Here is a 64,111-nt window from a genome sequence, read left to right as displayed (position 1 = left end):
TGGATAACATGGTGATGTCACTTCTTGGATAACATGGTGATGTCACAACCCGACTCCCAGAGCTGTGCTGGCTGTGACTGCTGGAGAGGATGATGGCAGAGGGATGCTCAGTGTCCCTCCAGTGCCCTGTGTCCCTCAGTGTCCCTCTGCCATCATCCTCTCCAGCAGCCACAGCCCGCACAGCTCTGGGAGTCGGGTCGTGACATAACCATGTTATCCAGGGAGTGAAGCCCTGATGCAGTAGTAAGTGCGGGGAAAAGGCACTTTTTAAGCATTGTATATTGGTGATTTGTATAACTTTTGGGGGGCAATACAATACTTTAATAAAAAAATTTTGCCGGACTTCTCCTTTAAAAAATAAACTTGCAGAGCTCCGTCTGGAAATCACCAATTAATCCAATTTAATGTAGTACATAGACTATATATTACTCGCTCTTTTCTTTACAAAATCAAAAAAAGAACAGACGACAAATGCCCTAGGTGTGGTGACGAGGAGGCATTCCAATTACATATGTTGTTATCTTGTAGGTTATTGGAATCTTTCTAAAAACAGGTATATAACAAAGCCTCTGAGAAAATGGAAGAGTCATTACCATTCTCTCCTATAGTGGCCATATTGGGTGATACAGCAGAGATCAAAGCTCCACGGCAGACTACTAACATATTTTTTAGAATGTTCTTTTATGCTAAGCTTATAATTGTGTGGAATTGGTTTTCACCCAACGCTCCTTGACATCCCCCAAAAATAAGACCTGCCGCATCTTAAGGAGCAATAATTAATATAAGAACAGCTAGCACTCCTTTATAAGACCCACATGACCAAAATTAGCAGGATATGTCTGTGCTCACATGTCTGGACCCTATGTCTTCCCCATTCTGTGAGAGCAGCAATGATAAGTGTAATACCATATCCATACTTGTGTCGTTTGGGGGCAGCCTTCCCCGCCGGTGGTGCTGGCTGGGTTTTGGTGGGGATTTTTGGGTCTGGTCCTGTGACATTGGGGTTGCAGGGCCGTTCCATGGCCTCCCTTCCCTGCACGTGCACGCTTTGCGGGGTTGGCGGTCGCTGACCGACACGGTGTGGAGTTAGCGTAGGGACCCGTGTGGACCAGAGGACCTGCGCGGTGGTACACGGGGCAATATGGCTTGATCAATTCATATGCAGACACTCTGGTGTTGATTTTTAATATAGGCCTAGCGGCATTAGTATCAGCCATAGATGGGATGTGCAGCCATTCCACTCTCTCCAGTTCGAATTAATATAAGACACTATCTTATTTTCTGAGAAACACGTTAATTGTGTCCTCCTTCTGGAGATAGTATAGGGGGGGATCCTTCTATTTATTGTGTATGGGCGGGTTCACACTACGGAATTCTCGCGGACAATGTCCGCGGAATTCCGTCAGCTGTCCGCCCGCACGAGCACACGCTTTTCCGCCGGCTCCATAGACACCATTCTATGGGCCGGCTTATTCCGCGATCCTCAAAAGAAGTGACATGACACTTCTTTCAGCGTATAGCGGAATACGCCAGCCAATAGAATGGTGTCTATGGGGCCGACGGAAAGGCACCCAGATGTGCGGGCGGACAGCTGACGGAATTCCGCGGACATTGTCCGCGAGAATTCCGTAGTGTGAACCCGCCCTATATTAGTACAGGAGCTTAGTGTTCTCTTCTAGCACTCTTGCTCCTATTCTCTTTTCCTTCTTCTACTGACATCCCGGTCTCCCAGGGGTTCCTTTTCCTTCCTTTCTCGTCCCTCCTGTGTTTATTTTTTCCTCTTATATGGGAAACTGATGTCTAATATATATATATATATATATATATATATATATTGTTTATATTAAAATGCAAGTACAGAATTTTCCTAAAAAAAAAATCTCCTCCTACACATAAGGGTTTTCATTCAGGAGATTTGTATCCCCAATTTAACAAACCTACGCTCCCCGGATGCTTACCATATCACATCTGACTCCAGATCAAGAGGAGTCTCAATGTTTATCTGTAAATCGGTCCTATTAGAACTAGGAGCATTACACAAGGATGAAGCAAGTACTTTTAGAATGTTATCCAGGTTTAGAAAAACAGCGCTACCCCTGTCCTCAGGTTGTATGTGGTATTGCAATCCAGCTTCATTCACTTCAATGGAACGGAGCTGAAAAACTCCACCCAACAAATATAGGGGGAGATTTATCAAACATGGTGTAAAGTGAAACTGGCCCAGTTGCCCCTAGCAACCAATCAGATTCCACTTTTCATTTTCCAAAGAGTCTGTGAGGAATGAAAGGTGGAATCTGATTGGTTGCTAGGAGCAACTGGGCCAGTTTCACTTTACACCATGTTTGATAATTCTCCCCCATAGTGCTCTTTCTGGAAGAAAAGAACCCTTTTAACTCCTTCACGAGCAAGGACGTAACTGTACGTCCTCGGTTGGGTAGGGGAGTTCAGAACGGGGCCGCGCAGCGATCCCGCGTGTTATTAATAGCCTGCGACCGCGGCTAAACTGCTCTTTGTGCCCCATCCCTGGTGTCTAGTGGGCAGATCGGGCCTCAGTGCCGCGTGCGTAATCACCCGACCTATTCAATTATCACATTCCTGATCTTGCACGGTAAATGGTGTAAGCACAAAAATCTGCCAGAGTGCAAAATTGTGCATTTTTGTTTGCATCAAATCCAGAAAAATTTTAATAAAAAACAATCAAAAAGTCGCATATACGCAATCAAGGTACCGATAGAAAGTACAGATCATGGTGCAAAAAATGACACCTCACACAGCCCCATAGACCAAAGGATAAAAGCGTTATAAGCCTGGGATTAGAGCAATTTTAAGGAGCATTTAGATTTTTAAAAAGGTTTTAATTTTTAAAAGCCATCAAATAAAATACAAGTTACATATCGTTGTAATCGTACTGACTTAAGGAACATAGATAATATGTCAGTTTTACCATGGTGTAAACACAAAACCACCCCAAATAAAAAAAAAATTGTGTTTTATTTTCAATTTCACTGCGCAAATTTTTTTTCTGGTTTCGCAGTATATTTTATGGAAAAATGAAGTCTGTCATTGCAAAGTAGTACAATTAGTGGTGCAAAAAATAAGGGTTCGTGTGGGCCTGTAGGTGAAAAAAGGAAGATCTACGGGCTTTCAAAGGCTAGGAGAAAAAAACTAAAGCGCAAAAACAAAAATTTGCACGGCCCTGAAGGGGTTAAGTCATGGACCTAGACACAATAAACTAGACTAGATCATGATTACTACAATGGGAACATTGTAGTAGGGGGAAGGAAGAGCCTTTATTTCTATATGGCTTCCCTTAGACACTTGTTTTGCACTACGTTTTTTGGGACTAAAAAATTGCCAGACGTTTTTTACTGCTTTCTTTGTGGGGGGGGGGGTTTCCTGGCACTTCTCATATTAGTGTTAATTACCATAGGCATTTTATTCTTTGAGTTATGTGATGTGTTTATTGTGTGATTTCAGGATTTCTATTGAAGAACTTGGGGGGAAATAGAACGCCCAAAATATGCGTATACAAATGACATTTTTTCTGGCTTTTTACCCCCCCATAGGGGTCTGTGAGTAAAAATTGCCATTGACTCTCCATGGAGGGAAAAGCTGTCATCCTGGGTCTTTGAAAGTGGATAGTGGTAGCTTTAAGTCACCATCAGCAAGCAGAGTTATAAGCAAATTATATTAGAAAGTTGCCTAATAATTCATGATATATTGATAAAACTTAGCTATTGATATAATAGGCTTGAAAAGAATTACAAGGTGAAAAATATTTTTATTTTGTTAAAAGAAAAAAAAATGAAATCAGTATCACATGATATTGGCATCATCCAAAGCATGGATCCGCATATAGACTATTCACCTACGGGCACATGAGCCCTTAATGACTCAGTCCAATCCCATCCTTGATGCTAAATACATGTCTCACATTACAGAGCTGTATTGTGCCTGAGGCCTCTTAGGCTGGGTTCACACTATGTATATTTCAGTCAGTATATGTATATTTCAGTCAGTATATTTCAGTCAGTATTGCAACCAAAACCAGGAGTGGATTAAAAACACAGAAAGGATCTGTTCACACAATGTTGAAATTGAGTGGATGGCTGCCATTTAATGGCATAATATTTGCTGTTATTTTAGAACAACGGCTGACTGAAATATACGTAGTGTGAACGCAGCCTTATGGTGCGTTTACACAGACAGATTTATCTGACAGATTCTTGAAGCCAAAGCCAATGGATTTGAGAAGAGGAGAAATCTCAGTCTTTCCTTTATGACCTGTTCTCTGTTTATAGTCTGTTTCTGGCTTTGGCTTCAATGATCTGTCAGATAAATCTCTCTGTGTAAACACACCCTTACACTTCCAGTGCATTTCACACATTGAAATGTGTAAAATCTGTAGAAAATCCAAAAATTCCATGTGGGAAAAAAAGCTGAAAAAACTGCAGTAAAAATGACATGTGCAAAGACCATCTGGCCTCACTGAAATACATAACTGTACATATAACACAGCAGGTCGATAAAAGGACAATGCAAAAAGCTAAGACAAACATCACATAAAAAAGTGGATGTAACTGAAATAATACCAGACGACAATGACATGACAGCTCAGATAACAGAACATTTTCAGTTGAAGTAATATGAAAATATGTAGTCAACAAGAAGGCCTTTGTAATGTATACAGTCTAAAAAAGGGGTCTTAAGGGGTCATCCATAAAAACATAGCTGCTTTCTTATAAAAAAAAAAATATTGCCCCTCTCATGCTCAGGTTGTGTGAGGTATTACAACGCTATTCACTTTAATGGAAACTAAGCTGCAATACTCTATAGAAACTGAGAACAATGGTGGCCCTGTTTCTGGCAAAAAGCTTCTAGTTTTTTCAAATCCTTTAAGTCTTTGCCATTTAGATGTGTATAGAGCTTTAGCTTTGGTTGTCCAGGCATGATAGGAGTTGTAGTTTTGCAACAGCTGGAGAGCCAAGGTTCCCTACACCTGGAATAGAGGTATAGACTTTTCCTTTAAATCAGTCAACAAAATAAAGAGAATACTTTATTTATAGTCCTTCTCCAAGTAGGTGTGCCCCCTGGTGGAGTAACAGTCTCGTGGCATATCACCTGGCTGGATGGCATTTGGGTGGTAACAGTCCTGATTTAAAGATCTTTTACATTTCTCTTCCTTATGGACATGATTATAGATGTATTGATCACAAACACATGATATGTAAATTCCATTGACCAGTGCACTAGGGATAGCACTTGCACCATGGAGAGCTGTAGTAGTATATACTATGGCCACAATTCGACTCCAGGCTAATTTTCTGTATCTTCTGATATCTGTGACATGGCATAGGTTGGGTATCTTGTCTCTTGGCAGTAGATACTGGTGGCTCCTAACAATACTGTCCTATTAGGAGAAGCTGGGACTGCGTATTTCAGAGAAGGTGGTCGGTGTGCAGTAAGGGGCTGCCACCAGTCTGTAGTGCCACCGCCAGCTTCTTGGAGGCGCGCTGGATTAAAGCACTTTCAGGATGCTGGTGTTGTAGGTGATGAAGATGGCTCTCCTGGCTGTCAGCTGTGAACCCACAGTCTTCACACACATAGAGCTTGGTCCTCCGTTCTTTGTAGGCATAGTTCTGTTGTACTCCATGGATCTTCTTCAGATGGGACTCCAGAGAGCAGCGCTGAGTAAAGGCCTTGTCACATAGGTTGCATTTGTAAGGACGTACTCCTGTAGAAGAGGAATGGAAAGTTTTGTTACAAAAGAAGCCATGTTTCACTGATCTAAGCAGCTTTGATTTTACCTGCTAGGCATTGTGTGGATCTCTGGACCAGAACATGGCCTTTTTGGAGGAAGCAGATAAGCTCAGCTTGCATGCAAACAGTCCAGGCTTTCTGCTGCACATAGCACTATCTAAGCCCCTCCCCCACCTCTGTAATTTGCATTTGTCTCTCTGCTGCTTGAGGCAAAAATCCTCTAACTACAGGCAGTCAACATCAATTTACAGAGAAGTGAGACACCTAGTGGCCAAGACTTTTTTTTTTTTTAGGGGTAAGAAGCCATTTGTGATAGAAGAAGTGATTTATAAATATAAAAGAAATCACCAAGGCATCACATGGAGGAAGTTTAAAATGTCAGTGACTATTTAAATCCTGTGTGACAAATCTGTAACAATTACGACTACATCCCTGATCCACATTAACAAATTACCTAGTGACACTGGTGTATGAACAGGCACCACCTATAGTTAAAATCAATGGGTACCTTAAAGAGGTACTCCGGGCTGGGGGTATTTTTCGTGTATGGCCGAGGGGTGGATATAGACGCCGCCGGTCACTTACCTCCCCAGTTCCAGCACCGGGTTCTAGAGTGTGCCACCCCGTTCTCCTGTCTCGCTGCTGCTTCCTGGTCTGAGCTGCGGCTTGAGATATGACGTCTCAAGACGGCCCAGCCATTCAGTGGTCGTAGCGGGGTCCCGCCTCGGCCTCTGAATGGCTGAGCTGCCTTGAGACGTCATGTCTCAAGCCGCAGCTCAGACCAGGAAGCGGGACGGGAGAACGGGGCAGCGCGATACAGGACACGGCACTGGAACTGGGGAAGTAAGTGACCGGCGGCGTTTATATCCACCCCCTCCCTGGCCATACACTAAAAATACCCCTAGCCTGGAGTACCCCTTTAAATTTGTTCGTAATTGTGGATCCACAATTGCGCACAAAACCCCAAAATGTGTGAATGTAGCCTTACTGTCATCACATCTGCAGGACTATGGTAGGAAATGTGGAACCTTTCACATAGATGTTATAGTAAATTGTTTGGAACTTCATGTTATGTAATTCACTTATAGTATAAAGGAAGTTGAATTTAATTTGATTCCTTAGGACCACTTGGACTGATGCTTGACATCCATCAATGGTCACTCGATTCTTAACGCAGACAGGAAACTTTGATATGTTTCCTGAAAGCTCAATCATTTCATAATTGAATAGCTCATTGTGCAGTGTATGCAGGATATCCCCTAGACTCAGATACTATCTATAGATTGCATAGGCATTCATCCTCTTACTACATTACATCCAGACCCAGCCAGGATCTTGACTGAAGCATAATGCTTAAGGCTATGTTCACACTACGTAAGCTACGTAGTAATCACGGCCGTTGTTGCATATGTACAACAACGGACGTGATTGCTACGTAGCTTACGTAGTGCTGACTTCTATGGAATCCCAGCCGGAGTGTATACACATAGTATACACTCTGGCCGGGATCCCTAGCGGCGCCACTAGAAACTGACATGTCAGTTTTCTGCGGCCACAATTCACTGAATAGCGACCGTAGAAAACCCTGTCAGTGCGTAACATGGAATTCAGCGGCGGTTAAGATCATCCGGCCGGTACTGCAGTACCAGCCGGGATGATCTTCTCTGACACCGGACGTTCCGTGACCTGTTTGGATCACGGAATGGCCGGTGTCATACAACGTGTGAACATGGCCTAAGGCTATGTTCCCACACAGTATTTTGGTCAGTATTTTGCAACCAAAACTAGGAGTGGATTGAAAACACAGAGACTATTGAGTGAATAATTGAGTGAATGGCCGTCATTTAATGGCAAATAATGGCCATTGTCTTGAAATAATAGTAACTATATGCCATTAAATGACGGACATCCACTCAATTTCTGCAGTGTGGTAACATAGCCTTTCGGTATTTTCAATCCACTCCTGGTTTTGGTAGCAAAATACTGTGCAAAATAATGTGTGAACATAGCCTTAACCAGTATGCTTCAATCAGGATCCAGTCTGGGTCTGGATGTAATGTAGTAAGAGGATGAATGCCTATGCAATCTCTGGATAGTATCTGAGAATAGGGGATACAGGATACATGAGTACTACATCCTGCATACACTGCACTATGAGCTATTCAATGGTGAAATGACTGAACTAAATGCAAAAATACTGTGTGGGAACATAGTCTAAAAATAAATTTAAAATTTTTTTTGCACACCATGATCACTAGGCAGCGCTATAGTTCCATAATATAATTTTATTCTGCTCCTTTTTTATAGTCATGATAGAGAAAAAAATATATACAAACATAAACCACTAGATGGCAGTATGGCTCCACATTTTCAAAAATTCCCAAAACAAAATAGAGGAAATACCCCATCTAGTGTCTGTAATTCCATCTTCAGCTTGTTAATATAGCAGCAAATGTCTCTTGTGACATACATTGTGACAGATAAAAACTCCATATACTTCTGAGCCCCATTATTTTTACCAACACTAATGTAAAGTGTATGACCAATTTATAGGGATCCCAACCAAAATCATTCCAAATGAACTAAAATCATGTTAAAGAAATAACCAAAGTCTGGTAATTATGTATAATATACTATAAAAATATTGAACATTTGGTTGCAGCAGCCTCTTCCTTAAAGGGGTATTCCTATCTGTCATGGGTCAGCATGTGCGCTGTGGCCTATTCATTCTGGAGAATTCTTGTCATCGGTAGTTGGATCACCACCATTAGCCTGTCACCTCCTATACTGTAGATAGGTGATAAGTTTTCGATATGGGTATACCCCTTTAATAGGTGACAATAGGAAGTGCAGCCATGTTGGATGAGACCTTTGAATTCCCATTACTAGGCTTTGTAAGAATGACAATTGACCGTCAGATTCTGAGAACCTGACTTTAAGGGTTTTCAGGTTGAGGTGTGATCAGAGCAGGCCTGACCCTCCATGATCTGCTGATCTATGAAGCCATATTTCTTTTGAGTGTGTAATCGACCTGTATCTTGTTTAATAAGTAATTGTGCTGCCAACCAGCTCATGTAGCGGATCAGAATAGCCAGTGCCGCCAGTATGGTTCTCAGCCGCTTTCCTCACCTGTATGGGTGCGTACATGTCTCTTTAGATCAAAGGTGTCATTGAATCCTTTCCCACAATGCTCACACCGGTGTCTCTTCACCTCGCTGTGGCACTTCATATGGCGGTTCAGCATCCTCTGGTATGTAAAGCTCTTGTCACACATTGTGCAGCGGAACAACATCTTCTGTTCACCCTGTTATGACATTGAAGACATGTAAAACCTTTAGTAAAGGCCAAAGCCATGTTCAGATTTCTGCTTCTTTAAGCTTGCTGACAGATGCCCCTCCTAGCTTATACTTGCCATACAAATAACATTAGATTTAGAGTCTAGAACATTCCACAAACTGCAAATCACTACAGCAAGTTGTGAGTAGACATTGAGCTGGCAATGAGAGATTACAACTGTGAAGGCTACATGACTGTAAACCCATCTCTTGACTATAATGCAGACTATAGCTCAGAATTAGAGATGAGCGAACCTCTTGAAATTCATTTAGGGAAGATATTCTGCCTATTAAATCCATACAGAATGTATGTCATATATGCAGCAAATCCTGCCTCAACAAATGGTTGCTCTTAAACATGCACTTGTTTAAATGGATGCAGGATGCCTGGCCAAGCAACTCCACTAGGGGGTGTAACTGCATGGAGCATAGCGTCCTACCTCTGGGCTGGTGGGCAGGAGCAGCGACATTGTGTGTTTCACAGCCTGGTTATCAATGTACTGAGTGTAAGCTGCGATGCATACAATGTTGCTGTTACCTCTGAATGGCCACAGACATTCATTAGCCCAGGCACCCTGCATCCAGTCCAACATATGTTAACTGAAAGGCAAGATATACAGTAATATATGCTTCTCCCAATATGTACAGGAGCATGTGCTTTCTGTGATGTGTCAGGGCATGTGCTTTCTGTGATGCTCCTCTTAAACAACTCTTCTACACTCACTGGTTAACCTCAGACCATTATGAAGGGGTTACCAAGAAGGAAGAGGAAGGGTTAAAGCAGAAGTCTGGTGTTTTCTAAAAGCCGTCATCCTGCAGGGTGAGGGGGAATTGAATTCAAGCAACAACTTATATCTTCCCATGCCCGCGGTGAGCTGCCCCCACCAGGCTCTGTGGTGTTACAACCCAGGTGATGGACTGGCCACTCAGCCAGGGTGGGAGGCCGCTCCAGTCACAGATCGACCGAGCTTCCAGTCCATCAGCCGGGACAGACATCCGGCAGGGATCCCGGGGCCGCTCCAGCCGCTCACCGCGGGCACGCGGAGTGGTAAGTTGTTACTTGAAATCAATTTTCCCCCTTCCCCTGCAGGCTGCCGGCTTTTAGAAAACGCCAGATTTCTCCTTTAAGCTTGCTGCTCTTAGTTGATTTCTCCTCAGTGGAGCAAGATAGTAATTGGCTATGAGGTGACCAATGGTAGGCCGCTATCTGGGGAGAAGTTTTTTCTGTTCTCCCACAGATACAGGCTTTGATAGGTGGACTTTGAATTAAGTTTTCCCGCTCTAACGTAGGACTGTCCCAAAGGGTTCCAGCAAGGGGACTGGTTCAGGGGTCAGCCTGTAGAATGCGGACTATCTGAGGTAAGACGTTTCTGTTGTTCCCCAGATAGGGTTGTGATAGGGGAAATCTTTAGTGGGAAGGTACTGGCAGGCTATTATATAAGTCCTGGTTGTTGGGCCAAATCCAGGATTTCAAGAAGAAGTGTTAGAGCAGTGCCTGACCCCCCCCCCCCCCCCCCTTTGTTTTATGGTTTTAGGGCCCTTGCAGACTGAGTAAAAGAAGTTGAATTTTCAAGCGGAGTCTGCACTGCGGATTCCGCTCAAAATTCTGCCTGTGCTATTACTTTAATGTGATTTCCATTGTGCCTCTGCTCTCCACTCAAAGAAGGAACATGTTTATTCTTTCAGCGTGGAGCAAGCGTGCAAGAGAAATCCCATTGAAGAAATAGGACAGGCAGAATGACAAGCGGAATCCGCAGTGCAGACTCTTAAAATTCAGCCTCTTTTACTCAGTGTGCAAGGACCCTTCCTGGTAAATTTGTTGGTTATGCTTGTGATGGTAGTGTGGGGTAAAGCCGTCTTGGAAGAATTGGGCTATGATTGATTTTATATTGATGCTGTTATTGTAGGATCAGAGCAGGAAGAGCTGGACCTTTTGTATTTATGGTTTATTTTAAAAATTAAAAAGTTATCTTATGATTTTATATTTATTAAATATAAGCCTGCTTTATTACTTCATGAGCCTTGCCGCTCAGTTAAAAAGACTCTGTCAGTATGTTTAGGCTGTCCTATCTTAGAGTAGCATAAACTAGTGACAGAAAAGCTGAACAGAGTGATGTATTACTTACATTGCTCTGTGCAGCTGATTCAGAGAGATCTCCTTGAATAACGAGGACCACACTCTAGTATTCTCTATTATGTGTGTGTTCTGAACAGTCCTGGATATTCATGAGCACCAGCTCCCTCACTGATTTGCAGTGTATAGGGAGACAGCTGTCAATCATCATCTGGGAGTGGAGGGAGTGGTGCAGCATAAAGCCCTTAAATAATGTGATATACTGTGCAAAATACCTGAGGGGAGAGCCTGAGCTCCTGATCTGGAGAAGATTGGCCGCTGCTCCCCTGTGTCTCTTCGTAGGATAAGGGGCTTGTTACACAGCGCAGGTGCGGAAGAGATAGATCCAAGGCCATCTCATTATCGTACTCAGGTCCCACATTTTTCTGGGGAACATATTCCAAAGTCACTGTATTGGTATAAAGAGACACAGTCAGATGTAGACATTGTTCAAGATATCAGGACATAACAATATTATGATAAAGAATATAATGGAGGACAATGATATTAGAGCTCTCAGAAGGCCTAACATCTTTCTGTAATAGGACAGAACAAGGATTCCTCCATTTACTTTGGCCTTACATTCAGGGAGTGTCTTATTTAGGGGGTGGGGGGGGGCTTACTTTAGGCTAGTTGGTAGGCTTGTTGGGGTTTCTTATCTTAGGAGTATGTTTTATTTTCGGAGAAACACAGTTTTAAAAAATCCAAAGTTTTTCAGTATTTATCAGCTACTTATCAGCTATTTAGCAGCTGATAAGTACTGGAAGACTTGAGTTTTTTTAATAGAGGCAAATTACAAATCTTTGGCACCAGTTGATTTGAAAGAAACATTTTTTTAGCTGGAGTTGCCTTTTAATCCCTGGATAGTTCAGTGGATTTGTGGTTGGCTGAAGGATAGATATCAGAGGGTTGTTGGTAGTGGTGTATATTCCGAGCAGAGACTGGTTACAAGTGGTGTGCCACAAGGGTTTGTTCTGGGTCCTATTCTGTTTAGTATGTGTGTAAGTGACATAGGAGAAGGTTTGCTAGGTAAGGTTTGTCTGTTTGCTGATGACTAGAAATGAGCAAATACAATAATAACAGTGTGAAGCGCTTTGTTATCTCTGCAGTCCACTCATCAGTCAACTGCCTTTTACCTCACTGCTTCTCCGTGCTGCTCCTCCCATGGTGCTGGGAAAAGCTGGATCCAGTCCTGGGAATGTGGGAAAACTTCCCCAGGACTGGATCCAGCTTTTCCTGTACCTGGGGAGCTTCTCCCACTTTCCCAGGAATGGATCCAACTTTTCTCAGGACCCGGGGAGGAGCAGCACGGAGTGGCAGTGAGGTAAAAGGCAGCCGACTGATGAGCAGATTGTAGAGATAACAAAAGGCTTCACATTGTTATTACTATAAATTTGCTCATCTCCACTGATGACACAAAAGCGTACAATAGGGTTGATAATCCTGGACATGTCAGTAATATGGAAAATTATTTAGCTTTGTTAGATAAGTGGTTCAAACTATGAAAACTGCAGTTCAATGTTTCCAAATGTAAAATAATGCACGTGGGGAGGAGGAATCCTCTATCCGAGTATCACATCGGCAGTTCTGTATTGGAAAAGACTTCAGAAGAGAAGGATTTAGGGGTAGTGATTTCTGACAGCCTGAAAATAAGTTACCAGTACAACCAGGTGGCAGGGAAAGCAAATCATATGCTGGGCTGTATAGCTAGAGGTATAACCAGTAGGAAGAGGGAGACTGTGATCCTGCTCTAGTGAGACCACATTAAAGGCATTCCACGTCTGCGCGGAACACGAAACATGTGAATGCGGCCTAACACCTGGCTTGTTGTTATTCCAGTAAATCCATAAGGTGTGAGAGAGGTTAAGGCCATGACTCTATGCTTGCTTATCTGGTTTTTCCACATCAAACCATTTTTTTTTTTTTAAATGAATTTCGCTTTAAGCGTTTTAAACAGGAAAGCGCCATTCCTAAACTCTTTTACGAAAAGCTTAAAGCTCACACCCCCAAATTTTCTCCTCTAACAAATTTTACAATTGACATGACATGTGACATTTCTCCAGACACTCATCTAAAGAGAAGAAGTCCATCACAATGGCAGAGATCAGTAGCGACATACTTTATGTCACTCTAGCCAATGCTTGGCATCTCAGACTTGTGTGCGGCTCCTTGGCCATGGGTGTCTAATCCATGAAACCCACAACAAAGAGCCCTGGAGGAGGTATAAAGGCAATTTCTATCTTGGTTAAGATTATTATAGCTAAAGACAAATGATCTTCAACCAGGGCCTAGGTTGGCACTTGACAGTCCTGTTCTGTCAGGTTGTTTTGGCCTACTAATTCATGGCTATGCTGTTGATGTTTCCACTCCACAGTGACATTGCTCGCAGCCGACCAGAGCAGCTCTAGCATGATGTGCAGCACATCTGACAGACTGAAAGGAACCTGTTCACCATGACCCATTCAACTCCACTGTTTGCCTATAGATATTGAAAGGCTTTATGCTTTACTTTATGCACCTGTTAGGGTGTGGTTGACATGGCTAGGAGAGAGGTACTCTGCTGCCCATGTGATGCACTACAACTGATATTATAAGTATAACCTGTCTAGGAGAGGTACACTGCTGCCCCTGTGGTGCACCACAGCTGATATTATAGGTATAACCTATCTAGGAGAGGTACACTGCTGCCCATGTGGTGCACTACAGCTCATATTATATATAAGTATAACCTATCTAGGAGAGGTACACTGCTGCCCATGTGGTGCACTACAGCTGATATTATACTGTAAGTATAACCTATCAAGGAGAGGTACACTGCTGCCCATGTGGTGCACTACAGCTGATATTATACTGTAAGTATAACCTATCTAGGAGAGGTACACTGCTGCCCATGTGGTGCACTACAGCTGATATTATACTGTAAGTATAACCTATCTAGGAGAGGTACACTGCTGCCCATGTGTTGCACTACAGCTGATATTATACTGTAAGTATAACCTATCTAGGAGAGGTACACTGCTGCCCATGTGTTGCACTACAGCTGATATTATACTGTAAGTATAACCTATCTAGGAGAGGTACACTGCTGCCCATGTGGTGCACTACAGCTGATATTATACTGTAAGTATAACCTATCTAGGAGAGGTACACTGCTGCCCATGTGTTGCACTACAGCTGATATTATACTGTAAGTATAACCTATCTAGGAGAGGTACACTGCTGCCCATGTGGTGCACTACAGCTGATATTATACTGTAAGTATAACCTATCAAGGAGAGGTACACTGCTGCCCATGTGGTGCACTACAGCTGATATTATACTGTAAGTATAACCTATCTAGGAGAGGTATACTGATGCCCATGTTGTGCACTACAGCTAATATAAGTATAACCTATCTAGGAAAGGTATATTGATGCCCATGTTGTGCCCTACAGCTGATATAAGTATAACCTATCTAGGAGAGGTATACTGATGCCCATGTGTTGCACTACAGCTGATATTATAAGTATAACCTATCTAGGAGAGGTATACTGATGCCCATGTTGTGCACTACAGCTAATATAAGTATAACCTATCTAGGAAAAGTATATTGATGCCCATGTAGTGCCCTACAGCTGATATAAGTATAACCTATCTTGGAGAGGTATACTGATGCCCATGTGTTGCACTACAGCTGATATTATAAGTATAACCTATCTAGGAGAGGTATACTGATGCCCATGTTGTGCCCTATAGCTGATATAAGTATAACCTATCTAGGAGAGGAACACTGCTGCCTCATATAGTGCACTACAGCTGATATTATAACGTATCGCCCTATCCGCTACTAATGTGTATTACTGTTTTTCTATTGTACTAATATATATAAACATGTTTATAGAGATGTTACTTGTGAGTTTATCTGGGTTATCATGTGATTGGCATCCTGGAGCATGGTTGTGTTTGTTCATGTTGTTATACTGATGAAGTGGATGTAATTAGAAGAGAACTTTGTGACTTTCTGTTGTTTGGTTAGTGATACTGTTTCCAGGGCCTGCATAAGGGTTTGTTCCTATCATGTGAGTAAATGTATATTTGCAGGAATAAAACAGTTAGGCTATGTTTACAATTTTTTTTATTTTTGTGCACGGCTCAAAAACTGACCACATAATAGGCTTTTTTTATTTAGTTTCATTGAACTCAAAGGAAAAATGCAAGTTCCCTTTTTTACCTTTTTTGGGGCATTTTTATTCCAAGAAATGGCTGGTTTGCAAACTGCAAAATAGAGTACAGGCTGCAGCGACCACTAGAGGCAGTGTTGAGGCTAACTGCATACTGTTTTATAATTGAACTCAATGCATTGTCAGTATGCAGTCAACTCCTAAGCTCTCTCTAGTGTTGGAGGCAGACAAAAGTTTATGATGTAACTGTATATCTATGCATAGGAGGATGTCTGGCAGCTATACAATGACACAATACACTTCAATGTGTGTAGTGGAGGGTAGGGCATGATGATCAAAATTCAAAAGATATATATACATATATAATGTCAATTTCAGAGACCAGGACAGGGAGTATATTTAGAAATTTTTGCCTTGGTGCCAATAATTGTTGTCCTGATCTGACACCTATATAGAGAAATGTCAGACCGTTCAGGTGATCTGTAGGAAATCTTTATATTTATGTCAATTTCTAGAAACATTACTTTGACTTTTGAAGCTATAATATGAAAATATCAACTGTTATCAATATATCAACTAATATCAAATTTACTAGGTTGTCGGGAATTAATGTCACCTACTCCTCAAGTGACAGGCTGTGTATATGAAGCTTGACTATGTGGATTTTATGGACTATGATATACACAAGACTAGTGGCCTTGCTCTATGACTGTATAGGTAAAGCTATGTTCACATTGGCTGCTTCCTATTCTGTGAGGGTTCTGTAGCATCATGGTTGTGTCAAAATGATGGAAACCTTAAGTTCCGCCAATGGGATCCATCAGGAACACAGATCTATTATAGTGATTCCATTGTTAACAAAGAGTAAAAATTACATGACAATAATAGATGGTTCACCTGGAATGTAGAGCTCCCCTCTGTCCTCATCAGGCACTTCACCCCACTTCCTCTTCCAACTTCCCAAACTTGACTTCTTCACCAAAAAAGCCCTGGGCATTTTGGACTCCTTTAAAACCTCCCAGAAGTATCTGATTATAAAAAAAACCTCCAAAGCTCCAATAGTTGGATGAGCCAAATTATTTCATGTGATGAAAACAAATGTCACTTCGGAATGACTTTGAGAATTGAAATTTAGCCGTCAGTCAATATTAAAATAGTCCACTCGGTTCTGGATACAGGAATCTTCGAATTATAGTGATATAATATATATAAGCCAAGTCTAGTTTCTAATTCCAAAGCGGATTCTTTTTCTCTTGAAGAATAATTGTAATTGCCAAAAATAAAAAGATATGGTAAATAGAATATAAAATGAGTCACGGTGGCGATGATATTATTACAGGTATCCAGGAACTTCATTCAAGATATAATCCTACAAGATATAGAGCCCACTGTTGTCGGGTATCCCAAGGTCGATCTTACTCTATATCCAAATGATTCACGAGTGTGACAAGTCCATGGGTTACCGATTTGTTGTCATTAAAGATGAGACAATGGAATGGTATAGATCATGAAATGACTTCTCTGTCCTATCTGAAGTCCAGGAATGAGGTGAACATCATGTGAGTGTCCAGAACGATTGCTCTTCCAAAGCTGGAATCGACATGGATGAAGTGTGAGTGTCTTCTGTAAAGGAACCAGTTGTGAAATAACGGTGGGGGGAGGATCGTCTGTATTATTATTTTTTTTCATCATCTTCTGTCAACCTGTTGAACCGGTTTCAAAACCGCTTGGAGTGAGGTGGAAACGCTTCAGGGAGGAGATGAAGATTGGTAAGGTGGGGACATGGCTTCTGGGTGGGAGAAAGAAAGGACCCACACCCTGACCTGCACATACATTGCCACATGAAAATCAAGTAGCTCTTGTTAGGAGTATGTGCATGAGCCTGTTAGAAGGGTGTGTATATTTTTGTGGTGTGAAAACAGTGACACACAGTTGCACAGTGTTTGTATGTAGGACACGTAACTGTCATGTCTTAATACTCTACAATTGTCCCGCTGACATAAGAGTGGAAGGAAATAAGCCAGGCAGCCATTTCTAGGGCCGTAATTCCCATCTCCTATCTCATGGTGTATCATTCTACCAGTCCGCCTATTATAACATACAATAAACAGGATAATGCATTGTAACATTCAGCATTCTCATACCTATACACTGAAAGTGGTAAAGCCGATCACAAATCCACGACATAAGCATGTTAAAAAAAACCTACTGACATAAAGAAACATGAAAAATGTGATGGTTGAGCTCTGTGTGTTCAGGCCCCCTTACTAATCGCTAGAAGTGTGAAGTAAGCTTGTTCTCCCCTAGCTCTTTGCCATGTGACCAAGACTGATATCCAATGTAAGGGTGGGTTCACACTACGGAATTCTTGCGGATAAACTCCGCGGAATTCCGTCGGCTGTCCGTGCGCACAGCCGCACGCCTTTCCGCCGGCTCCATAGACACCATTCTATAGGCCGGCGTATTCCGCTATCTGCCGAAAGAAGTCACATGTCACTTCTTTCGGCGGATAGCGGAATACGCCGGCCCATAGAATGGTGTCTCTGCCGTGCGTGCGGACAGCTGACGGAATTCCGCATAGTTTATCTGCGAGAATTCCGTAGTGTGAACCCACCCTAAGTCCATGGGATGCACACACAGAGAGTAAGGAGAAAAGAGCACAACTATGCACTTCTCTTCCTGCTCGTTCTAGAAATAAGTGGGGGTCTGAACACTTAAAGGAGAAGCCCCCCCCCCCCCAAAGTTACAATTTAAAAAGTTACAAATTACTAATATACACTTATTACGAGAAATGCACATAAAGTGCTTTTTTCCCTGCATTAAGGCTTCACTTTCTGAATAACATGGTGATGTCACTTCCTGGATAAAATGGTGACGTCACGACCGGACTCCCAGAGCTGTGCGGGCTGTGGGTGCTGGAGAGGATGATGGCAGGAGAACACTGAGGGACACAGGGCACTGGAGGGACACTGAGCATCCCTCTGCCATCATCCTCTCCAGCAGCCACAGCCCGCACAGCTCTGGGAGTCCGGTCGTGACATCACCATTTTATCCAGGAAGTGAAGCCTTGATGCAGTGTTAAGTGCAGGGGAAAAACACTTTATGTCCTTTTTCCATAATCAGGCTATGTTCACACTACGTAACTTTCCGGCCGTAGCACGCTCCATGAATAAGTGGCCGGAGATTTATGTAGTTTGCGTACAATGGAAAGTATACGATCTACGGCTGCACAGTTCACACTACGTACGAACTTACGCCCGGATCGTATGCGGCGCCGTAAAAAAATTAACCAGACCATTGTTTCAGGACGGAAATGCTGTAACTTACGCCCGTAGTGTAACATGCGGTCCCGTACGGAGTGGTGATTTCTTCTTTTTTCCACTTTGTTTTGCCGATCCAAAAGGTTCTGTGGGGTGTCCGGGGCTAGCCGACGATCGCTACGTACGCCGCTCGGGAAGTGTACGTAGCTTACAGGCGTAAGTTCGCAGACCGTACGTAGCCGGCCGCAACTTGCGTAAATTCCGGCAGGAGTTTTACACGTATATGTCCGGCTGCGAAAAATATGCGGCCGGACATATACGTAGTGTGAACATAGCCTAAGTGTATATTAGTAATTTGTATAACTTTTGGCAGGCAATACAATACTTTAATAAAAATTTTCACCGGACTTCTGCTTTTAAGCCCTATTACACCAAGTGATTATCGGCTGATTTTTGGCTGTTGCGGTTAAAAATTGATTGGTGTAATAGCTACTGTTAAAAGGCAATGATCCTTGTGTTTCAACATGTTGAAAAATTTGTGAACAATAACGATGGTCTGCTGGCTGTCGCTCTGTGTAACAGGAGTGGCGGCAGCAGACCACCACTATGTCCTATGGGCTCCTCCCTGTTCTTACTTACTCGCTGTTGGCGTGTGTAATAGCACTGGCAGCGAGCAAGGAATGAGAAGCAAGCGAGCGCTGATCTGACAGGTCACAATCACTTGCCCCTTACCATTGGCCCATGTAAAACTTTACCAACAACCCTTAAAGGTACACTTATAAGAGCGGCAATCTCAATGGTGCTACCTAAGGCAAAGCCCTCATGTGCCTAGTAGCAAATACGACCCTTTCTACTACACCAGAATTTAACCTATGAGACACAGTACACTGAGTACACAATAACATAATAAATACTGTTTATAACAGATGTAAAAAAAAGTCTCATTATATGCCTCAATATGTATGGCATAATCACCAATTTGGTAGAAATAGTATAAACTCCAATCTGGCCCCTGGAATGTTCCCTGTCAGAGCAATAATCATAGGTCTATATACAAGACAGGGTCAGTGATGCCGTCTGTACCAACGAGAAATAACAGCTTTCTTTACACATTAGCCTTCACCTGATCCTGTAAGGTCAGTATTAGTATTATGCAATATGAATATACAAAGCAGAATAAAATTATAATAGAACAAATCTACATTTCATTTTGGTGTATGACCCAACTGGTGGATTCACGTGATGTCACTTGAAGAAAATCTGACATCTGCAGCTAAAGTTACAAATTGCTCTTAGGGCGAAGAGACATATGATACCTTTCATATGGCTATCTGTGCTTCCGATATGTAGAAAAATGCATTTTTTTCTCAGGCGCCGTGAGGCAGCGCTGGGCCACTGAAGTGTCATAAGCTGATATACCTCCTTGTTTCCTCTCCCTTCTCTGTCCCTGCATGATTGACAGTCAGGGCTCAGCACATCATGCATACACAACGAGCCAAGCACTGACTGTCAAGGAAAGGGAGGGGAGAGGGGTCAGGAGGTGCAACTTGGCACATAGCCATTTGGATCTTTACCTCTCCTCTATGTATGCCACAATTACTGCAACCAACCAATGATTATATATTAGCTGTGACACGGTTACACTGAAATATTTACAGTAATAATTAAGTGAAACGCTTCATTATATCTGCAATCCGCTCATCAGTCTGCTTCCATTTAACTGACTGCCGCTCCCCCCTGGGTGCTGGGAAAAGCTGGATCCAGTCCTGGGAAACTGGGAGAAGTTTCCCGGACTGGATCCAGCTTTTCCCAGCACCCGGGGAGGAGCGGCAGGGAGTGGCAGTTGGTTAAATGGAAGCAGCTGGCTGATGAGCGGAGATAATGAAGTGATATTATTACTTCATTATTATTGTAAATTTACTCATCTCTAATTGACACCTAGCTATGAGGCAGTGGGCCACCAGGTATGCACATTGAATATTATCTCTTACCAACAGCAAACATGGAAAAAAATCCACTGATCCGTTGGGCCTTAAAAAGAAATTTAGCGCTGCGGAATCTGATGGTGCTATACAAATAAATATTATTATTATTATATTCACCCAAAGAAAAAAAATTTACAACCTTGTTTAATTAATATTTTACTATTGGTCTAATACTTAAAGGGTCACTGACTGCAATTTCAACAAACTTTACATAAATCAAAATAGTGAATATAGGAAACGTTATATATCTTACCAGAGAAAAATGCCTAATTTTTAATAAGATGTTTCTTTGAAGAGGTGTTTGCTGACTGAAAGGGTTTCATACTATATTTTAAGTGTCAATTAAATGCTATCTACTGTGTTACATATACAGTACCAGATAACATTTGTGATTCCAATAAAGAGCACAATCACCCGGAACAAGTACAAACCTGGGAATATAATGAATCACTGAAAGAATAAGATATCTCACCTTTAATAATACATCACATCAAAGCAGTTATCTGTTACCTACTGCCAAAAGAAACACTGAGACACCTACACTGTATTCTAATAGGCCGAACCAGCATCTAGCATCAAATACAATTTTCACCTTCACTGCCTCATTGTTTTCCATTCCTCAGTGTGAAAGATTATGTAGGTTTCATATAGAAACGTAATGATGATAAAGCAGCAAACATAAAAAGAATCTGAACAGCACTGCCAAATAATGTGGGCAAAATATTACACATATACCCTGCATCATATGCTCCCCTGCAATACATAGTACACCTATGTTGTGATGTAATTTTTGAAGTGATAGGCTATGTTCCCACTGCGTAATAATATTAGCAGAAGGCTGCCATCTTGTTAAATAGACGTCCGCTAACAATTATCATGTTAATTGTCAGTAACCGTCTCTGTTACAAGACATCCACCTTCTCCGATATTTTCCCAAAGTGGGAACCTAGCCTTATTCGGAAATAGTATAAAACTGACACATATGAATAGAACCTTAGGTTAGGATGACATGGTGATTTTTTTTTTTCACGTTTCAAATGTATTTTACCTTAATAAATAAAATACACACATTTTTTGTTCAAGCCAGATTTAGTGTTTAATTTAAACAGACACAGTCATTATAACACACCTTGCACATAATATACTACAAACACACTTTGTAATATATCTTAACAGACAAGAATGCTTCCTTCTACTGTTATCAAGCATCTTCTTTCCAGAAATTGCTCCTAGCTGGTGTAGATTTCTACATAGTTTGAGATGCAACAAATTTATTAAGATGATTTTGTGCCTCTTAATACATTTGTGATATCTTACACCAGAATTAGTTTTTTTGTGTAGATTTTTACAACAACCAATAAAAAAAACATTACATGAACCCAGCCTTATAACTACTATAAACTCACTCACAAAAGTTGTATGAATGTAAACTGGAAAGCTATGGTGGAACTCCTAAGTCTTTAGCTATGTGTCTGGGGGCTTCCAACGAGCAGGTTACCAACATTGTCACCAGGAAATGACTTCAGCGCACTTCCCTGTTCTGCAGACCACTCAAAGGCTGCATCATCACCATCGATGTTCCTGACTAAGCCCAGACTTGGACATCTTACTGTACACCGATGGTCGCCTGTGCCATAATGATGGTAACATAAGGCAGCACATCAGGCACTCCTGACACCACTAATGGAATAGAGACAAACAAAGAACTGGAGGTCAAGGAGTGTTAAGCACTTGTCAGTGTGGTGTCCCACCACGGGTGTTGCTATTGGTTACACCCTTCGTAAAAGCCAGTACTTTTAAGTGGTAATGTAGTAGTACCAGAGTTTTGCCACAAGATGTCGTTGTTATAACTGTGTGTATTCAGATATTGCATGCTGTAGGAACCAAAGGGTTATTGTTTGCTTGTGTATCACAAGGATCTGCATGCCAATATGAGTTCTTTAGAAAGGAAGTAACATGGATAGAGAAAGTGTAGGGTCTTTTGCCTTTAGACTCTGTAGAGGTAGGACTCTCCCTACAGTTTCTTCTCAAGCAACCTCACTACACACTATGCAGTGTTAAGCTTCCACTAGAGAGGACAAGTCAGGGATCTGTAACGCCTGGAGTAGTGGATCCACTGGACCGTCACTAGCGATGGCACTAACCTCACCAGGGAGCGGAGTCTTAAGGGGCCGCTGGTTTTCACCAGAGCCCGCCGCAAGGCGGGATGGACTTGTTGCGGCAGGCGACCCCCAGGTCGCTACCCCTGGCTTGGTTGCTAGTGACGGCAGGCGAGGCATGGCAGGAGCAGTAGGCAGGAGATTGTGCAGGCAGAGGTCTGTAGGCGTGATCGCAGGTGGCGGACAGGACTCAGGAACAATGAGAAGGCAGCGGGCAAGGACTAGGGACAAGGACTGAGGACAGGAACAAGGGACAAGGACTAAGGTCAGGAACAACAGGGAGCTGGGCCAAACGCTATGGAAAGCATGCAGAGGATCCAACACCTGGGAGGGGGCAGGGATGGAACTGCATGGAGAGGTCGCGGTGGCGGCCGGGAGCACGGGATGCTGCCACGGCCGTGACAGTACCCCCCCCTTTGGCCTCCCCCTCTTTCTTGCCTGCAGATGGAGGCAAATCAGTGATGAAGTCCATCCCTATGTGGCGAGGGGATGTGGATTTGCGGATGAAACCCTTCTGTAAGTTCTCCCGGATGTAAGAGGACATGGCCTCAGTCTTGGGTACGGAGAGAGGGTACACCCGACCTTGTGGAGGAGAAGTTCCAGGAAGGAGGTCTATGGGACAATCGTACGCCCGATGAGGTGGTAAAGAGTGCGCCTCCGTGGCAGAGAAGGCATCAGGCAAGTCTTGGTATTCCGCCGGTAGGCCGGATAGAGGCTTGGCGGGGTCGGGTGATAACATAGAGTACTTGGGCTGAGGTGACCTCAGACACCGGTTGGAACAGTCCTGACCCCAACTGAGAATCTTCCCGGTTCTCCAGTCCAGCTTAGGGGCATGTAATCGCAGCCAATGGAGTCCAAGGAGGATGGTGGAAGAAGAATGGGGCAGGACGTAGAAGGAGATCTTTTCCTGATGTGAAGTGCCCACCTGGAGGACTAGAGGTGCGGTCTGGTAGTGCACATGGTCGGTAAGAATCTCGCCCGTGACCGAGGAGATCGTCAGGGGTCTGGCTAGTTGGGTCACGGGTAGCCGCCATCTTTGGACCAATGTAGCTGCAATAAAACTGCCTGCTGACCCAGAATCGAGAAAGGCAGAAGTCTGGTGATTTTGTCCCGTGGGTGTCTCTGGATGGAGACTGGCACAGACAAACTTGGAGAGGTGGCATTCACACTCAGGGAGGCCTCTCCCACCGGACCTAGGTGCTAGCGTTTTCCGGACGCTTGAGGACGTTGGGGACATCTCAGCCGAAAGTGATCCAGACCACCGCAGTAGAGGCAGAGATTCAGCTCCAGACGACGAATTCTCTCATCAGGCATCAGGTGAGCCCATTCCACCTGCATAGGAATCTCCGGAGTCGGCTGGGACACTGGAACATCAGGATTCTGGAAGCCTGGCGCCAGCTGGAGATGGCGACGGGACAGGCTTAGTCGCCGTTCATGCCAGACCTCCTCCTCTCTCTCAGAAAAAACGAGTATCGACCCTGGTGGCCAGTAGGATGAGTTCGTTCAGGGAGGTAGGTAGGTCTCGGGCGGAAAGCACGTCTCTCACCCCACTGGAAGGCCCTTCTTGAAGGTGGCTATTAGAGCAGCCTCATTTCAGTCTAATTCCGCTGCCAGGGTGCGGAACTGGATGGCGTAGTCGCCAACGGTGGAACTGCCCTGAGAGGGATTGAGGAGAGCTGTCTCAGCCGAAGACGAACGGGCTGGTTCCTCAAAGACGGAGCAGAACTCGGGCCAGAAAGGTTCGGAGATTAGCAGCAGCAGGGTCATCTCGGTCCCAGAAAGGCGTGGCCCAAGCCAGAGCTCTACTCTCCAGTAGGCTGATGATGAAAGCCACTTTAGAGCGCTCGGTGGAAAACTGACTACTTAAAAGTTCAATGTGCATGGTGCATTGAGTCAGGAATCCTCTGCACAACTTGGGATCACCACCGTATTTGCTTGGGAGAGCCAGTCGAAGTGTCGAAGAAGCAGCAGGAGGTGGTGTGCGCTGGGCTATAGTATGCTGCTGTAAGGTGGCAGTGAGTTGCTGGATCTGCTGCGACTGTTGCTGGATTTGTTGAGCCTGTTGGGCGACCACTCGGGCTATGTCGCGGATATTAGGCACCTCGCCGGGATCCATGGTTGGAGCCTACTGTAACGCCTGGAGTAGTGGATCCACTGGACCGTCACTAGCGATGGCACTAACCTTACCAGGGAGCGGAGTCTAAGGGGCCGCTGGTTTTCACCAGAGCCCGCCGCAAGGCAGGATGGACTTGCTGAGGCAGGCGACCCCCAGGTCGCTACCCCTGGCTTGGTTGCTAGTGACGGCAGGCGAGGCGTGGCAGGAGCAGTAGGCAGGAGATTGTGCAGGCAGAGGTCTGTAGGCGTGATCGCAGGTGGCGGACAGGACTCAGGAACAATGAGAAGGCAGCGGGCAAGGACTAGGGACAAGGACTGCGGACAGAAACAAGGGACAAGGACTAAGGTCAGGAACAACAGGGAGCTGGGCCAAACGCTATGGAAAGAATGCAGAGGCTCCAACTTCTGGGAGGGGGCAGGGCTGGAACTTATAGGGGAGTGATTGACACTAAAACCAATTAGGAGCGCACTGCCCCTTTAAATCTGAGACAGCCGGCGCGCGCGCCCGAGGAGGCGGGGACGCGCGCGCCGGCCGGCACAGCGGGTGACTGGAGTGGGGCGAGGTAAGGCGCCCCCCGGGGCCGAACTAGTAGCAGCGCCGGTTCCCTGCACATGGACCCCGGCGGCTGCATGGAGAGGTCGCGGTGGCGGCCCAGAGCACGTGATGCCGCCGCGGCCATGACAGGATCATCCTGACCCACGCCGTGGACCTGAGGAACACAGTGCAGGACAGTATCCACAAAGAAGTAAAGGAACTTATCCGGATAGAGCAAAGTTGCTAGAAGCCTTTGCACCCTATCTCGCAGCGCAGGTGTAAGCAGGAAACCGTCAGCATCCCGCATATCCCAGGTAACAAGGTCTAGGGCTTGTGTCACCCTCTAGGATGGTTCTCTCAACACTGGTGGGCAATAGGTGGTGCAAAGATCAAAGAGTCAAAACACAGGCACAAGTATTCTCTCTACTCTCAAGTATTCTTCTATTTCTTCCTCTGAAGTTCTGGCAGAGCACAGTACTACTTGAGTTGGGACTCTCTCGACATCCTCCTCTCTGATCTTCTGATCCTCTCTTCTACCTCTCAGCACACAGCTCAGTCAGCACAGCTGCATTACTCCTTCTACTCTCAGTGCAGATCTGGACTCTAAAGTATTAAGTAACCTATCAAGTGTAAAGTATTGTATCAAGGCAAAGCTGTATTATCTGCTGCCTACCTAAAGTATATTCAGAGCAAACAAGATTATATTTATGCTAAAGGGACTCTGTGATTCCTTGTTAAGCACCGACACAGCACACACACCTTCCTTGGGTCATCTCCCCTTTCTGTCTGTGGCAGTGCCAATAGTCGGTGTGGGTCACCACTCCACTCTGGACCATTGTGATAATTACCCAAGGGACTGCGCAACAGCTTGGTAGGTCATTGTCCACAGGGGAACAAGGTATAGCCAGCCTGCTAAAATAAAATCAGGTGTGCCACGATACCTGTGTGCTCAACTGGCACTGGTGTCATGACAAACTACCACCGGGCAGAGCTATACCTTGGCCAACCACCAAAGGACTGGCGTCACGCTTACCCATCTGGCAAGTGACCAGCCGCACCTCCACACCGGAGCTTACCACATTAGGAAAGAAGAATTAGCAGATTTAGAAGTGGATTCAAGCAAGTCTCCAGCAGTAGATTTTCATGGCCCTGGTGCCAATCTGAAGTGGTACATCTCTGATTCACCTATATTAGCACATTAGCACTCTATGTTGTGACAGAAAATCACTGCACTTGTTATATCAAGATGCAATGTTTTAGGCAAATGCCCTTCATTAGGCTCCAGAAAAGACAATGCAGACAGTTCGTGCACCAGGTCTATTAAGTATGATTAATAATATGTATGAAATGAAATGCGAAAAGAAAGCATACCTGCATATAACCATGTGTATCACATATCAGCCAGGGAGACCAAGGAAAAGATGAAGTCATTAGTTATCAGATAGAGACTTAGTCACTGTCATTATAATTTTTAAAATCTAAATTAACAGTAGATGTGAAATAAAGCAAGTTTTCAATATACATTTATTATTTTTTGTTGTTATCTTGATGTAAAACAAATCTGTACTTACCTCCGTGTTTGACGGTGCCTGGGAATAGGACACCGTGCGCTTGAACCGTACTGCGGTTGTAAAAAAAGGACTGTGGCACTGGTTTCCCCGTGCCAGCGCCATTCTTTACATGTGCAAATGTTAAAGCGAATGTACTGATGGCATGTTCGCTTTAAAGGTTTTGGGCGAAATTTCTCAAGATTGGAGTATCCATATGTCAGTCTGAAGTCAACTGAAGTTTTGCTCCTCTTATCACTTCAGATTTATTGAGAGAGACACATGTGTCGGTGAACATATGAGGCTGTTGTGCATGTAAACATGATCATGAAAGATTTTCAGATTCTAAATAAAAAAAAAAGATTTAAATGTCTCCATTCACTGACAGCAGGCAGGTGTACTGAAAATAGTCAACAAATGATGCATAAAGTATTGGAGAAAATTGGATAATCTTTATCATACAGTAATTAATAGAGATGAGCGAACCTTGAGCATGCTCGAGTCCATCCGAACCCGAACTTTCGGCATTTGATTAGCGGTGGCTGCTGAAGTTGGATAAAGCCCTAAGGCTATGTGGAAAACATGGATATAGTCATTGGCTGTATCCATGTTTTCCAGAAAACCTTAGAGCTTTATCCAAGTTCAGCAGCCCCCGCTAATCAAATGCCGAACGTTCGGGTTCGGATGGACTCGAAGCCGAACGCGGTCAGTGACCGCCACCCCCGCAAAGTGTGCACATGCAGGGAAGGGAGGCCATGGAGTGGCCCTGAAACCCCCATGTCACAGGACCAGACCCAAAATGCCCCCCCAAAAAGGGGGTGGCGGTCACTGACCGACACTGTGTGGAGTTAGCGTAGGGACCCGTGTGAACCAGGAGACCTGCACGTTGGTTCCCCGGGCGATATGGCTTGATCAATTCATATTCCAACATCCTGAAGTTGTTTTTTTAAAATAGGCTTAGCAGCATTAGTATCAGCCATAGGTGGGATGTGCAGCCGCTCCTCTATCTCCATGTCCGATACTGTATGTGAACATATCCATGAACCTTACATGCTATCTTAGGCTACTCTTGCAGGGCACAGCGCTCATCGGTCATTATGTTTGCGTAATTTTTTTTCCATACAAAAAAATATTATGGAGAACAAGTCCAGATTCACCTCTGATGTCAAAGTGATTGACTAACATCTCCTGACATGGAGACAAAACAGCTTTCACCTCTGGATTCACAGACACATTCCTGTCCCTTTAAGCTACATAGCTCTCTATGTGAAATAATCTGAAGTGTGCAGGGTGTATTTCAAAACATATTGGGCCGAGCTGTTATAATTACAGGGTGGTGACAATTAATAGAGTAACTGGTTTCATTTGACGGCTCCTGTATGAACATGAAACTGGGAACAGTTATTAGCTCCTGTTATTGTTTGCGGATAACTAGTATCAGTTACCTGCGCTCCACCCTTTCCGAGTACTAGTTACTCTGACATGTTACTCACCGCTTAGTTCTATCTGCTTGAGGTTTATGGTTGTTTCTTTTTAATACCTAGTCCTATTAACCAACTATATGCAATTATCATTTACTATTTTTCTTTGTATATTTTAACTGCACAAAAATCATTTTTCAAGATTTATTCAACTATGAATTATAGAACATTTTTCATCTCACTAAATATTCTAGACAAAAATGGGCCGAGGGGGGTTAGTCAGGAGGGAAAGGAGAGAGCCAGCCCTGCAGTTTGTAGACTGTCTGGACACATAAAACGCTGGATTTACAGGTCAGAAAGGTCAGTGCTTGTTTGGGACCTTGGTGTGAGAAGACAGCAGTGCAGGATGTTGTGTTGTGCAGGGCTGCCTTTTCTCCTCTCTCTGTGCTCACTCATCTCCCTCGGCCCCTTCCCCCCTCCACAGACCATAATGGATACAGAAAAGCTTGGCAGCTTACAGAAAAATTTTGAGTAGAGAAGGAAACTGCTTTGCATAATAAAACCTTTTACAGGGTTTCCTAAAATTGCTTGTACTATTGATATCTGAAAAGTGGCACTTAAATGACAGTTACGCTTTAAGGCTATGTTCACACTACGTAAGTTTCCGGCCGTAGCGCGTTCCGTGAATAAGCGGCCGGAGACTTACGTAGTTTGCGTATAATGGAAAGTATACGAAGTACGGCTGCACAGTTCACACTACGTACGAACGTACGCCCAGATGGTGCGCGGCGGCGTAAAAAATGAACCAGACCATTGTCTGGGGACGAAAATGCTGTAACTTACACCCGTAGCGTTACATGTGGTCCCGTACGTAGTGGTGATTTCTTCATTTTTGCAGCTTTTTGTGCCGATCCAAAAGGTTCTGTGGGTTGTCCGGGGCTAGGCGAAGATTTCCAAGTAAAAGACCGCTGGCAGATCGCTACCTAGGGCGCTCGGGAAGCATAAGTAGACTTCGGGCGTAAATTCGCGGTCCGTACGTAGCCGGCTGTAAGTAGCGTAAATCTCCGGCCGGAGTTTACCGCGTATATGTCCGGCCGCGAAATATACGCAGTGTGAACATAGCCGGCCGGACATATACGCAGTGTGAACATAGCCTTAATTAGCAACTCAAGTTACATTGGTCTTCCCACAATAAAATAATATTGCACCTTATGGGAACATTGTACTAACAATTTCTCTAATATTTTATTGCCCCAACATGACATAGGTACTGAAATAACCTTCACAGAACCATAATTTCCGTATACTCATCTAGACGTTAGAAATAACCCTGTTTCTCAAAAAATAAGCCCTACCTTGAAAAAGCCCTATTTTTTTGAGTAGGCCTTAAATATAAGTCCTACTCTAGAAAGAAAAAGCTAGTTTATGGAGTGAGAGGATGGAATCCAGCACAATGTGTGACTGTTATATATGTGTCCCTGTCTTATATTCAGAGTATTATACTCCCATAGCGCTGTTTCCAGATCTGTACACTATAGCTGTGCCCTTTATCCTTGTAACCTTGTAATATTGTCTGGTTCAGCATTAAAATAATTTTTCTAGGTTTTCTTTATTATATTTTCTACAAAGGCTTAAATAAAAAAAGAGCTGGAATAACCTTTTTTTGGGACAGAAAATTGAATAAAAAAAGAAATAATAATAATAATTAAAAAAATCTAATAGCTGTAATGCTGCTGTTGATTTAATAAAGAATAAAAGAAATGGTGGGGCAAATACTTTTTTCTCACATAAAACATCCCACAGACACAAGAATGAAAAGGATGGAATGAGTCAGTTTTGTTGCGAGCCATACACGCCCCATTAAGAGGGATTTAGCGAGACAGCGCTGCCATAAAGTTCTCAGGCCTCAACATTGCTGGATGGTTGGTGCAGGCGTTCACTGTCATTGCTGTCTGCAGCAAATCTGGGGGAAGGGATTTATCATCTGCTGTACTGTGGTACATGGTACAGTATATCTGTAGGATTTCCCAAGTGTATTCCTGGATTATTATATTATTACACCGATTTTTTCCTATGTTAGGTGCATTTTCACACCTGCACAAAAACAAAAATCTAGTGTGATTTCTAATGGCTATGTAAGTGCCTTTTACATTACCCAATATGGGGCCATGCAAGGAGGCAAGCAAGTGCCCATCAGCGAGATCTCGTTTGCAATGCTTTTAGAAGGCTTGAGTAGTAGCACGTCTGGGCCGCATAAACAATCACTGTATTGTTTGTGCAGCCAATAAAAAGTATTGCTATTGGACGCACATCTCTTGTTTACACAGCCGATAAACTGCCTGCACAGAAGATGCGATCATCCGACGAGTGGGGGTTTACTAGCGCCTCGGCTGATCACTGACACTTTTACTCAGAATGATTATTGGCCGCAGGAGCATTTCTAGCAATGCTCCTTGCTGATAATCGGAACATGGGAGACTATGACAAGCTGTGCAAATTGACAAAGGTGCAAATTGTTATCGCTAGATGACTGGTCAGAGCGTCTCTAAAAGGGCCTTATTCTCCTAAAGCAATAAAATAATAGATAGTACACTCAGCCGGAGTAACCATGGGACTCCATACTAAAACCTAGAATAGGACCTTATTGACTTATGTAATCATCTTCCATAGTCTTTACTAATGTAGATAGGAGCTGCTATGTCTACTACACTGGTAGTTACACCCATTAAAGGTGGGAATAAGTGTAAGACATGAATGCACATACTACTAAGCACAGTACACAAATCCAATATTATGGCTGTGTTTCTAGTACACCTCAATTATCAATAGCCAAATCACAGAAAGGGGTGTAGGACATCTAAAATATAACTTTTAATTTATCTATGTTAAAAAGAACCCCACATACACAAACCACAAAAACACACACATATATGTAGCCACTATAATATATAGACTGCTACTAACCAATATACCTTATACAACCTGTTGGGTATGCTGTTCAGGTGCTTCGGAAAGTAGGGTTAGTAGCATTGAAAATACTCACGTCAGGGTAGGGACCAACTCACCCTGTTTTGCCCTATTAGGATGTTAGTGTATGGCACTACCCCTGCTCGCACAGGGTGGAGCGGGGCACTCGCCCTAATAAGGGCGACCCCTACCCTGATCTACTCAATGGTACACTCCTTATTACACCCTATATTATTAACCGCAGGTCCCTTACCTTCGACGACCTCCTACAGACAAACCTGTTGTTGGATGACATTTTTACATTAAAACTTCTATCAGTTGCTTATTTCTGCCTCCACTAAGTGCCTTTTTAGATGGGCCAAGCAGGTCCCGATATCGAGCACTGACCCTTCACTGTAAAGGGGCATCAAGCTAATTTATCATGCCCAACCCTCATTTCAACTCGATATTTACCACTGGCGGAAGTCTATGGGCCCAGCCGCCCATGTACCCTTAGATTAATAGCAGTATTACCTCTGTTTGGGGTCCATGAATCTATCATGAACTGCTTAACAACTAGTTACTAAAGCAAAAACAATAAAAAAATTTATGTAAGGATTCCGTAACAAATATAATTGTGCAAAATATTTAGGAATTAAGCGTACATGGACATGTAAGCTGTATGTATACTATAAGTCAACTTAGTAGAGGATGGGTGAGATTAATATGCCATGACACCAGTAATATTATGATGCAGTGTGTGGGTGAGAACAGGTTACTCCTATTCTCACACAGATCAGACAAGACATGGGAAAGAAGGATACGGCAGTAAGCCAGTTACTTCTACATCTATCTTATACAATGGGAATGAGGGAGGAGGCAGTTACATATAGTGCTGAAAAGCTGAGAGATTTCAGGATAACAAGAAGGTGAGGTTGGTAAGGGGGGAGTGGTAGCCCAAGGAGGAAAGGGTGTGGAGAATTGCGGAGGATGGAGCTGGTAATACCAGGCTAGAGAAATAGGGAGGAAGGTATGCATTAAAGAGAACACAAAGGATAAAGAGAGAAGACAGGGTCTGGGTATGTTTCCTCCAACTGATGTCAGACGTCGGATGGAATATTACACTTCCATGTTAAAAGCACAGTTCTATACAAAGTAATGTAATGCCAATGCCAAGACAGTAAGGCCAGATACAAAAGATTCCCCCTGACCATAGACATTATTGGCCTCCAGTAGAGATGAGCGAACCTCGAGCGTGCTCGAGTCCATTCGAACCCGATCGTTTGACATTTGATTAGCGGGGACTGCTGAAGTTGGATAAAGCTCTAAGGTTGTCTGAAAAACATGGATAAAGCCAATGACTATATCCATGTTTTCCACATAGCCTTAGGGCTTTATCCAACTTCAGCAGCCACCGCTAATCAAATGCCGAATGATCAGGTTCAGATGGACTCGACCATGCTCGAGGTTCGCTCATCTCTAGCCTTCAGTTATCACTCCTGATAACTCCTGATACTAAGGAGTCATCCATCTTTTATCCATAAGTCCGGCTTTACACTTATGTGACACAGATGCAGTAGTGCAGAAATGGATCCAGCTGGAAGGAGAGATAGAAGTCCTTCCTTTATAATTCCCATCCATTTTGTATTTACTTCTGGCTCTGATTCAAAAACTGCAGTGGCAGTTCTCCAAAAACAAACAGGTTAGTGTGATACCAACTTTACAGTGCTAACCTGATGGCAGTGGTGCAGCTATAGAGGTCACGGCCTATAAACCAGAGGCTACCCTCACCTTATTTTTTTTTTTAACAAAGAATATTTTTAAATTGTGTCTTGTCTTTATGTCTTACTTTACAGGTTTAGTAGTGGAAGCTGTCTGATGGATGGCATAAAATGGCTAACACTACCCCCGTTCCCCCATTTTTCCCCCAGTACCCACTGCACCAGGGGTACTGGGAAGAGCCGAGTGCCAGTAGTCCCAGATCATCAAAATTGGCGCTCCTGGACTGGGCGCAGTAGGCTAGTACTACTAGGCTGCAGATACTTTATTTTTTAACCTGGCTGGTTATAAAAATGGGGGGAACCCTACTCGCTTTGTTAACTCTTAGGCGACCCTGGACGTACCCGTACGTTCAGGGCCACCCACAGGTGTTCAGAGCAGGGCTGCGGTCCCGGGTGCCGCATGTAGCCCGGGACCGCGGCTATTAGCGGGCACGGTCCAATCGCCGTGCCTGCTAATTAGATAATTGGATGCAGCTGTCAAAGATGACAGCTGCATCCGATTACCTGATGCAGCAGTTCCCTGTTGTCTAGTGGTGGAGATCGCCCCCCCGGGACGTTGTCCCAGAGGAGCGATTTCCGTGTCTGTTACCTGCCGGGGTCTCCGCCAAAATGGCGCTGATCCCGGCTCGGCATTCAGTGGCTTCCGGCTGCAGCAGCCGGAAGCAATCGAGTGCCTATCTCATCGATCTATGCTGCATATCTATGCAGCATAGATCTGTATGAGAGATCAGTGTACTTATACTAGAAGTCCCCCATGGGGGCTTCTAGTATATGTGTAAAAGTGAAAAATATTTTTTATTCAAAAAATAACACCCCCACGACCCTCATTGACCATTTTATTAAAAGCAAAACGCTGGTCATTGATGTAGTCCAACAAGGTTAAGTGAGGTTAAGTGAGGATGCATTGCATCCACACTTAAAGGGAACCAGTCAGCACATTTGTGCTGACTAGGCTCCCAGAACGGCTGCACAGACCTTGCAGCCGGGTCTCCTATTGTGTTGGCAGTTCCAGGCTCCGTAGCTTGAGGTCCCAGTAAATCACATGTCCCAGTAATCACATGTACAAGGAGCTGTCACTAGTCATCTGGGTGGTGTCCTAGTAACTACTTTCTGCCTGCTCTGCAGAAGTGATTGTCAGGCAGAATTAAAAAGCGATTTCTCAGGACCTGAAGCTATGGAGCCCGGAACAGCCGACAAGACAGGAGACCCGGCTGGGAGGTCCGTGCAGAAGTTCTGAGAGCCTAATATGCACAAATGTGCATCCATACTCCCCTCCAACATCTTCTTTCTTCACCAAAGCCCGGCACATTGAGCTTCAAATCTGCAAGCAGCCAATCAGCAGCTGAGGCGTGAAATTGTTGCAGCCGCTATTTGGCTGAGCTGAGACTGCACAAGTCTCTGCTCAGCCAGTCCTGGCTGCAGCAAGGTCCCGCCTCGGCTGGTTATTGGCTGAAGCCGAGAAGACCAGAAGGTAAGTTAACTCCACCACCCCACCCCCAATGGAGCACAGTGTTGGGTTAGCTTACCATCCTGGGAACCAGACTGTCAGCCCCTGGATCCCTCCCACCAACCACCCCAACCCCCCACAGATCTCAGTCTAGCCCACAGGGAGTCAAGTTATTGTTCTTCTATATGCCTAGTCTCTGTTCTTCTATATCCCAATTTAAGAATTATTATGTGTATATATATATATATATATATATATATATATATATATATATACACCACCCTCCTACTGGGTCTAGATTCGAGGTTGGGCCAGTAAATGAAATACAAGAGCGAATGTAAAGTAATCACATATTGTCAGAGTGGAATTTTGCCTTTATATTTGTTATGAGTTGTATAAACATATAAAAGAGCAGAAGGATAACAAATACAAAAATACAATACAATGTATATTACTCAACAATAAACATTACACTAGACAAAATGAACATATTACATTTCCAACAATATGAAATACAACCATAGTTACCACATCTCTTGCACCCAGGTCTCCATTACAGTAGCAGCCCCTTCAGGTCTGGTCACTCCTTTCCCTGTGACATCCTTTACTCCTTTATTTCTTTGCCCTTCCTGTCCTGTCCCCTCTTCCTTGTCTTTCTGTCCTCCTGAGCCATGTTTGACTCTCTTTATATGGGGTTATCCAGTGCTACAAAAACATGGCCAATTTTCCCCCTCTCTTGTCTCCAGATTGGGTGGGGTTTCAAACTCAGTTCCATTGAAGTAAATGGAGCTTAATTGCAAACAACACCTGAACTGGAGACAAGAGAGGGGGAAAGTGGCCATGTTTTTGTAACGCTGGATAACCCCTTTAAATACTGATCAAGCACCATTGTTTGTCCCTATTCTCACAGACTCTACTTCGTTGTCTCAGAACCTTTTGATCACCATAGAGACAGTTTGCCAATTGGTATCACAATGATATCTTGCATATATATATACACTTTACATGTGAAACCAAGTGACCATCTGATGCAAGAATCTGGGCAAACAATGGATATTTAGCAGCATGTTTGGGGGAAAATACAACAATATACAAATGTAGCCTGTGTCAACCTGATCACAATGAAGCATTTAACTCAACAAACAAAGCTCTCTGATACGATTGTGTCAGAGATCATGTTAACCCTGGCTACATCTGTAGTCCTCCATCCTAAATGAATACCTTATAAATATACCCAATATATATATTTCCTAAGGTCCATTTCTAACGCCAATGCTCCAGGTGCATTTGGACATCGCATTGGCATTTTTTCTTGGTTTTGGTGGTGGCCAGAAAAATGCCACAAATAAAGCAAGTGTGAGGGGACCCTCATGCTAGAATCACACACAGTAGTTAGACCAGTACCCTAAGCCAAAACTAAAAAACAAAGTGGATTAAAGGGAACCAATCACACTAAAATTGGGCATAAAGGTAAGGAAACGTGCTGGTACATCAGCCAGCACGCTTCCTAACTGTCCCCCTGTCCCATGAACATTCAGCTCGCAAAGTTAGTTTAATCGTGTCCCGCGCTCTATGCAAATTACCATGCAAGTAGTCACGGTGGGCGGGACGGCTGTTCGAGTAGTCACGGTGGGCGGGGTCTTCGTCAAGTAGTCACCGGATCCTGGGTCGGCTCCTGCGCTGTAATCACGCCCCTGCGGGTGTGTTGTAAAGCGGCGCCTGGTGACGTCACTCGCGGGGGCGGCATTGCACGTCGGCCTCGCTGACGTCCTTACTAAGCTGCGCATGCGCAGTGCAGCCTGAGAAGACGCTGCTGTACTGCGCTTGTGCGGCGTAGTACAGCAGCGGCTTCACCCACTGTACTGCGCATGCGCAGCTTAGTAAAGACGTCGACGTGCAATGCCGCCCCCCCCCCCCCCCCCCCCCCCCGAGTGACGCTGGAGGGGCGTGATTACAGCGCAGGAGCCGGCCCAGGACCCAGTGACTACTTGCTGAAGACCCCGCCCACCGTGACTACTCGAACAGCCGTCCCGCCCACCGTGACTACTTGTATGGTAATTTGCATAGAGCGCAGGAATTAAACTAACTTTGCGGGCTGAATGTTCATGAGACGGGGGGACAGGGGGATGGTTAGGAAGCGTGCTGGCTGATGTACCAGCACGTTTCCTTACCTTTATGCCCAATTTTAGTGTGATTGGTGTGTGTGTGTGTGTATGTAGGTGTGTGGGGGGGGGGCACTTGTGCTCTTCAGCTGGATTTGCAGTTTCTCACAGTCTCATTGATTTCAGTGTAAAAACCTATTTCAATTCTTGGTAAGAAAATTAAAAAATTTTTTACACATAACCCCCATTAAAAACTAACCTAAAAGCTCGTTCATACAGGTAAAATCCATACTAAAAATTCCACCCATGCAGTTGAGTTCTCCATGAGGATTTTGATATATGCAGAGACACGGACACATCACTTCCCATGCTAAAAAATGTGTCAGAGAATGTTCACACTGGACTGAACTGCTGTAGATTTGTTGAGGATTTTGCCATCTGAAGATGTCTATCACAGGGTGGGGGATGACATGCTGATTGGTGGGGGTTCAACCTGTGTGACCGCCACCGATCCTGAAAACAAAACCATCCCTAGGTGAATGGTGCTCTATAGGCCGCCTTACATTGGTGAGTTCAATGTTCAATGAGAAATATCAGGCGGCCTTATAGACTGAATGGAGTGCTGGCTGTGCATGCATGCATGGTGTGTACTATTTATTCCCAGGACAATGCTGTCCCTATGCACATAGGTGGTCCCTGTGGATAGGGAAGCGTAAATCTGCAACTTTAAAGTTCTGTTTGAACATCCCCCAATGCGATTTTTTTTGTTTGCCCATTGGTCCCCAACCTGTGAATCTTCAACTAAAAAACTACAATACACAGCATTCCCTCAGAGCTGATTGTCATAGCATACTTTATTTTAAAAAATAAAAATTTCAATTGCTCCTAGCCATTGCACAATGGTAGATGCTAGAGGAGGGGTAGGGGACCTTGGCTCTCCAGCTGTTGCCAAACTACAACTTCCATCATGCCTGGAAATCCCATGGATATACCATGTGCATACCTCCCAACTTTTGCTGGGAGGAAAGAGGAACATAGCCACGCCCATAACTGCGCTCTATAACCCCATAGCCACATCACCTATTGCCATTATAAAAGTAACAAATATTATCACCAGACCTTCACCACATATTTACTTATACCACCATACCATTGCGAAATAACATTCACTATACAAATACTAATATCCCCCCTTACTCTGGCCCGTATGGAGGCAGATACAAATGGTACACAGGGTCTGCACACCATATAAGTAGCATTAGATATGTATCCAGATGCTGCACGGCTGAACCGTGTAAAGGGTTATTGTTTGTTTGTATGTCACATGGATCTGCGAACCAATATGAATCTCCCCTTCTTCTCTCCTGAGGAAGGAAGTCACATGGAAGTAGGAAGTATATAGGTTCTTTGTGTTTGACATTGTGGAGGAAGGACGCAAGCTAGACAGCTCTCTACAGTGGTCCACTCCGGGCCCTGGCCCTTTGCCAGGTCCCCTACTCTGGTCAGTCTTAGCTAGAATGGGTAGGATGCAAGAAAGCACACAGTTTTCTTCTCAGTAACGCTACACAACACTATGCAGTGTTAGACCCTCACAAGAGAGGACAAATCAGAGACAACCTCAACCAACGCCAAGGACAGGGAGAGTCACAGAGCAGGACAGTATCCATAGACAGCAGTAAACTAGGAACTGATCCGGATAGAGCAAAGCTGCGCAAAGCCTAGGAACTTTATCTCGCAGCGCGGTTGTCAGCAGGGAACCCACAGCATTCGGCTCACCCCAGGTAAAAAAGGTCTGGGCCTTATGTCAGCCCCTAGAACAGTTCAGCCAAATCTAATGGGCATCAGGTGGTGTGAAGACTAACAAGTCAATACACAGGCACAAGGATTCTTCTTATTCTTTTTTTATAAATTCTGTGTTTATTAACCCAATTTTCGGACAGGAGACAATCGACAAATGGGACAGGCACGCCCCAAGTATGAACAAGAATGAAGCATCAATCTTACTAACAGAATGCAATAAACCGGTCTGCAAAAACATGAGACAAGAAAATGACATAATTAAACATAAAGACCTACGTGGAGGTCAGGCAGACATGTAAACAAATGGCCTGGGGCATTGTCCCACCATCGATTCCCCCCAGTCTTTACCAGAACACAGAAAAGAGAAAAAAAAGGAGAAGAAGAAGAAGAAAAAGGAAAGAAGAAAGAAGAGAAAGAAAAAAAAAGGGGGGGGGGAGAATGGGGGGGGGGACCAGGTGGGGAGGTAAGACAGAGGGAGGGGATGTTCCAGAGGACCCCCCGAAGAAGGGGACGTAAACATGAAGACTGTGGATCCCCGAACCAGGACCTACTTCTGAGAGGACGGGTCCTCACACAGCAGAGATCTATAAACGTCCGTGTTTCGAAACTCAACCCATGACCACCAAGTGCTCGTGAACCGAGCATTTTGGTTATGTAGCTCACAAGTCAAATCTTCCATTCTCATGATTTCGTTAACTTTGGAAACCCAAAGGGAAATGGGCGGGGGAATCGCCCGCTTCCAATAGAGGGGTATGCAAGATCTAGCGGCCATGACCAGAAAGCGCAACAGAGAAATGCAGAGATGCAGAAGAAAGAGAGCAGGGGAGAGGCCAGCCGTCAAGCCAGTTACCCGGCGTATGACCTCCTTCACCCGATCCCAGAAGGGCGTGAGGGCTGGGCAGGACCAAAAAACATGAAACATTGTGCCCTCTCCGGACCCACACCTCCAGCAGGAGGGATCCACCTCGGGCCAGATCGCATGCAGATGTGTAGGTACAAGGTACCAGCGAGATAAGAGCTTGTATCCCGCCTCCTGGAAACGTGAGCTCACCGAACATTTGTGCACCAATCATATGATATCGGTCCTCTGTGCAGGGGTCAGGGTCAGCTGGAGATCAGTCTCCCACTTCACAAGGAATAGGGGAGGCTCCTGGTCAGGGGGGGAAACCAAGTCAGTGTAGAGGAGAGATAAGGCATGACGCAGCTGGCCAGAACCGGCACAAAGCGTCTCAAGGTAGGTCTTGGAGGTATGGAATTTAGACGCAGGTGGCAAGGAGCGCAAGAAGTGTGTGAGTTGGGATTCTTCTTATTCTAAGTATTCTTCTACCTCATCCTCCAACATCCCGGCAGAGCACAGTAATACTTGGGTTGGGACTCTCACGACATCCTCCTCTCTGCTACTCTGTTATTTTGTATCACTCAACACGCTACTCAGTCAGCACGACTGTATTCTACTTTACATTCCTATCGCAGACTAAGTTGCTATATTTTCAAGTATTGGTCTATAAGTTTTATCAAGTGTACTATCAAGTGTTTTATCAAGAGAAACATCATAATTGCGTAACCTGCTGCAAGCACGTACTTTCTTAGTAAACCAGGCTTATTTACAATAAAAAGACTCTGCGATCCTTCGCCTTACACCGACACAGTATACACCGTAACCTTTCTGTGGGTGGCAGTTCCAATAGTCCGGGAACAACAGGTGACGTCTTCTTCCCCCTGGTAGTAAGGCCCCCATGTAAGCCCCTTCCCTCTGAAAGTAAGCCCCCCATCTAAGCCCCTTCCCTCTGGTAGTAAGCTGCCCCCCCCATGTAAGCCCCTAACCTCTGGTAATAAGCCCCCCCCCCCTCCTCTAGTAATAAGCTCCCCCCATGTAAACCCCTTTCCCCCTGGTAGTAAGCCCCCTCCCCACCCATGTTTACTGTGTAATAAATAAATAAATACAGTGGTACCTTGGTTTAATAGTAACTTATTTTAAGAGCGTTTTGGTTTAAGAGCTCACAGTTTTCAAAATTGTGACTTGGTTTAAGAGCATTGCTTTGGTTTAAGAGCTCCCTGTACTGGGTGGGAGCGCTAGTGGGGGAAGGGCATGGTCTGCATAGTGTGGTCTGACCCAGGAAGTCTCCCTCACCTTCCAAATCATGGCAGATCCACTTCAGGCTAAGGCTCACATCAGGGGACAGGACTGTGGAGGTAATCTCTCCATAGCTGTAACCCCTCTCTCCCTGGACAGAGAGTGCTGCTATACTGTGCTCATATATTCCCCGCTCATTCCTTCATACTCCCTGCAGTCTCTGTCAGCCCTTGTGTTTTCCCATCCCATCATATGTTTTACATGATATACAGAATAAAAAAAATCATTATTTTTGGGGTGTGGAATCAATTGTCTGCATTTCTATGATTTCTTATGGGAAAATTTGCTTTGGTTTAAGAGTGGATTTGGATTACAAGCACAGTTCCGAAACGAATTATGTTTGTAATACAAGGCACCACTGTAAATCCATATACTCACCTGCTTCCTATGGCGTTGTTACGACCGCGGCGGCGTCCCGCGTTCCGGGCCGCCGCCGCGACCGCTACCTGCCCTATGCAGCAGCCGGTGTCCATAGTCGGGGACCCGGCGCTGCTGTCACCTCGGCCCCGGGGGGCGCCTCACCTCTCCACGCTCCTGTCTCCCGCTGTGCCGGCCGGCGCGCGCGTCCCCGCCTCCTAGGGCGCGCGCGCGCCGGCTGTCTCAGATTTAAAGGGGCAGTGCGCTCCTAATTGGTAGTTGCACCCAATCACTCCCCTATAAATCCCAGCATGCCCTGTCCTTAGTGTTGGAGCCTCTACATGCTTCCCATAGCGTTTGGCCCAGCCCCCTGTTGTTCCTGAGTCCTATCTGTTACCTGGTCCCAGTCCCTGTTCCTGAGTCCTATCCGTTACCCGGTCCCTAGTCCCTGTTCCTGGTTCCTGTTTCCCTGTCACTCCTTCTGTTCCTGCGTTCAGCCTGTCACGTGCGCTCTCACCTGCAGACCTTTGCCAGCGCCATCTCCTGCCTACTGCTCCTGCCACGCCTCGCCTGCCGACACCAGCAACCAAGCCAGGGGTAGCGACCTGGGGGTCGCCTGCCGCAGCAAGTCCATCCCGCCTTGCGGCGGGCTCTGGTGAAAACCAGCGGCCCCTTAGACTCCGCTCCCTGGTGAGGTTTGTGCCATCGCTGGTGCCGGTCCAGTGGATCCACTACTCCAGGCGTTACAGTAGGCTCCAACCATGGATCCCGGCGAGGTGCCAGATCTCCGTGACGTCGCCAGAGTGGTCGCGCAACAGGCTCAACAAATCCAGAAACAGTCACAGCAGATCCAGCAACTCACTGCCGCCTTACAGCAGCAGACTACTGCCCAGCGCACACCATCTCCTGACGCTGCTTCTTCACTCCGACTGGCTCTCCCAAGCAAGTACTCTGGGGACTCTAAGTTGTGCAGAGGATTCCTGACTCAGTGCACCATGCACATTGAACTTTTGAGTAGTCAGTTTTCCACCGAGCGCTCTAAAGTGGCTTTCATCATCAGCCTATTAGAGGGTAGAGCCCTGGCCTGGGCCACGCCACTGTGGGACCGTGATGATCCTGTTGCTGCCAATCTCCGGGCCTTCCTATTCGAGTTTCGCTCCGTCTTTGAGGAACCTGCCCGTGCTTCTTCGGCCGAGACTGCTCTCCTCAACCTCTCTCAAGGCAGCTCCTCTGTCGGTGACTACGCCATCCAGTTCCGCACCCTGGCAGCTGAATTGGACTGGAACGAGGCCGCCCTGTTGGCCACTTTCAAGAAGGGCCTGTCTAGTCGAGTGAGAGACGTGCTCGCTGCCCGAGACCTGCCTACCTCCCTGAACGAACTCATTCTACTGGCCACCCGAGTTGATACTCGTTTTTCGGAGAGGGAGGAGGAGGTTCGGCATGAACATTTACTAACCCATTCCCGTCGCCACCCCCAGCTGGCGCCGGTTTTCCAGAATCCTGACCTTTCGATGTCCCAGCCCTCTCCTGAGATTCCTATGCAGGTGGAACGGGCTCACCTGACGCCTGATGAAAGAATCCGGCGCCTGGAGCAGAATCTCTGTCTCTATTGCGGTGGTTCCGATCACTTCCGGCTGGGATGTTCCCTACGTCCCCAAACATCCGGAGGACGCTCGCACCTAGGTCCGGTGGGACAGGTGTCCCTAGGTGCGAATGCCACCATTCCAAGTCTGTCTATGCCTGTTTCCATCCGGACTCCCTCAGGACAAAATCATCAGACTACTGCCTTCCTCGATTCTGGCTCAGCAGGCAGTTTTATTGCGGCAACATTGGTCCAAAGATGGCGGCTACCCGTGACCCGACTAGCCAGGCCCCTGACTATCTCCTCGGTCACGGGCGAAATTCTTACCGACCGTGTGTACTACCAGACCGCATCTTTAGTCCTCCAGGTGGGTCCTTCACATCAAGAAGAGATATCCTTCTACGTCCTGCCCCATTCTTCCCCCGCGGTCCTCCTGGGACTCCCGTGGCTACAAGAACATGCCCCTCAGCTGGACTGGAGAACCGGGGAGATTCTCAGTTGGGGTCAGGACTGTTCCCACCAGTGTCTCAAGTCACCTCAGACCAAGTGTATTATGTCATTTCCTGTCCCGGCCAAGCCTCTATCCGGCCTACCGGCAGAAGACCAAGACTCGGCGGATGCCTTCTCTGCCGAGGTGTACCCTCTCCCCGTACCCAAGACTAAGGTCGTGTCCTCTCTCCACCGGAAGAACTCACAGAAGGTCCCTTGCCACGTTATACCGCCTGATCGCCTAGTACCAGTCGTCACCTCCACTCTTCAGAGAGTACCCCCCGGAAAGACTCATGTTCACCCTGCGCTTCGAAGAGGTATTTTGAACTGGGGACATTCCTCGTTGGAGGCCGGGCACCCGGGAGTCCGTAAGACCGGCCAACGGATCTCTCGCCACTACTGGTGGTCCAGCCTATCCCAAGATGTCAAAGACTTTGTGGCTTCCTGTGCCATTTGCAGGCAAGAAAGAGGGGGAGGCCAAAGGGGGGGGGTACTGTTACGACCGCGGCGGCGTCCCGCGTTCCGGGCCGCCGCCGCGACCGCTACCTGCCCTATGCAGCAGCCGGTGTCCATAGTCGGGGACCCGGCGCTGCTGTCACCTCGGCCCCGGGGGGCGCCTCACCTCTCCACGCTCCTGTCTCCCGCTGTGCCGGCCGGCGCGCGCGTCCCCGCCTCCTAGGGCGCGCGCGCGCCGGCTGTCTCAGATTTAAAGGGGCAGTGCGCTCCTAATTGGTAGTTGCACCCAATCACTCCCCTATAAATCCCAGCATGCCCTGTCCTTAGTGTTGGAGCCTCTACATGCTTCCCATAGCGTTTGGCCCAGCCCCCTGTTGTTCCTGAGTCCTATCTGTTACCTGGTCCCAGTCCCTGTTCCTGAGTCCTATCCGTTACCCGGTCCCTAGTCCCTGTTCCTGGTTCCTGTTTCCCTGTCACTCCTTCTGTTCCTGCGTTCAGCCTGTCACGTGCGCTCTCACCTGCAGACCTTTGCCAGCGCCATCTCCTGCCTACTGCTCCTGCCACGCCTCGCCTGCCGACACCAGCAACCAAGCCAGGGGTAGCGACCTGGGGGTCGCCTGCCGCAGCAAGTCCATCCCGCCTTGCGGCGGGCTCTGGTGAAAACCAGCGGCCCCTTAGACTCCGCTCCCTGGTGAGGTTTGTGCCATCGCTGGTGCCGGTCCAGTGGATCCACTACTCCAGGCGTTACAGGCGTCTTCTCTTCCAGCTCTCAGCGACGAGTGACGTCACTCACGCGCCTGGAGCTGGGGAAGGAAGCGACTTCTAGTGGCCGAGGCAGAATGATGCCTGCGGCCACAAGACCGGGTGGAAAGCCAATGCGGAGCGGGGAGCCAAGGGCTCCTGCTCTGCAGTCGACACTGTGAGCTGCCGGGTGCTGACAGTGATGCTTTAACTTTGAGCACCCGTGATGAGCTCTCACAGTCAAAGCGTCACTGTCAGCACCGGATCGGGGGCAGTCAGTGGCAATCCCAGGATGCATGCGCGCTGGTGGGGGAGGTATTTAGCAGGGTACACATGCAGGCAGGGGCATTCCTGGGATAAGCCTTGGGTGGGGGTGATCTATTCCATATATAAAACACACATGTCACCACTTCACAGTGATTTATTACATATACAACACATGTCACCAGTGATCTATTACATATATAACACACATGTCACCAGTGATCTATTACATATATAACACACATGTCACCAGTGATCTATTACATATATAACACACATGTCACCAGTGATCTATTACATATATAACACACATGTCACCAGTGATCTATTACATACAGTATATAACAGACATCACCAGTGATCTATTACATATGTTACACATGTCACCAGTGATCTATTACATATACAACATATGTCATCAGTAATCTATTACATATATTACACACGTCACCAGTGATCTATTACAGATATAACACACGTCACCAGAGATCTATTACAGATATAACATGTCACCAGTAATCTATAACAGATATAATATGTCGCCAGTGATCTATTACATATATAACACACATGTCACCAGTGATCTATTACATATATAACAGACATCACCAGTGATCTATTACATATGTTACACATGTCACCAGTGATCTATTACATATACAACATATGTCATCAGTAATCTATTACATATATTACACACGTCACCAGTGATCTATTAAAGATATAACACACGTCACCAGTGATCTATTACAGATATAACATGTCACCAGTAATCTATAACAGATATAATATGTCGCCAGTGATCTATTACATATATAACACACGTCACCAGTGATCTATTACATATATAACACATGTCACCAGTGATTTATTACAAATATAACACACGTCACCAGTAATCTATTCCATATATAACACACGTCACCAGTGATCTATTCCATATATAACACATGTCACCATTGATCCATTACATATATAACACATGTCACTAGTAATCTATTACATATATAACACACATCTCACCAGTGATCTATTACATATGTAACACATGTCACCAGTGATCTATTACATATATAACATGTCAACAGTGATCTATTACTTATAAAACATATGTAATCAGTGATCTATTCCATATATAACACACGTCACCAGTGATCTATTACATATACAACACATGCCACTAGTAATCTATTACATATATAACACACGTCACCAGTGATCTATTACACATACAACACATGCCACTAGTAATCTATTACATATATAACACACTGCAACAGTGATCTATTACATATACAACACATGTCACCAGTGATCTATTACAGATATAACATGTCACCAGTGATCTATTACAGATATAACACACATCACCAGTGATCTATTCCATATATAAAACATGTCTCCAGTGATCTATTGCATATATAACACATGCCACTAGTAATCTATTACATATATAACACACACATGTCACCAGTGATCTATTACATATACAACACATGTCACCAGTAATCTATTACATATATAACACATGTCACCAGGGATCTATTACATATATAACACATGTCACCAGGGATCTATTCCATATTTAACAGATCAACAGTGATCTATTACATATATAACACACGTCACTTAGTAATTATTCCCTGAGGAAGCCCGGTTGAGGCGAAAAGTACGTAGGGACGGCTGTGACCCTCATAGTAAAGAATGGGTGAGTGCTTATAAGACTAAGGGCTTGTGGTTTGTCTTTTTTACAATATTGCTTTAATAGTAGTTCACTTTATTTAATCCATGGTAACAAATACAGTGGCATTTTTACTAGACAATCCCTTGAAAGGCACCCAGTGTTAATCCATTCATTCTATGTTGTTGTCAGTAATATATGGAATTGTATTAAGATTCGGTTGTTTTTAAATATATTTTTTTTAAGTGTTTTTTATATTGTTCTTATCATGTTATTAACACAATCATGGTAAATAAAAAATATTTTTGATAATGATTCAGAACTTATGCCCATAATTTTATCGTGTATTTATCCTTATGGTGGGTTTTTTCTGTGTATATGGTAGAGTGACACCTAGGGTTACAGTTTAGGGCTGTACCATAATTATACGGAAGGTGATTCAGTCTCTCTACGGTGAACCTTTTTTGTATGTAATTATGAATAAAGAAGACTATCGCCTAATGTGTCTCAGAATTGTCCACGGAAGCGAAATACCAAAAACTGATCTCTGTTCTTGAATATAAAGCAATCTTCAACCCAGCGCCGACGATCGCGACATTTTACGCACTCCCAAAGATTCACAAGCAACGTATACCCATACCAGGGAGGCCCATAGTGTCGGGCAACAACAACCTCACAGAGGGCATTAGTAAATACGTTGATCAAGTACTTGCTCCATTCATCAAAACAATGCCATCCTATTTAAAAGATACAACCGCTACAGTTAAAAAATTGCAGGAAGTATCCGTTACCCCAGGAGTGATGCTAGCTAGCCTTGATGTTGAGGCTCTGTATACAAGTATACAGGGCCGGCGTCAGCACGTGGCGTACTCGGGCAAGTGCCGGGGCCCACAGCCTCTCAAGGGGCCCCCCGGCACTTGCCCGAGCAATGAGCCACTGGATATAGCCAGCAATGGGGCCCGCCGCATCCCCCGTACTCACTGTCGTGCCGACAGTGAGTACGGGGGATGCGGCGGGCCGCGTTGCTGGCGACATCCGGGGGGTGTGGCGTTGCTGGGCGGATGCGACGTCCTCAATGACGTCCTGGGCTGGGCCTTCCTCCGCAGCGCTTCAGGACGTGATCCCCTCAGCAGGCGCAGAGCGATGACGTCATCGCGCCTGCTAGCGGATCCGTCCCTGCTAGCAGAAGGGAGAAGCCAGGAAGAAGAGGACCGTCCCTTGGATTAGGTGAGTATGATTTTTTGTTTTGTGTTAAGGCAGAGCAGGGGGCATCTACTATGGGGCAGGGGCCATCTACTATGGGACAGGGTAGGGGTCATCTACTATGGGACAGGGTAGGGGTCATCTACTATGGGACAGGGCAGGGGTCATCTACTATGGGACAGGGCAGGGGTCATTTACTATGGGACAGGGCAGGGGAAATCTACTATGGGACAGGGTAGGGGTCATCTACTATGGGACAGGGCAGGGGTCATTTACTATGGGACAGGGCAGGGGTCATCTACTATGGGACAGGGTAGGGGTCATTTACTATGGGGCAGAGCAGGGGGCATTACTATGGGGACAGAGGGCATTATTACTATATGGGGGCACAGCATGGGGACACAAACCTTCTTACTTTACTGCACATGACACCAAGCAGCGGAGTTACTAATGTATAGGAGCCTATGGGTGGGGAAAAGGGAAGGAAGTTGCTGGAAATGTGCGGAGCCTAAGATGTTTGTCTCACAGGTTCTGAAGAGAAGAATTGTAGCTGGAAGAAATCATCATGGTGGTCTGGGCCGGATGGCGAGGAAACAGAGAGCGATCGCATCAGATCAAAGAAGACGTCACCTGTGAGTTACCGAATTATGTTTGTTGTTTTTTTTGTTATTTTGTCAAACTTTATTTGGTAGGTGTGCCCCGAGGTGAAAAAGGTAATCAGCAGTGTAGTATATACTTTTTATCCTTCTGTATGAGTGTGTATATATCTCTCCATTCTGTGTAGGTATACAGCAGTGTATTATATACTTATTATCCTCCTACTGTATGAGTGTGTGTATATATGTGCTCGAGAGATAGATATATACACACTCAAACAGGAGGGGGGGTAATAAGTATATAACACAGCTGATCCACTACACAGAATCAAGAGCTAGAGACCCTCTAACAATGATGCCATATAATTTGCTATTCAAAGGGGCCCGCCGAGGCTCTCTCGACCAAGGGCCCACAAAAACCTGGAGCCGGCCCTGCAAGTATACAGCACGAACACAGACTACATGCAATAGAGTATTACCTCTCAAGTAGAGGAAACACGTTCAACATGCATAACCAACTTATCCTTCAGTTACTTCAATTTCTACTTCCCCACAATTATTTCATTTTCGACAAAAAATATTATCTTCAAAAGGTCGGAACGGCAATGGGTACAAGTTGTGCCCCCACCCATGCCAACTTATATCTAGGCTGGTGGGAGGCCACCCACGTCTTCCATGAAAATATGCACAAATATACCGACCACATACTCCTATGGGGGCGCTACATCGATGATGTCCTGTTATTATGGGACGGAGATGTAGCGCTCTTCCAACAGTTTGTTGAACAACTCAACTCCAACATTGACAAGCCAAATTGATAAAAAGAAGATCAACTTTCTCGATCTCACTATCACAATTGAAGAAAATGGTGATCTCAAGACCAGCATCTACCGCAAACCCACTGCTACTAACAGCTTTTTGCAGTGGCAAAGTTTTCACCCCGCCCCACTGAAGAAAGGGATACTGGTCAGACAATATCTCCGAGCACGGAGGAATTGTTCCTCAAAGAGGCCTTCCTAAGCGAATGTAACGTTCTGTATCACAGATTCATCAATAAAGGCTACCCTAAAAAGGTCTTACACAGGGCCTTCTACAGAGCCAGAAACACTGACAGGAATAAATTACTAAACAAGAACCTAAATTTTCAGATACCTCCCAAAATCATACGCTGTATCAGCACCTTTGACATCGCCCATCATAAAATCAGGCAAACCATTCAGCAATATTGTCCTGTTTTACAGGCAGATCCCGATTTAAGGAAGTCCTCCTAAATTCACCTAGCATTACATACAGACGCGGCAAAAATCTGAGAGATCACCTCGTCCATAGCCATTTCTCCAATTCTTCTATAGAAGATCAACCCTCCACATGGCTGAAATCGGATATCAAAGGCTCATATCCATGTGGAACATGTAGCTTTTGCAAATATCTACCCAAAACTAAAACATTCACAAATCCGAAGGATAATAAAACATATACCATAAGACAATTTATGAATTGTCAGAGCAAAGGTATCATTTATGCAGCAAGATGTCCGTGTGGTCTGTTATACATCGGGAAAACTATCCAGCAATTTCGGAACCGCATAGGTTCACATCTCAGCAATATCAAAACTAAGACAGATACAAGCATAGCAAGACACATAAAAGACACACTAGTGGAAGGGTCCAGTATTGGCTCCTATTGAGACTAAGTCCCCACACATGCGCAGGACCGTCAGTTCAAATATCCAGACTCTAAGTTCTCCGACATGCGCATTTGGGCAAACCCAGACCTTCCGAGACTAAGTGCACAAACATGCGCAATGTCAGCTTTCGTCGGTCAAGAATTTCTAAGTACGCACACATGCACAATGACCACCCTTGTGTGTCTAAAGTTTTCTAAGTTTTCACGCATGCGTAGATCTCAAACGGGCAAGTGGGCGTAAGCTTGCCAAGTTACGCGAATTTCATATTCAAGCGTATCACATTAGCCTATCACATATGCATGAGACATCCTTAGTCCCTGCCCATGTCTCCCACAATTGAGTCCCGCCCGCCATCGCCAACTTTGATAAAGTCGGTGCAACTGACAAAACTAGTCAGGAAGAAGGCTATGGCAATTTTAACGTAGGTAAGAGTATTGAGCACTGTATATGACTTGAATACTATTAATATAGTCAGACCGCAAACATGCAGCTCGTAGAGTGATGTAAAACCTATCGGCAGCTACGAGCCCAGGCTGTAGCTTATTTGCTGACATAGGTCTAACAGTCTCTAATTGGGCAAGACAAGTGCCAGACTATAACTCATTCATTATCCATCAGCCACTGGTCTGACTTATCGGCTTTTAGTCTATACACAATACAACTCAACAGCAGTTGCTGTCAGCTCCGCTGTGATCCCTATCACGGATACAGCGGAGACTGTGTAAGACTCTAGATAGTGACTGAGGTTATCTCCCTTGTGCCGCTGGCAGAGAGCTGTTACAGTCACTTTATTCATACGAGCAGGCATAATGTAAGCCATATGATACAAAGGTGGTGACTGTAACGCCTGGAGTAGTGGATCCACTGGACCGTCACCAGCGATGGCACTAACCTCACCAGGGAGCGGAGTCTAAGGGGCCGCTGGTTTTCACCAGAGCCCGCCGCAAGGCGGGATGGACTTGCTGCGGCAGGCGACCCCCAGGTCGCTACCCCTGGCTTGGTTGCTAGTGACGGCAGGCGAGGCGTGGCAGGAGCAATAGGCAGGAGAAGGTGCTGGCAGAGGTTTGTAGGCGTAACCGCAGGTGACAGGCTGCACACAGGCGCAATGAAGAGACAGGGGAGCAGGAACCAGGAACAAGGACTAGGGACCAGGTAGCGGATAGGAATCAGGAACAAGGACTTGGGACCAGGTAGCGGATAGGAAACAGGAACAACAGGGGGCTGGGCCAAACGCTATGGGAAGCATGTTGAGGCTCCAACACAAGGGACAGGGCATGCTGGGATTTATAGGGAGTGATAGGTGCAATTAACCAATTAAGGGCGGACTGGCCCTTTAAATCTGAGACAGCCGGCGCGCGCGCGCCCTAGGAGGCGCGGACGCGCGCGCCGGCCGGCACAGACGGAGACAGGAGCGGAGGAGAGGTGAGGCGCCCCCAGGGGCCGAACTAGCAGCAGCGCCGGGTCCCTGCACAAGGACCCCGGCGGCTGCATGAGGCAGGAGGAGGTCGCGGCGGTGGCCCGAAACACGGGACGCGGCCGTGACAGTGACGTAACCCCTTGTACCTTGACTGGTGTCCGCAGATCGCCATTGGAGGTGGACGCACCCCTTACCTGCGGCTCACCAACTATCTACTGGCCAATAATAATAGCATAGACCTTACAGCATCTAGCTCAATACCTATCTACTTTTATACAGCACTGTATATACACGTTATCACGGGTTCATCTAATCTTATTTTGAATAAAAATAAAAGTTAAGTTTTACCTTGGGGCAAGAATCAGGTATATTGCCTACGGGCACCTAGTCTAAACATAATCAATACCTCCCGCAAGGTGGGATCACTAGTTGATATATGGAATAGATCACTGATGATGTGTGTCATGACATCTTGTATTCTGAATAAGCCTATTGCCAAACAATAGTTACGATAGTAACCAATCTATACATCAGCACTGAGGACAGCATTGGTATAAAATGTATATCTTTTAGTAGATTGGAGTCATTTAGTCGAGTTATAGTACAATGATTCGTATATCACAAACACTTAGCTGAGTGCTCCATAGAGTCATTTCACCTGCCATAAGCACTGATGTTAGGTGTATATACACTGACACCTAGTGGCTAAGGTGCTTAATAACATCATCAAACAGTGAATTATAGATTTGTTCATACACTGGAAGTGTGCTACGGTAGCTGGCTGCAACAACATGTATGCAGGTCAAATAATTATCAGTGACCTAAAATTAATTTAATGAATTTTTGGCATAAGGACCTGTATAGGCTAAACTTGCAGTCAAGCTCTCTTTGAAAAAAGGGGGCTATGTATACCATATGGGGGCACAGAGGGGGCCTATTTTATAGGGCACAGAGTGGGTACTCTTACTGTGTGGGGCAATACAGATGGGGACTTTGTATAGAAGTGAGGATGGTGCTGCAGCGAGGAGCCTAAAATGTTTGTCTCGCAGATTCTGTAGAGACCAGTTGTAGCCGGAAGAAATCTTTATGACGGCCGGGCCAGATGAGGAAGAATAGAAAAGTGAACAACTTCCATCAGAGAAGACACCCCCTGTGAGTCACTGGATGTAAATACAGTGTATTCACTTATATGGGGGAGCATAGTGGGGGTTCCATTAGATTTTGGAGGACCCTGGTACATTCTTTGCACATTTATTTGGGAGCTTAGGTTATGTGGATTCCATTTACTCAGGGGTCTGGCATTTGAATTTATATAAGGGTCTGCAGAATTGTTCATGCAACATTGGTGGGATCAGTTGGAACTAATGGCCGATGATTTTCAAACATGTTTGAAGACAGCAGTCAGCTGATGAGCTCCTCCTCTCTGTCTGATTTTTGTCTCTATTACATGGAGCGATGTCTGCCTTATTTGGCAGATTTTTTTCTCCATGTAATAAGGCCCTAACACCCTAGTATTCCTAGATTTGATTTCCAGGAGGGATAACAGGGGAACAGCACAATGACACAAGAGATGACAGATCCCCTACAACTGTTCTGTATTCTACCTGTGACCTCTGACCACTGCTGTATTCTCTTCTATAATCTGCAGGGTGTAATACTCTTCAGCATCTGTGTAGACCTGGTATCTGATGGCTAAATAGTCAGTGTATGGTGGTATTATTTATTATATTGGTAGTGTAAATTTTTTTTCCTCTGATAATTCTGTGTTTTACATATGTATAAGAATAGTGTGACATAGTACAGTTAAAAGTTCTCCTGCTCAACACAGTTAAAGGGGTTTTCTAGTGAAAATCGTTTTCTTTCAAATCAACTGGTGTCAGAAAGTTATATAGATTTGTAATTTACTTTTATTAAAAAATCTCAAGTCTTCCCATACTTATTAGCTGCTGCATGTCATGCAGGAAATGTTCTTTTTTTAGTCTGACAATGTGCTCTCTGCTGACATCTGTGGCAGAGACAGGAACTGTCTATGTTTTATATGCGGATTCCCATGTATCTGAGCCATGTATCTGCTCTGCCTAATGGGGGGGGGGCGGCTATATAGCTCCAGAGGGACATGTATCTGGCTGCTGGGGGAAGAAGGTATATGGCTGTGCAAGAGGATTTGTATGTGGCTACGGGGGGAGGGTAATATACCTGGATAGGGGCATATTTGGCTGCAGGGGGCATACCTAGCTAGGGGCATATCTGGATGCAGAGGAAGAAAAGAGGCATATTCAGCTAAAGGTGGCATATCCAGCTACAAGGGGCATATCTGACTCCAGGGGACATATCTGGCTGCAAGGGGGCATACCTGGCTTCATGGGGACATACCTGGCTAGGTGAACATCTGGCTGAAGGGGAAATATCCTGCTGCAGAATAGCTTCTGTTTACTTATAAGGGTCAGTGCAAAAAAATCAGAAAACTTTAGTAACTGCAGGTGCAGACAAGAGGTGGTAGTAGTAGTAAACTTTAGAAGTGAGAGTAGAGTGGAGTAGAGGAGCATCTTGAGGGCCCTGTCCAATGTAGCTGTGTATTCTGCAGGGATAGCGTAGTTGAAGATAGAAAAAGAAGTTACCCTATAGTGTCAAGGTACCCTTCCTGAAAGGGTAGTGCGAGGTCCCAGGTTCCTGGGTTGAGCAGACATCTCAGGGTTTCCCAGAATAGCTGTGCATTACAGTAGGATACGTAGGTGTTAACTGCAGCTTTGTCCTACTGGGGTCAGTGCCTAACTCAGGTATGCTGCCCTGTGTAGTGTTGATGGTATCTCTGGCGTGGACAAGGTGATCCTCAGAGGGCATCCTTCCTCCTGGGGAGTCTAGCACTGCATGCTAGCAATGGTTAACACCACTAAAGAAAGCACTAAAGGGGCTGTTATTATTGGGAAGGGGGCATTAATAATGGCTACAGGAGGCATTATTACTAGGGAAGGAGGACTTATTATTGGGGAAGGGGGCATTATTACTGAATATGGGGGGCATTATTATTAGACTTTACTACTGGCGTTATAACTGGTCCTACAGATCAGTCACATTATTATGGGGGATCTGATCTGGGAATCAATTAGTGACAGAGACTTTATACAGAGCCCATAGCTACAGTGTGATCTCGGCCTCATTGAGGCAACGCTTTTAATCGATTTTATCCTTGGGGGTACTCAGCTGGAGCATCTCATGAAATAGGGGTACTTGACTTGAGAAGGTTGAGAAACACTGTGTGATATAAGGAGTGTGTAAAAAGGGTTTTGATTGTTATGCAGCCAGGAGCTCCAAATGTATTCAAATCTTCTCGCTACTGTAGTGACACAGCTGTGCGGATGTGTGTTTACAGTAGTGGGAAGACTTGAATGCATTTGGAGCTCCCAGCATCTTAATGATACAAAACGCTGGGAGTTCCTCATGCTGGCCCGCAGCTTCACACTCTGTAGCATCCATGATCTACAGAGTATGGGCCCTATTACACGGGAAGATTATCGTGCAAAAAATCTTTATATCGTTCAAATTTAAACGATAATTGTTCTGTGTAATTGCAGGCAACGATCGAAAAATTGCTTGTGTGTCGATTGTTGATTTAGATCTGAACCTAAAATTATCGCTAATCATTCGCTGTAATTCCACATTCGTTCACTCAAGTTCCGCATTTGTTCACTGATCGTTCAGTGTAAATGCACATTGTCCATTGTTTTGCTGGGTTTAGAAGGAATAAACGATCATAGTAACGATCACAATAACGATCGTAGTAATAATCATAACTAACGATCATTGTTCTGTGTAATATGGTTAATGATAAACAATCTTGTCTGCGATCGTTTAGTCGTTAAAAATCACTTTCTGTAATGTGAATACACCCTAAGGCCGTTCTCAATAGCCTGTGCTCACAGTGCAAAGTATGGCTCCCGGTCGCACATTACATTGTTGGCTATGGCAAATTGGAGTGTGGGCACACCCGAATATGCCCGCATTCCGATTCAAATGTCAGCCGGGCAAACATCTCAGACATCGGCTGTTGTTTGACCTGTCTGGGTCAAACAACAGCCGATGTTCTTGCCATGTGTGAACATGGCCTAAACATGCTACAATGTATACCTTCTCAGAGGAGGGGATACATTCTAGACATATTATACTGACCATTTTAGAATGTATACCCTGCAGTGAGAGACTCAGGAGTGAGAGGATAGACTTGGTAAAGGCTAGAGTGTATCCTCTCCTTTGAGAGTGATTTCAGCAAAGAGAGGGTCCTCTTTTGGAAGGGGGCGGAGTTGTGTTGAGGGTATAGCAGAGAAAAGGGTACAGTCTAGACCTTGTAAACTAAACATGCTGGAATATAAGAGGGTAAATTCTAGGCCAAGGATGGGGAAACTTTGGCCCTCCAGATGTTGCAAAACTACGGTTCCCATCATGCCTTCGCTTTGGCTCTCCAGGCATGATGGGAATTGTAGTTTTGCAACAGCTGAAAGCCAAAAGTTCCCCGTCCCTGTTCTACCCACTACCATTGCACAGAATACGGCACAGCACAGAAAACGGCACAGCTACGCAGGTTCTATGGCGCATGCGCAGTACTAGACTCTTCGCTCCCTATTTGAATATTCCACTCTCCCTGCCTTTGAAAGCCCCCTGTTCCCGCTCAGCCTGTCCTCCGTAATGCCTGACCGTTTATATGACCGCTTTTGTCCGAAATCACAATTATTTTGCACTTAATACAATCACTATTTAGGGCGCCTTTGACTGCACAGTTTTCTCTTAAAACCACCGTGAGCTCCGTTCCTATCAGGCGCGCTGTGGGCAGCCCCGGAGATGACGGAAGAGGCGGGGCGCGCGCTTAGCACAGAAGGAAGAGGAACCAGAAGCAACATGGCGGAGGTGAGGGCTGCACTGCACTGCAATGGTCGCGCTTACGTATTGTATATGCTGCATATTCGTGTATACTGTGCTAACATGGGAGCTATTAGTATAACACGGGTTCCTGCCTCCTCCCGGGCCCGGCCTATCGCTGGCTCTGTGGACATTGTAGACGTGATGGATACAGTGCATGAGCCGGCTTACCTCATAGTGTAAAGTAGTGGCAGCTGCCTGTAACCATAGAGACGCATTGGTCTGCATTGGATCTGTGGACACATATGAGGGGGGGTCCACTTTATGAAATTAAAAAAAAAAACAACTTCTGAAAATTGATTGCAATTTTTTTTTTTTTTATTTATTGTGTTAACTTTTTGTGTCCACAGAACCTACCTGACCCTTGTATCTCCGTGGTAACGATCTACAAACAATCATGTCATACTGCTGAATATAACACAGCAAGTAGGGGGGACAGTTACCATGGAGACGCATAGGTCTGCGCAGAGCTGTAGACACTAAGGGTACTATTAAACGGAACGATGATCGGGCGAATCGAGCCGATTATCGCTCCATGTAATAAATACAACGATCAGCCAATGACAACGAGGAGGGGAGAAGAAGACCGCAGCAGCCCTGGAATGTGGATAGGTAATGTATGTAGTTTAAACAAGGGCTGCAAGGACATCGTTAACAATGTCCCTGCAGCCCTTGTTTAACGATTATCGGGGCGAGTAATAGGTCCAGTAAATGAGCGACGATCTAGCAGATTGCTGCTCGTTTACAGGTATTATCGGGCCCCCATCGGCCCGTGTAATACCACCCTAAGAAAACGTTAACATGTAGCAGATTTGTTACACAAGTGTCTGTTTCAGTGGGGCTTGTAGGAGTTCATGTACTTGACACCAAAACAACTCTATTCAGATGAATTTAAAGGGGTACTCCGGCACTAGAAATATTTTATTATTCCAATGCCTATATAGCATTGCGATACATGTCTGATCCCGTTTACCAGCTACACACCGGTTCTTGCCGCCACCGGAAGTTTCAGTTTCTAATAGTCATGATTGTAGCTTTGACCCCCTCAGATAGTTCTTCAGCCGATTTATTTTGACAATGCGTCACAGGATTTATGCAGATTTGGAGGCCAGGCTTCTGTCATTGGCTGTCTGTGTTCTTCCCCCTGAGCTATATAGAATGAGACGTCCGCCAGGTAGCTCTGATTGGCCAAGCCAGTTAACACCCACATTGTGTGCATGTACAACAGGGATAACAACATTCATTATCCCCCTGCTATGCCAGAGCTGTGTATATGCGGGGTCCGTGCAATGCCACGATTTCGCCCTGAGGATTGCACAAGAGGTCTAGTAAGAACATTCTGATTTTTAATTTTTTTTTTTGCCTAATGTTGAATAACCCCTTTTAAATGGAAACTGTCACTTAAAAACAAAAACAAACTTTTTACATAGTGTAAAGACATACCCAACCGATGGCTAGAAGTGTGTGCCAAGTGCGTTGTCTCCCCGCTCTGTGCCATGTGACTAAGACATTATCCCAGTGTAAGTCTATAAGACTAGGTCCTGCACACAGAGTGGGTAGAAAAGTGCTTAGCCACAAGGTCTCTCCCCACTTTTGTGATTGCTCAGACTCTGGCCGGTTAATAAACTTTTGACAAGATATTTTATTTTTTTTATGTATTGCAAAAATACAAAGTCCATAAGCCTTTTAATGTGACTCACATTATCTACCTCTTTTAGGCTGAGATTGTGGAAGGTTGCCGACTTCCTGTCCTCCGCAAGAACCAAGACAATGAAGTGGAGTGGCGTAAGTGATTATTTTTTCTATTTTTATTTATTTTGTTTTGTTGCAAAAAATTATCAAGTATCTAAAAGAAAAATATTTTGTTGCTTATAGCAACCAGTCAGAGCTCTTCTTGCATTTTACTAGAGAAGATTTATAAATAAAAGCTGAGCTATGATTGGTTGCTATGGGCAACAGAGACACTCGCACTATAAGAGATTGAGAAATCTCCACTTCATTGTTTTATTGATATCTTAGTCAGTGATGATATAAGATATAAGAGGATTTTTCTGATCCTCCTGAGCTTTTACCATTGTTCATAGCGAATTTGTTGCAGAGCAATACTTACCATCCTGATCTCTAGAGCATAGAGCACCACTTTGTTTAAACACATTAGCAAGCATTGGGAGTTGTCTGTAGCTATCTATATATTGTACCATTCCATCGAATTGGTTATCACATCATGGCCTTTTATGATATAAATGGATGTCATAGACGGGTAGCCATATGAGCCTAAGTGGAGTACCACAGTAGGTATTGTTAGGAGGGACTACAAGTAGCAGATTTTGTAAGAGCAGTCACACCAGTCAGTCTTGTCCTAGAGAACACCTTATGGATACCCTTATATAAATGATGAAACCCTAAAGATTTAGTTGTTAAAAGTATAGCAGTGACTTGGGGGCATAGTGCATAGGATTAATGTGATTTATCTTTCTCTTTATTTTCAGCTCTTGCCGAAATCCTGAGCGTCAAAGACCTGTCTGCAAAGAAATTGTTCTATGTTCATTATATAGACTGTAAGTAGACATGGTATTGTTTACCATAAGAGACATGCAAAACGCGAGTATGCTGGGGTCCATCCAGCTCAAAAAGTTGGAAAAAGCCTTAGGGAGTCCTGGAAAACATGTATACAGTTTATGGCTTCTAGGCAGCCTTAGGGCTGCATCCAACTTCTTCAGCCACCACTATTCAAATGCAGCACTCTCGGTTTGGGATACCGCTTGAGTTGCGCCCATCTCTTTTTAACATCTTTATGAGAATTTCAAAGCCAGTCACTATCCATCTAACTACCTTAACTCTTGTAAAGATGCCCAAATACATTAGATAAACATTAGCTGAACCCATTGATTTTGCTGGTACCATCTGACTTGTATGGGTTAAACTAGCTCTGCCCTGACTGCAGGTGTCAGGAGGAAGAAGAATTGGGCATGTTGGCTTTCAGTATGCCTGGTCCTTTGTTCTCACAGGAGATAAGCTAGCACCAAAGATGTCTGACAGTGACTTACTCCTCTCTCCCTATAAAAAGCGTGTGTATACGTACCGTAGTAAGTGTTTGGATCACAGCTATCCAAGGTGTATGGCCACTATAACTGTTTTAAATCTCTCTCTTTTCCTTCAGTCAATAAGCGATTGGATGAGTGGGTCACCCATGATCGCTTAGATTTGAAGAAGATTCAATTTCCAAAGAAGGAAGCAAAGACTCCAACAAAGAATGGGCTGTCTGGATCAAGACCCAGCTCCCCAGAGAGGGAAGTGGTAAGTAGCAAGATCTCCCTGTAAGTATAATTTAGGAGGTCAGCTGTTTACAGTTATTCTTTGCTTGAAGTTAGCAAACTCTGTGTGAATGAACAGCACAAAGAAATTAAGTCTCACCTCATAAGCCTTTAATTAATGCTGCTGTTTGGCCTATGATTAAAGGGGTTGTCCCAAGATGTAGCCTATTCTCGGGTGATAGCTAATATAGTTCTGTAACATGCATCACAAGAACAGAGGTCCCTTGTGCACCGTGTGAATAGAGTGCACATGAATGATTGGCAGTGTGTTCTCTTTCTATAGGACCCCCAATGATAGCAGAGTACAATGCCTGACAATTTTTGGCAGTCAATCCCATTGAGATCCTGTCAATCATTGTACTATTGTATCTTGGCTCCCCAGATGCACAACTGCAACATGTAACATGGCTCGGCAGGCACTGTTAGGTTTTTCAGGAAAAAAGCTAGGTATAGCCTTCTCATTGGCTCCATACTCAGTGTAGTGGTGGCGCCTACATTGAGTAGAAGTTAGCAGCTCATGGATCCATTCTTATTGTAGTGCAGATGCCAAATCAGTGAGGCTGTGGGGTGTCGACAGCCAAGTCTATCACTTATTGATAAGCCATCATGGAAAACCACGTTCCTAGCATCCACTTTCAGACTGAAGTGTTTGTTACAAAATCTAAATGTTTTCTTCGGTGTTACAAGTATAATACAAATGTAAATGTGATTACGTGTCGGAGCTACTGAAGCTTAATCATTGTGTAATCAAAAACTATTAATCTAATATACTTTGTTTCACATGACACTATCAGGACGGGTTTGCAGCATCTGGATGTAAACAAGAAGTTCTCCATGCACTGACAGCAAGCAGAGATCTTGAACCGGTGAGAAAATAAAAAAAAAATTATCCCTTGGAGGCCTTCACTTTTAAAAACACTTTAACATCTGACCATTTAAGAATGCGCAGTGAAACATGGAGTTTATACATTATACACTAGCTTGAATAAAGTATACAGGACTTTGACATTAAGTCCAGAGTTTATAAAGAGTAACCCATTAAACCCTTGTTTAGCCCTTATTTCCCTGCTCACCGTGGGCTTATGAGTCCAAAAATGTATCCTGTTCAGTGGCTGAAATCTCTCATATACTTTTCCATAACACTACATATCAGTCTAATTTCCTCTCCCTGGTTTATAACATGCTGCCTACAGAATGGGCATTGGGTTTACTGCAGGAATTGTTCTCTTTAATATAACCCCAGAATTTACTATGTTTATTTTAGATGCCTCTGGTTAATGATAAATGTTACCTGTAACCCAGACAAGGGGCCATTGCTCATTTGCGTCTATTGCACAACCTTATGACACAGGCAGATTCTGAATCTGAAATTCTGTCCCTGATCGGTGAAATACTATGAATGTCTCTCCCATACCACATAGTAAATTACTATGCATGCACCTGGCCATCCCACGACAATGGGCAGGGGGTTATAAGCCTGTGTCATTCCTTCTCCACAGAGGAAGATTCCTGAACTCATCCTACCTCCAGTTGCAGCCCCTGCGGGAGGAGGAAAGTCTCTCCCTGTTCCAGTAAGATTTTGTCTCCCATTCATGTCTGTTTCCCCCCTGCCTCCAGTATTCTCCATACGGAATACTAAATTGTGTCACATTGCCTTCTAGCAGAAGCGGAAGGTAGAAGTTGTCTCACCAGCAACACCAGTTCCACCAGCACCCACAGAGACCACACAAGCCTCTGTGTTCCCACAGGTAAATTACTTTTTTCTTTTTTAATGTCTAATGGTACAACTGACCCTTATACAGCGGATAAACTGTTTGTTTGTTTTTTTACAGTGTTCGCTTTGATTTAGACCTTATTCACATTGTTTCACAGTGTTTTTCATGGAGCGTGATCTTGTCTGTTCCGTGAAAAACAGTATTGCATCTGTTTGGATGCGCTGGGTTGGTGCCGCCATCCGCACTATGACCTGTCCTATTTTTTTGTGGCAAGGATCACGGCACGGATGGTGTGACTGCACACTTAGGATTTAATGGGCCCTAAAATTGTCCGTGGTGGCGGATAAATGCATCAAATAATAACACCACATAACACTATAGTTTACAGTTCTAGCAGAAATGCTTCAGACTGGTTGTTGATGTAATTTTGTGGTTTTCCTTTAGAATGGAGCCGCGCGCAGGCCTGCTGCCCCTGCTGTACCTTCAGGACGCAAGCGGAAATCAAATTGTCTAAGTGCAGATGAGGTAAGGTAAAGGGAGTCTGTCACCACAACTACCACATTGTTGGGACAGTCTCTAGTGACCCTTGGCTGTTCCACTGGCCCTGATTGATAGAACCCTTCCTGTTTGGGTGTAGGGACAGATCTATGAATCAGGGCAGGTGGTGTGGGGAGAAGCTGCTGGGGTCAACCACAATGACTCGTTCTGGCGCCCTAAAAATGATGACAGATGCTTACATGAGCTTAAGCCCTAACTTCTGTGATATTTTCAGGATTCTCAAGACAGCTCTGATGGAATCCCCTCTGCACCTCGGATGACTGGAAGTTTGGTCTCTGACAGGAGCCATGACGACATCATTACTCGCATGAAAAACATAGAGTGCATTGAACTAGGCAGACATCGGCTTAAGCCTTGGTACTTCTCGCCATACCCACAGGAGTTAACCGTGTTACCTGTACTCTATTTATGTGAATTCTGTCTCAAGTATCTAAAGAGTCTTAAATGTCTACAAAGACACCTGGTACGTAAAACTCTGCATAAACTAAGACATTCTAATCGCTTTTTTTTTTTCTTTTTAACAGACTGGCAAAGTAACTAACATGGTGATATTCTTTTTTTCTCCATTTTTCACAGACAAAATGTAACTTACGACATCCTCCAGGAAATGAAATCTACAGAAAAGGGACTATCTCATTCTTTGAAATAGATGGACGAAAGAATAAGGTACAAAGTCCCTTAAGTGAGGCAGTCTGTCTTAGAGATTATCTGACAGATTTGTGAAGTCTAAGCCAGGGACAGACTATAAACCAGGGATGGGGAACCTTCAGCCCTCCAGCTGTTACAAAACTACAATTCCCAGGCATGATGGGAATTGTAGTTTTGCAACAGCTGGAGGGCCGAAGGTTCCCCATCCCTGCTATAAACAGAGAACAGGTCATAAAGGGAAGACTGAGATTTCTCCTCTTCTCAAATCCATTCCTGGCTTTGGCTTCAAAAATCTGTCAGACAAATCTCTCTGTGCAAGCACACCATTAATCTACAGTATCTTTAAGCATACCTGTCAGTGTGGAGACTTTGAAACTCTTACACTGAGGCAGCTGTTGCTGAAGGTCAGAATAAGGCTAGTGAGAGGGAACCTGAGTGAGTCGCCAAGGTAGCTTTCCTGTGAGGTGCCTTTTATTATAATAAAAATCACTGTTTGTTATGGCAGACTAACGAGCAAGTGCACAGTATGTAGCCAGTAATATTCATGACCATAGCCACCGATTGATAGCATTTTGTCAGTACTGTGCATAGAAAAAAGGCCAATCATTAGTGGGAATATGGTCCAGAGCAGCAGCTCCTGAATACTGCAGACTACAAAGTGCACCAGGTTTATGCTGCCCTCAGATAAGGCAGCATAAATCTGACAGATTCCCTATAAAGGGGAAGTCCAACCAAAATGTAGAGATATGTTATTGCCCAAGAAAACATATGAAAATTGCTAATAGACACTTATTATGGGAAACGCACCTATAGTGCATTTTCCCTGCACTTACTACAGCATGGGGTGTTTAGGTCTCTTTAAAGCTGATGATGTCACGTCACATAAACTGCCAACTCCTGCTGCTCCGGTCTGTCCCACCGCTGCAGCAGGTGTCAGCAGTTTGTTACGTGACATCATCAGCTTTACAGAGACTTGAACACTCCATGCTGTAGTAAGTGCAGGGAAAGTGCACTATAGGTGAGTATCCCATAATAAGTGTCTATTAGTAATTTTCATAACTTTTGTTGGGCAATAAAATATCTTAAAGAGGATGTATTACCAGGTACATACTCTTTAATCTGAACCGACTGATCCAACTGTGCCGTCACGGGGAAGCCGGTGCCGCGGTCCATTTTTCGGACCGTGGCCTGTTTCCCGTGACCGGCGCCGTTCTATCCACCGGAACCAGCCTGTGCTCAAGCACTGGAGGTAAGCCGGCCCGCCCCCAGTGGGAGGGAATTCCCTCCCCTGTATGACGTAGCTCCATTAGAATGAATGGAGCTGCGTCATAGAGGGGAGGGAATTCCCTCCCACTGGGGGCGGCCCGGCCCACCTCCAGTGCTTGAGCACCGGCCGTTTCCGCCGCATAGAACGGCGCCGTGCGCAGGAACCAGGCCGCGGTCTGAAAAATGGACCGCTGCACCGGCTTCCTTGTGACGGCGCTGTTCGATCCGTCGGTTCAGATTAGAGGATGTACCTGGTGGTACATAATCTTTAAAATCATTTTGGCCGGACTTCCCCTTTAAGCTGTGATTTTACTGTTAAATATCCATACAGTTTAGAGTCAGAGTAGCACTTTAAAAACCTTACACTAAGAAGAAGGTTAAGTGAAATTGACATTGAGGAAATAGATAAAAATTAATTCCAGGGATCTAGCTATGTTACATCTTCCACTAAGCTGATGCTTGTTGATTCTATCCCTGATTATAGGCAAAATAGAGTTTTTTTGTCATTGGCGTGTCTCACTTAAGTCTGCGTTTCTGTTTTTGTTTTTTCCCAGAGTTATTCTCAGAATCTCTGCCTTCTGGCAAAATGCTTTTTGGACCACAAGACGTTATACTATGACACAGAC

The 64,111-nt window shown here is 44.9% G+C and overlaps 2 protein-coding genes across 4 annotated transcripts in view; one reads left to right on the top strand and one right to left on the bottom strand.

Annotated features, from left to right (window-relative positions):
- Window positions 1–3,761: 3,761 nt before the first annotated feature.
- OVOL1 (ovo like transcriptional repressor 1) lies at window positions 3,762–16,994 on the bottom strand. Its single transcript, XM_069968240.1, has 4 exons — window positions 16,266–16,994; window positions 11,445–11,617; window positions 8,890–9,064; window positions 3,762–5,734 (listed from the first exon to the last, which is right to left on the bottom strand). The coding sequence occupies exons 1-4, from the start codon at window positions 16,363–16,365 to the stop codon at window positions 5,439–5,441; spliced, it is 744 nt and encodes a 247-aa protein (XP_069824341.1). The 5' UTR covers window positions 16,366–16,994; the 3' UTR covers window positions 3,762–5,438.
- A 38,846-nt stretch (window positions 16,995–55,840) lies between these two features.
- KAT5 (lysine acetyltransferase 5) overlaps window positions 55,841–64,111 on the top strand; it is a 12,239-nt gene continuing 3,968 nt past the window's right edge. Inside the window, exons 1-11 of one of the 3 annotated variants that reach the window (XM_069968239.1) lie at window positions 55,841–55,972; window positions 57,703–57,769; window positions 58,474–58,542; window positions 59,145–59,281; window positions 60,093–60,164; window positions 60,798–60,869; window positions 60,960–61,046; window positions 61,458–61,538; window positions 61,786–62,034; window positions 62,148–62,237; window positions 64,040–64,111. The exon at window positions 64,040–64,111 is cut by the window's right edge and continues 69 nt beyond it. In XM_069968239.1, the coding sequence (XP_069824340.1) occupies window positions 55,907–55,972; window positions 57,703–57,769; window positions 58,474–58,542; window positions 59,145–59,281; window positions 60,093–60,164; window positions 60,798–60,869; window positions 60,960–61,046; window positions 61,458–61,538; window positions 61,786–62,034; window positions 62,148–62,237; window positions 64,040–64,111 (1,062 nt within the window). In that variant the 5' untranslated portion in view covers window positions 55,841–55,906. The remainder of the gene's footprint in view (window positions 55,973–57,702; window positions 57,770–58,473; window positions 58,543–59,144; window positions 59,282–60,092; window positions 60,165–60,797; window positions 60,870–60,959; window positions 61,047–61,457; window positions 61,539–61,785; window positions 62,035–62,147; window positions 62,238–64,039) is intronic. The other 2 variants (XM_069968238.1, XM_069968237.1) reach the window with 2 other exon arrangements.

This window comes from Dendropsophus ebraccatus, chromosome 4 (genome assembly GCF_027789765.1).
Source record: "Dendropsophus ebraccatus isolate aDenEbr1 chromosome 4, aDenEbr1.pat, whole genome shotgun sequence".
NCBI lineage: Eukaryota > Metazoa > Chordata > Amphibia > Anura > Hylidae > Dendropsophus > Dendropsophus ebraccatus.
The sequence above is the reverse complement of the archived record's forward strand: the minus strand, read 5'-3'. Positions and strand labels throughout refer to the sequence as shown.

Coding starts and splice junctions, on each gene's coding strand:
- OVOL1 (XM_069968240.1), bottom strand. CDS start 16,365: ATGCCCAGGGCTTTTTTGGTGAAGAAGTCAAGTTTGGGAAGTTGGAAG. Junction 9,065..11,444: donor AGCTCAGGCTCTCCCCTCAG/GTATTTTGCACA, acceptor ATGTCATAACAG/GGTGAACAGAAGATGTTGTT. Junction 5,735..8,889: donor ACATGTACGCACCCATACAG/GTGAGGAAAGCG, acceptor CCTCTTCTACAG/GAGTACGTCCTTACAAATGC.